The 72,089-nt window shown below is 41.7% G+C and overlaps 1 long non-coding RNA gene across 1 annotated transcript; it reads left to right on the top strand.

Annotated features, from left to right (window-relative positions):
• Window positions 1-17,958: 17,958 nt before the first annotated feature.
• Window positions 17,959-27,327, top strand: LOC133388528 (uncharacterized). Its single transcript, XR_009763853.1, has 4 exons — window positions 17,959-18,005; window positions 19,510-19,578; window positions 24,165-24,233; window positions 26,859-27,327. It is a non-coding gene; the product is annotated as an uncharacterized LOC133388528 (long non-coding RNA).
• Window positions 27,328-72,089: the final 44,762 nt, after the last annotated feature.

The following is a 72,089-nucleotide window of genomic DNA, read 5'->3' on the forward strand; positions in this document are numbered from 1 at the left end:
AGAAAGAAAGAAAGAAATGTCCTGAAAAAATGTCTTTTGAAGAATCCTGGTTCAACCTTAATGTAAATGAACAGAGAGGATCCATCCAAAGTGGGGGACTCTGGCCACATCCACACTATACATTTAAAGCCCTATGATACCACTTTAACAGTCATGGCTTCCCCCACAGAACTTGGGAATTGTAGTTTGTTAAGAGTTCCCCTCACAGAGCTATAGCTTTCAGAGTGGCTTAATAATCAACCCACTTTCCCAGGAAACCCTGGGAATTATAGCCATGTGAGGGTGATAGGGGGTTCCCTAATGACTCTCAAAACCCTTAACAAACTACTGTTCTTTGGATTGATCCTCTCTCTTCATTTACATTAGAGCTGAACCAGGATTCTTCCAAAGGCATTTTTTTCTGAGAACATTTGTGATTTTTTCTCTTTTTCTCAACCTAGAAAATAAGATGGCCTACTTTACAGAGGACAATCCTCTGCTAGAAAGAAAGTTTTCTGTTTGAAAGCTTGTCTGGTCCAAGTTTAGTTTGAAGTTAAAGAACCATAATGAGGAAAACCTCAGAGCCTTTAAAGTTGCCCCTCCACAGCACCTGGGCAGCAAACTGAGCAGACACAAAGGTCATCTGGTCACAGTCGTCCCCATTATGGTGAGATGTATTGTACAGTAATCATTTCTAAATGTCTGTCTATATATACATTAGCATATGCACATTTTATGAAAATCTGTCCATTTCTGTTATCTCTTGGGGTGATGCACTTTCTCTTTTTTGCCGATATGTAAGTAGCCACTCTGCTAGAAACAGAAGGCCATTTTGCAGAGTACTGTCAGAACATTCCCACATTTGTGGCAGTTGTCCTTCCCCCCACCTCCAAAAGCCTTAGAACAATGCTGCCCTCAGGCACTGTGAGAATGGCAGTGCTGCCAACAAAGTTGCTGATATGGTCACTTAAAGCACACACAGACACACACACACCCTTTGGGGAAAAAGAAAGAAGCTGTGTGCGGGCAAATGATGAGCTTCACCCTCAAGAAACTGCTGGAGAATTTCCCTTCCCCTGGAGAAATTCAGCAAAATGGTCACCCCAAATTTCTCTCCCCACAAATTGGGTGGACAATTTTGAGAGGCCATTTGCACCTAGCTTTAATCTGCATACTGAAATGCAATCCAATTGCAATGCATCTTTGTAATTTTCAGTATATGCATACACTTATCAATACTGTTTCTTTCTCTTACCCTTTTCACATATTGGCAAACATGGTTTTAAGCAACACAAGATAGGGCAGTAGGAGAATCAAATTGGTAACAAATTGTAGCACGTTCAGTAGGGCCCCGCTTTTTGGCGGCCCGCTTTTTGGCGTTCCGCTAATATGGCAGTTTTCAATTAGAGTAAGGCCCAACTCATATAGCGCTTGTTCTGCTTTTACGGCATTTTTCGGGCATCGGGCACCATTTCATTGACGGAGTTCCGCTTTTTGGTGGGTTTCGCTTTTAGGTGGGGGTCTGGAACATAACCCGCTGTATGAGTGGGGCCCTACTGTAATGTGCCATTTCCAAGGGGAGGGGCAGAGAGTCTCTCGAAAGAGTACAATCCTTTGTGATAAAATGACATTTCATTATGAAATTATTAACTTCTGGTTTACATTTTTTGCTCTGGTTTGGAACTACATTTCCAGTTTGTAACCAACCAGTATACATCTTGGTGTGTGAACTTCATTTCATACCTCCAGGGTGTCGTTTGGAATCACATGATGTCTTGAGGGCTCTGCATAAGATGATACAAAAAGGTATGCCTCGTCTCTCTTGCCCCTTATCTGCTGCTGAGTGCATAACTTCTACATTTTGCAGATAGTCATAGTTTGTTTGATCTTCCTAGCATTAAAAAGTACGGTCCCCCACCCTAATTCCATAGGAACAAGTTCTTCCGCAAGTGTTATTAACATGGTAAGTAACCATTACATTGATACTGCTTACCTTGCCATTTTAATTATTTTTCTGTGTGTGCACATGAATGGGGATTGGAGATTGCATTTCTTACAAGACAATAAGGCAGACAAATATGGTAAGTTGCCTTATGCTGAATCAAACCATTGGTCTATCTAGCTGAGTACGTTCTACACTAGCTGACAGCAGCCCTCCAGAGTTACTGTCTGAAGTACTTTAAACGCTCTGACTTTTAATTCCAATTTTATCTGTCCTTCTTTTGGGTGATACCCAGTTGTGGCGGCCTGCTTGTGCAACAGTCATTCTGCTAGCAAGAGCCTTGCTCAGCATAGAGTACCAGCCAAGGGTAGCAAAACACTTGTGGTAGTGCTGGCTTCAGTGTGTTTCCAGCTAGTCATACTCTACACTAGTCAAACTCAGCCCCTTTTTACTCCAGTATCTAGGGAAATGCAGTTCCAGTGCATTTCTCCATGAAATCAGCTTGAAGCTAAAATCAAAAGCAATTGGTAGATCAACTTATTGTTACTTCATGGTATGTCCAATGAAATCACTTTGTTGTAGGTTGGGCAAAGACAGTGATTGGCCCAACACTTTGATGTGGGTGGTCCTAAAAGGTCTGACATCAGCAGTGGGGGAGGGAAATGTGTCCAGCCATGGGCAAATGCATTTTAAACCAAAGCCAGAGAAAACTGGCTGGCTGCTTTTGGTGTATCTGCATCTCAAATCTAATGAGTGTCTCTCACATTTGTGAAGGAGCTTGGGCAACCCCTAGGACAACTGCTGTTATTATCATACTCAGTGACAATCTTTTGTGTTACTGTTTGCGCAGCACTGTAAACTGACAAACTTCTTGTGCTAACGTTACACTGGATCTCAACTTTTGTGTGTATTTATTATTGTTTTGTTTGTTTTCATCAGGATCATGGTAAAGGAGGAAAGGGTCAAAGCCTCTCTCCTTGCACCCCTTGGGCTGGATCCTGATCAGTCCCCTACCTCAATAGCTCCTATTTAACCCTCAAACTCCAGATATATTAAATGCAGTTAGGTGTTTCATGTGTCATCACTGTTGGCCCTGACTTTCAACTTCATCCTCCCCTACACTCATGCCACAGTTCCATGCTACAAGCTTCATCATCCCAGCTACTTCCCTGGATCTACAGAGTCCGTCTGCCTGAAAACACAATAATAATTTAGGAGATTTCCACCAATATAAAAACTAATTCCTCATTTCAATGACATTTCAACAAAAGTGCTTAGTAAATTACATGTTAGATTAATAAGGAGATAGAATCACATTTTGTTTATTATCCTTCCTGTTATAACTGTGTTCAGAAATAATTATTAAGCTGAACATTCATTAACTGGATTGTTCCCAAAGGATGATTAATCAGTTAGGTTAATTTACTTAACTGAGAGCAAAAACCTTTCTGAATACTCAGTGCAGACACTTTTTTTCTTTCCTATAGCTTCATACTGTTAATGCAGACAGATTTTGCAATTTGTTGGTTTCTCTTTATTGTTGCTAATACCACTGCAGATTAGCGATGGGGGAGAATATCCACTAAATCGGACCTGGCACTAGATTCCAGCTGAATTCGATAGTTCGCTATCCTTTCAGACTGGCACTTATTTCTTGCTGCAGGCTGCGGCTGTATTCAGCATTGTTTTTGTGCCTGCGGCTGCAAATCATAAGTAATTTTTCTTTTGAACTTTCTCCCTTATTTTATGTCAAGTTACATTGAGTTAAACCACATGGAACACTGTGATCATTCACGTAAGCTACCTAAAAATAATACAATGTTTTCCCGCTGCCAAAAAACCACATAAAATACTGTCACAATTTACATTATACAGCCACAAAAGTGGCTGTATACTATAGCCAGCATGGATTTTTCACATTCTGCAATGTTAAATTGAAAATACCCCCATGCCATTCTGATGCTTCCCATAAGCTCATTTCAAAACAAATTCTCACAAAATTTATAGACCTGAACTCAGAAACACTTGCTTAACAACCTTCTAAATTTTCATGGCGATACACAAAACAGTCAGAGAGAATCGAGAGTTCAAAGTCTAAAAAAAAGAGAAAAGAAACCCAGACCCCTTTTGGACTTTTTTCCGTCAGAGTTCTCATAATCTGTTGAAATTAATTAAAAATCAGCTGTGTTCACTGAGTACATGTAATACTATTACTGACCTTGCCCCATACTCTGTCCTTCATCTTCTGCAGTTTAAAAGTTTAAAAAAATGCCTGGCTGATTTTTAATTAATTTAATCAATTTTACATTGAACTCAATGATAATGTTGGGCATGCTCAACTGTCAGTGTTCTAAAAGCAAGACTCCCAGCTGCTGGGCTTGCCTAATCAAGGGGCCGCAACCTCACCAGACCTTTATTTCACTTGAGACAGTCATGGCTTCCCCCAAACGATCCTGGAAAGTGTAGTTTGTGAAGGATGCTGAGAGGAGACTACTATTCCCCTGAGAGAGCTCCAGCGGCCAGACTGGTTTAACAGTCAGCCACTCTAATTGAAGCTCTGTGAAGGGAACAGGAAATCTCCTAGCAACTCTCAGCACTAACTACACTTCCCAGGATTCTTTGGGAGAAGCCATGACTGTCTAAAGTGAAATAAAGGTCTGGCGTGGATGTGGCCAGAGACAGCTTTGGTTTAAATATGGGTAGGAGGCTACTGGAGAATAAAAAGGTGGGGGAAATGCTGAAAAATGATACTGTTCACAATGTTTTCCTTTTGGAAAGGGGTTTCCCCTCTCCCCAGTGCCCACCCACCCAATATATCCTCCCCCTCACCTCTGTGCCCCTCCCCCAGGTCAGTTTCACCTATCCCAAACATGATTGCACAGAAATAAATCCCACTGAACTCAAGAAGTATGGAAATGATCAAACCCACACTCCCTTCTTCTCCCTTCTATCCCCTTGCCCCTTCCCTCCCCTTCCTTTGCCCCTCCCCTCCCCTTCCAATCCCCTCCTTCCCCCTCCCCCTCCCTTCCCCCTCTCCATGGTCAGTTTTACCTATCTTAAGCATGATTGCATGGGAGTAAATACCACTGAACTCAAAAAGCATGCAAATGATCAAACCTGCCCTCCCCTCCCACTTCCTTTGCCCCCTCCAATCCACCCCTTCCCCTCCTCCTCCCCCATGGTCAGTTTTACCTATCCTAACCATGATTGCATAGGAGTAAATCCCATTGAACTCAATAAACATGCAAATGATCAGATCTGCCTTTCCCCTCCTTCCCCTCTCCTCTCCCTTCCTCCTCCTCCCCTGCCCACTCCAGCCCTCCCTCCCCCATCAGTTTTACCTATCCTAAGCATGACTGTACAGCAATAAATCCCACTGAACTCAATAAACATGCAAATGATCAAACCTGCCCTTCTCCTCCCCTCCCCCTCCTCAGATCCCCTTCCTCCCCTCTGCCCTTTCTCCCCCCTCCTCCTCCCCTCCCTATCCCCTGTGGTCACTTTCTCCTATCCTAAGCATGATTGCAGGGGAGTAAATCCCACTGAACTCAATAAGCATGCAAATGATTGATCCATTCTCAGCAAACTTGCACAGGATCCCATTTCTTACCTCCCAGATTAAAAAGCCGAGAAATTCACTCATAGGCAAAAAAAACCTTGTGGTTTAAGAACATACTTATACCCAACAGATAGTTCTATCAAACTTTAAAAAGCAGGGAAACTGAGCAGCTATAGCGAATGCACCAGGAGAGCAGGAGACCTGACCTCCTCTCTGAGATATTGTACTGCCCTACAATTTTGTCAAGATGCAAACACCATTTGGGTTGGTCCTTCACAGTCCAATCCACTTGCTGTGTAGCTTAGAAGAATTTGGTAACATGTGCCTTTGAGTATATGGTGAGTGGTGGCAACACCTGCAATCAGCCCAAAGAATAGAAACAGGACATGTGCTGTGCTGATCTTGGTTTAGCAGGGAGGAAGCAACATTATTAAGACAGTTGATATAGTTCAGATTATAGTGCAATTTTAGTGTTGTTTCCTATAGCAAATCATTTTCTTTTGCTTCCATTTTTGTAAATATATGAAGTACAGCAACACTTTGCAAAATTTACACTAAAATCTTCAAAAATAATTGTGGGATAATGCCACTGACTATTCTGCAGAATAGTCTCCAGTGGACATCAGGAGTGTCTCAGTTTGCACAAGATAAAACAGTTGGAAATGAAATATATTCTAGCAAAATTCTAGGTGTGCTCTCTGTTTTTAATTGACCATGCCCAACTTTCCTTAAGTGGAGTAGTTTAACCATAGCAGGCTGAAAACATCTTGGGCAGGCCAACTTTGTTTTTTCCAACAGCTAGAGTCATTGCTTAAGTAGCAACATATTGTAATGAGTCTACTTTTACATCAAACTGCAGTTTCAGATTCAACTGTTAATGCACCCAAAATAGAAATAGAACATAACCTCCAATTTGAAACACAAAAGGCTGTCTTCACCATCATATGACATTGACCAATAAAAAGACTTTGAAATTAATAAAAATAAATTTGACACAGGTTTCTAGGATGAATAATGAGGGAAATAAAATTTTCTAGATTAGATTATCTGTAGAAACAATAGTAACAACAATCGAGGATCACCGGGGCGTTAGACCGAGTGGCTCTGAAACGTCCTCTCCCCCTGAACAGAACTCAAGTAGCACCATGGTACACACCACGGTTGCGTACTTTGAGACAGGAGGTGAGACGACTAGAGCATCGGTGGCGGAAGTTGCACTCCGAAGATGCTCGGACACAGGTTAGAGCAGCAATAGCTGCCTACCAAGTGGCGGTAAGGGCAGCAAAGAGGGAATTCTTTGCTGCCTCTATTGCATCAGCTGAGTGCTGTCCCAGGAGGTTGTTCCAGGTGGTCCGAAGCCTGGTCGGTCCAGTTGCTCAGGAACCCTTGGAGCAGTCTAAGGCCTCCTGTGACAAATTGGCAAAGCACTTTGCTGATAAAATCGAACACCTGAGGAGCTCGATTCCGTGCGCCGTGGATACAGTGAGTGAACTAGAGTTAACCAGTTGCAAACCGGTCAAATGGGATCGATTTTGGCCTCTTCCTGCTGAGGATGTGGACAAGGTGCTCTCATCTGTAAGGCCTACCACCTGTCTAAATGACCCTTGCCCATCGTGGCTCCTTATGAGCTGCAAAGAGAGATTGGGTGAGGGGATCAAGGCAATGGTTAATGCATCCTTGCAAGAGGGTGTTATGCCACTAGCCCTCAAGGAGGCTATTATTAAACCCATCTTAAAGAAGTCCTCCTTGGATCCCCAGATCTTAAATAACTTCCGCCCAATTTCGAACTTACCATTCTTGGGCAAGGTCATTGAGAGAGTGGTGGCAAATCAGTTGCAGGCACACTTGGATGAAACGGATTATCTAGATCCATACCAATCGGGTTTCAGGACTGGACATGGAACTGAAACAGCCTTGGTCGCTCTGGTTGATGATATGAGGAGGGCACTGGATAGGGGAGAATTCACCTTCCTTGTCCTCCTGGATCTCTCAGCGGCTTTTGATACCGTCGACCATGGTATCCTTTTAGATCGCCTGGAGAGTTTGGGATTGGGAGGCACGGTTTTACGGTGGTTCCAATCCTTTCTCTCTGATAGGCGCCAACAGGTAGCATTGGGTGATGAGGTTTCAGACCCTTGGCCTCTCAATTGTGGTGTGCCACAGGGTTCTATCCTCTCTCCCATGCTATTTAACATCTATGTAAAGCCGCTGGGAGAGATCATCAGGAGATTTGGGCTGCAGTGTCACCAATATGCGGATGACACTCAGCTCTATCTCTCATTTAAATCTTCACCGGAGAGGGCTGTGGAGACCATGTCCAAGTGCCTGGAATCCGTGAGTGGATGGATGGGCAGGAAGAGGTTGAAGTTGAACCCTGATAAGACCGAGGTACTACTTGTGGGAGACAAGGGAGGGTTAGGAGAAGTTGACCTGGTGTTTGGTGGGGTGAAGTTGCCCCTACAGGACCAGGTCCGCAGCCTCGGGGTTGTTCTTGATTCCAAGCTGTCCATGGAGGCTCAGATTTCGGCTGTGAGCCGGGCAGCTTGGTATCAATTACACCTTATATGTAGGCTGCAACCCTGCCTCCCTGTTCAACAGCTCCTGCTCGTGGTGCATGCCCTGGTCACCTCTCGATTGGACTACTGTAATGCGCTCTACGTGGGGTTACCCTTGAAAACGACCCAGAAATTACAACTTATACAGAATGCAGCGGCGCGCTTGCTTACCAACAGCCGCCGACGGGACCACATCACGCCAGTGTTAATTGATCTACACTGGCTGCCGGTTGTTTTCCGGGCCCGATTCAAGGTGTTGGTTTTAACCTTTAAAACCCTGTACGGTTTTGGCCCAGCTTACCTGAAAGAGTGCCTCCACCGCCACCAATTATGCCGCCCAACTAGATCAGCCACGCAAGGCCTTCTCTCAATCCCGCCAACCAAAACAGCTAGGTTGGTGGGTACTAGGGAGAGAGCCTTTTCTGTGGTGGCCCCCACTCTCTGGAACTCCCTCCCATGTGATCTTCGACATGCCCCTTCCCTAGATGTATTTCGCAAGGCCCTGAAGACGTGGCTGTTCCAACAAGCCTTTGAGGTCCTTGGGATGGGTAAATCGTCATGAGTCTGTCATCTATCGTATGTTGTTAATATAATTGCTTTTATATGTATTGATGACTGTCCAGTATTTCTATCTATTGTTATTAATGTGATTGCATCTGATATTATTGTATTTTATCTTTTTTAATGTACGTCGCCTAGAGTGGCTAATTGCCAGATAGGCGACAAATAAATTAAATATTATTATTATTATTATTATTAACACAGGAAAGAGGCAAAGTAAGAAGAACCCAATAAACATACAAAAATATAATTCTCCATGTTTGGAGATGGCAGGTGTTGCCACCACTCACCATATGAACATTGCATGTGACTAACTATGAGTGTGCAGCTCAACTATTTGTGTGCACAGGTATACAGACTGTACACTTGTTGGATATAACATGTGAACACCCCATTGAGAAAATGTGCACTTGCCGGCCACATGGCTGTATTCATAATTTGGAACCTTGGTATAGTCAGGGTTCCCAATCCCATGTACTGACCCTACATGCATGTACAATTTGTTTATGAGCAGAGCCTATTCCTACCTAGTGATTTTCAAGAAATTCAATCTTTGAAAATTCCTGTATGATTAAATGGCCCAATCTGCACCATGAGGCTAATGTATAGATTGGAACTTAGCTTTCCACTAGGTTTTGCGCTTCTCCAAATGTTATGACCCAGTTCCCAACAGTTTAAACATATCAAGATATCTATGTCTATATGTATTTTAAGAGAAAATGTACATTTAAATACATAATAAAGTACATATTTAGGATTAAATGTAAATCTTGTTTTTTTAAAAAAAATAATAATTGCCGATTAATGTGGAAATGAAACAAAATGGTATAGTGGGTAAAAATCCTGGAGACAGAGTGGTTCATCTGTTCTCATTCCTTAAACCTTTGGCTGAATGGGAAGGAGCCTTAGCTGACCAGCATCTGGGGTGGCCAAAGGTCATTTGGAACAGAGTAAAAGTTTGCTACATTAGATAACACTGTGCTTATACACACACTAAACACTGCATGTCATACTGTAGCCTTAAACCTCCAGCATGGCAACAGTCTCATATGTATTCATAAATCAATCTCCAGCACCCTGGAGCCCTCCATATGTTTTGGACTACAACTCCCATCAGACCCAGCCAGCACAGTTGTGCTGACTGGGGCTGATGGGAATTGTAGTCCAAAACATATGGAGAGCCAGGTTGGCAAAGTCTGCCATAAAGGCTGTAACTACCATTTCACTTTTTTAACCAGTTGCATCATTATAAGCAGTAAAAAGAAGTATGGCAATGTAGCAGTGTTGGAAACATAGTTTTGCTTGTTTTTAAAGCACTATGTAGCTTCCCTTTGAAGATTTAGCTCAGTGAGAAGATTTAAATGAGGACAGAGGTTTTCATATGATTCTCCAATCAATCTTTAATTCTATACCCTTTCTTCTGGTTCAGGCTATTTATAAATAACTAAACAGCCACAACCGTTTCAAAACAAAAGCTTGTTTTTGCTCTTCCAGTCTTGAGCTATCTGTCTTGTTAAGATTCCCCCCTCCCTTAAGCGTGTTATTACAGCTAAGGATCATAGTTCAATGCTTGTAACATAAATCTGTTATCGTAGCTTGCATATAATTAGTTCTAAATGTCTGTGGTTTTATTTTTCAGTATCAGGGTGTACATTAGGCATCAGAAACACTTAAGAGCCTGCCTATCTCCGCACTTTATGATTCTGATGTTCACTGAGCCAAAGAAACAAATATTTAATGAGACAGTGACATTAAAATATGGCTCAGCAGATTTTTTAAAAAAAAAATGTGTAGCAATTTGCATTGCATGATGCAATAATGAGGCTTACATGTTAACTGTCACGTAACTCGTCTCATTTGCAAGGACTTTATAGTGGAGTGTCATGCTAGAAAGACTGTATTGTAAAAAAATCTTACTTAAGGTCAAACTATATATTAAAATGTGCACTGATGTCCCAGCTGATTAAAAAAATGAGGTCACTCTACTGGTCCCTAAAATATTGAGAAGCAAGGGTAGTATAATACCTTTTTGTTTAGTATGAATAAAACATTACAAAATAGTGATACATCTTTCAAAACTATTATTGCTTTTGGATGGCCCAACTGACATTTTTTGTTATGTAAAGCAATGTCAGGAGGCTGTGTTTGGGGAACACAGAAGGGGAGGGGCTTAATTTTTTTTATGCTAACACCCACCCTCTGAGCACATCTGCCAGTGGGATTCACCATGGATGTTTAACTCACACAAACACACATTTGGAGCCTTGTGGCAGGAAATGCATTTTTATGAGTGATTTGGAGCAAAAACACAGACCGCAGGCAATAAGTGTGTATACGTGTCATGTGTGCGTGTACACAGAGATGCACAGATGCTGCATACATACACTAAGTGCTGGCACCATTGTTTTTGCCACTGCTTCAAGTGTGTCATTTCCAGCTATGTCCATAAAGCTGTCCAATGGTGATGGACCACAGGGCCACTTACTGTCAAGAATGTTTTATACTGAGAAGATAAAATGACATGGTTTGATCCTGAGTGGTCATGAATCCTTTATAATTCCACAGAGAGAAGAGTTTGTGCTATTCTATTCTCCTGCTTCACATTAATGCTTCAGAGTTTCAGAACTCTCCACATTTTCTTTCCATATCTGGAAGCATAGGAAGCTGCCTTATACCGAGTCAGATCATTGGTTCATTTAGCTCAGTGTTGTCTACTCAGACTGGTAGCTGTTGTTCAGAGTTTTAGGCAGGGAGTCTTTTCCAGCCCTATCTGGAGCTGCTGTGGATTGAACCTGGGATCTTTTGCATGCAAAGTAAATGCTGTACTAGTGAGCTACAGCCTTTCCCTGAATCTGTCCGTCTGTCCGTCCGTCCATCCATCCATCCATCCCTACTCAGGCATTCTGCTGCCAGGTTATCACATGAGGGGTCCAAGGTGATGAGCGTGCTTCCTCCATCCCCTCATTGTCATTCTAGGCACCCTTCACAAGTTGGATGGTGACTGAGTGAAGCAGGGAGCCTCTTGTATCCACCTGCAGCGGTACCCTATATGCTCTAGAATCCTGTTTTTCCCAGAAAGCTCCTACCTCATGGAGCCTGAAGAGGACAACTAGAATAATGACAAGAGGTGGGAGCGAAGCTATCATGCTCAACCCTGTTGCACTTCCTTCTTGAGTAATGACAGTACTACAGAGATGGGCAGAAAGTAGATCAGGATCTTGTGCTTGACTATAGATCTCTAGATTGTTTGCAGCAGATTGGCCAGGGTTTGACTCCCAATTATTTTAACAATAGCAACGACAAAATGATGTTTCCCTCCTAAATTAGGCTGCTAAAATGGGGGAGGGGAGCTAACCAGAAGTAAATTTTTCTGTTGAAGGTCTGTGAGCTCAGTTCTAGGCTTGGAATATACCCTGCTCGGATATACCCTTTTAATTCTAATGTTGCGTCTTTGTCACCTGGCCCTAGCTGGGACATCTCAGAATCCTTGTAAAAAACAAAGTTGAATCCAACAAGCCTGAAGTCTGCCTACCCCAGCTCTACCAGCAACAGAATGCCAGAATAGGGCTTTTGTCTCTCTGTGTCTATTTATCCATCTATACACACCTAGGACCTCTCTAGACTGTGGGGTTGGTTTTTGTTTGTTTATTTTATGGGTTTATTCTGCAACATGTCATTGATGCAACAACAGTACCTTAGTGGTGGATTTATCCTGAACCATCCATACACCATCCCACTTTATTAGTTGTCCTGTGATACTTCCCCAATATTGCAGCATTACTGCTGTCTGGAGGGACGTTCTTCCACTGTAGTATTCCCCCTTGGTTTTTCTTCTTGAAATGAAAGGCAGTATATTAATTCTTTTAACGACAACAACAACATAGTGCAACAAAAGCAGGACAAACAAAACAAAATCAGAACATTTGTGATATGAAAAATTACAGGATTTCAGCAGGAAGACATGGGGAATGCACCAACTGGAAACAGAGCACTCTGTTCACCCTGAAACCGTGGCAGATGCAAACAGTATTGAAAGTGGGATTGTACATAACCATCCCAACACTATAACGAGCACAAATAATCATGAATGGACAATAAAAAGGACATCTGGAGTGGCCTATACACACTCACATTTCCTTCCTCTCCCAATCCAAGACTGACACCTGGTTTATACATGCAGCAGAACAATAAAGGAATGAAGTAATAGAGTCCTGCAGGGGCATCACCACCGGGGTGCGGAGGGTGCAGCCCGCACCCGGGTGTCACCATGAGGGGGGTGACACCCAGAGCCGCCCCGCCCCATGCCGTTGACAGGCAAGTCTGCTCCAACTCCTCCTCGGAGGCGGGCGGGTGGGTGGGTGAGACCCGGAGCAGTGTCAGCAGGGCGAGGGAGGCGTGCCAGCATTCCCAGGCTTTGTCCGGCTGGGTGCCCCTCCGGCACGTGCCCTCCCAGGGGCATGGACGGGATGACTGGCCTTGAGTGTGCGCACATGTGTGCGTGCGCGCATGCGCGCACGCAAGCCCAGCCACCTTGGCCATGCCCCTGGGAGGGCACGCACCACAGGTCCGCACCCGCCTCACTCCCGCTAGTGACGCCGCTGGAGTCCTGAGCTAGTAGAATGGACTATACTACTTCAGACTGCAAAAATCACATTCTGAATGCTGGCCGGGCAGGATGGGGTTAGACTCAGCATAGCTCAGCATGAAGTGGTCTGTGTAAGATCCTTTCTTCTTCCTATTCTAGGTTCTCACCTGCAGGGGTTTTTATACATAAGAACATTTTTTTAAAAGGCATTCCACATCTTCAGTCTGATGTTGAATACTCCAGTCCACCAACTTCAGATCTTGGTTTCAGCTATATGCATAGACCTGGCCTGATTCAAAGTATGTGAACAGGCCCAAAGATCCAATTTTCCACCCCATATTTGGATGTCTAGGAAAGTTCAGGTTTCATCCATTAGATCTAAAAATGCCCCATTTTCATTTTTTTCTAGCAATCTAATCCTATTAGCTATCCGTTGACTCTGCTTAGTAGCTAATTAATTTAATGACAATGTAATTTACATAATTTATGCAATCAGTTACATAAAGTATGTAAATTACATAATTTCACTACAGTGGACAGCAAGACAAATAATATAGGCTTTAGCAGATGACCTGTAGAGGAAAGAAAACAGTGCTGCATGCAACAAATACAGGGCAGAATGGGAAACAGATGCCTTCTTACATCCCAAATCATAATTATTGCATTGATTTTAAATACCATAAGATGCTTTGAGAACTTGTGGAATCAAATGACTGGGGGAGGGAGAAATCCCTACATGAATTAATTATATACCTGACATTATTTTTAGGGATGGAATTTCCCAGAGCTTGGAAAAGTTACTTTTTTGAACCACAACTCCCATCAGCCTCAGCCAGCATGGCCACTGGATTGGGATGATGGGAGTTGTAGTTCAAAAAAGTAACTTTTCCAAGCTCTGGAATTTCCCAAGGGCCTCCTGGTGACTGATGCTATCAAGTGTCATCAGGAAAAGGAGAGGCGTTTGGAGATATGGTGGGAGGGATTCTTCTCATGGGTCCAGAAGATAAAGATATATTTAAAAGGCATAGCCAGGCAACACCTTGATTAGGATCGGCAAAGATAGCACAAAATAATTAGCAAGCTTTCAAAGTCTCCAAAATTCTTCATCAGCCATGCTGTTAAGCACAGCAGGGATGGGAACAGGGAAGAAACTAGGTTGAAATTAAATCCACACAGCTGCATTGTCAGAGTCTTAAACTGGAGAGTAGCTATATAATCCCTTACATATGTAATCAGAAGTAAGACTGAATTCAAAGTGGCTTGAAAAAATGGAAATGAACTGCCTTCAGGCTGATCCCAATTTATAGCAACCCTATGAATAGGGTTTTCATGGTAAGCGGTATTCAGAGGGGGGTTACCATTGCCTTCCTCTGAGGCTGAGAGGCAGTGACTGGCCCAAGGTCATCCAGTGAGCTTCATGGCTGTGTGGGGATTTGAACCCTGGTCTCCCAGGTCGTAGTCCAACACTCTAACCACTACACCACACTGCCTCTCTTCAAACTGGCTTACTCCCAGGTAAGTGGCTATAGGACTGCAACCTTAATTGGATTATGTTCCACTTGGTCAGGGGTGAGGAACTTCTGGCCCAGGTTTGAGTGCAGCCCCTCCCCCAGCCTCTCTGTCCAGCCTTTGGTATTGTCCTCAGGCCACAACCCATCTTCCCAGGTTGCACCCCTCATTGGCCCTGCTCTACATGCTCCATAAGTGCTGCTGCCTGCCTGGAATGTGTCCTTGAACTGCGATAATGCCTCTTGATTGCCAGGCTGGAGTGGTGTGTATAGAAATCTCTGTCTTTTGCATGGCTGGAGCCCTGCCCACCAGTGGCATGCGCCCTGTGGGAAATTGTGCAGGAGGATTTCCCATCCCCACATTAGATGCTATGCAGGATTCACGTTTCACCAGGATTCCTGAGACAACGAAGCAAATCATGTCTCTAATCCCTGTTTTTGAAAATATAAAATCTGGTAGGTCTCCAGTCTTAAGCAAAACGTAATGTTCTTTTAAAGATGCTTCAGCTGGTTGCCTGGGTCAAAAGTAAATTCCAGAAATATACTTGGAATCTCTGCCCCTCATCACATTAACATGTCATATTAATAATGTAACATGTGAATGCCAACCACTAGGTACTTTAGGAATGAAATTACCCTAGGGAGCCAAGCAAATTTTAGGAGAATCTAGGGTGGGGTTCTTTGTTCCTGTGGACTTCTAACATTTTAGAATGTACAAGAAAAGAGTTTACAAAGTCCCTGTGGCTATAGCCTGCCCATGAAATGGTGCAAAACGTATTTGCTTCTTAAATTCTTCATTGTTCCTTGCCATTATTATTACAGATTAAAAGATGAAAGAGCACTGAAGAGCACACTCTATTAAGCCTCTTGGATTTTATTGAAAAGTGCTTCAGGTAATAGCATTGCAAACATTCCTCAAGAAGTTTTATAACGCCATTATTCTTTGGAATTAGTTTCATGCTCTTGTGGAAATTTTAAGCTTACGTCTCAACGACCATGTTCATTTTTGTTTATTGACACTGTTGTGCCTCAATCTGGCGAGGCTGCTTTAGCAAGAGCTTCATAAGCCGCATCTTGTGGTTTCAGATTGTCAGTGAGGTCACTCACCGATGACTCAGATACACTGGCCTGAAGGTATTTATGTGATCACCACTGTCAGCAGGAAAAGCTGCCCTTCAGAACAAGGCAAATAATATATCCCCACTCTGGATGGCTTCAGGCTCAGCAATGAGGGCTGACCTGACAACCACCTGTCCTGGGGGAGAAATAAAGGAAACAAAACACATGCTACGTCAATGAATTCCTACTCATCTGCTGTTAAGAAATTCAGTGGAGACACTGACGATAAAAAGGTTCTGCTTCTGGTGTGTCCAGGCAGAAAAGAAAGGAACTGTAACATGTACAAATACTTAGCTTCAGCATTCCAAACACAAAGGCACATCAGAAGAACATGTCATGTAGAAAAGTGCCGTTAACTGGAGGAAATGTGTCTACTATTCCAAACTATCAATGGATGTTTGTCTGGATGCATATTTACAACATCTGCTCTCCATGTGGTTTCCATTTGGATGGCAATCCAACAACCATTTTGCCTGAAGTTTGGGGGCGTTGTTGTTTTTTAGTTGTCCATAGCAATTGCCCTTAATGAAATATCATATTTTCAGATGTTTACAGATGCACAGAGAGGTAAGATTATTTTAGAAATCACTCAAAAGAATGCCATCCAAAAATGAAATATGAATCAAATGCTAATGCAAGTTTTCCTTTGCTATTTTTTGTTGTTAGAAAAAAAAGGCATATTAAAATGAAAAGATCCTTCTGACTGCAAATTTTACAGAAACAAACCCTTCTACAATTTTACAGTGTCCATACAGGAAACCAAAGTTATGCTGTGCCTTTTTTTAATTTAAACAATATACACAAATCAACTGTATTTATTAAATCAATGTTTAGCCATTTTTACGAGGAAGCGCAATTTAAAGAACCGACATAAAAGATTTTCATCATAATGATACACATCTCTTTGGGCAAAAATTATTTCAGGGATCCATGATAATTGCTTCCCAAAGACAACTGAAGCTAATTGAAGCAGGGGCAGGGGGAGAGACAGAGAGAGTTGTACTGAAGAGCAAGTCCACTTGACTATGGTACAAACCGCCAGTTATTGACACTGGAAGTTGATCCAGTTCTCAATAACACTACAGTTTCTCAGTGTTATATACTTTTTCATTTCCTCTGTGGAAAATCTGTTCTTCATAAAAGGGCTGCAAAAGAAAATGTGGAAAAAGTTGATTCATTCCATATTTACATTCTTGCTAGTACCTGGAAATGTACCAATTGCCAAAATGAGCCAAAAAAAAAAAGTTGGATAAGTGAAAGATGGCTTTGCTATGAAGTTGGCCACTTAGAGTGGTGGACTATGGGAAGTGGCAGAGTGATGGTTACAGGAGAGTGTCCATACAGGAGGTCAAGTTTCCTGGACAGTGGGGGCAGACATTTTTTTAAAAAAATCCTGGGAAATTATCACACATTGTGACATAGTGCTATTCCCGTTGGATCATTCTGTTACCAATGAAAAATGCTGCCAGGCTGCTGCTTGCGGGGCAGGGAGGATGGCTCTGTACACCTGGGCTCCTGGCACCAGCACTGCAGCCATATACTGTATAGCAGCCTTTCCCAACCAGTGTGCCTCCAGATGTTGTTGGACCACAACTCCCATCAGCCTCAGCTAGCGTTGCCAATGGTCAGGAAGATGGGAGTTGTAGTCCAACAACATCTGGAGGCACACTGGTTGGGAAAGGCTGCTGTATAGGGACAGTGTGGTGATAGGACAGGGTGACAGTAAAATTTGGTCAGTGTAGGTGCACTGGTGGAGCCAGTTTGGCTCTTCCACCAGTATGCCTACATCACCTTAACCTTGATGCCCCACCCCTCTATTTCCTGGTATGCGACTGTGACGCTGGTGCCAGGAGGCCAGTTCTGTGGCGGTGCCCCTCCCTGCCAGTCACTCCTGCACTTTTGTAGACTTTTTATCTTGAAAAACTGCATCATAAAATTCAGCGAAGTGCAAAATTTGAATTTGTGCTTCGGTTTGTGCTTTGGTTCACATATTATTGGAAGAAATGTGAGTTAGGTATGTTGTCCTTAAAATGTGAATGACTGCTGTTGGTCTTAATGAGACTCTGGCCCTTCTGGCCCCACTTTCAGACACAACTGTTTTAAATCAGGGTGAGTTGGAAGATAAATTTGGTTTCAGTTGTATAGTGCAAGGAAAGAGGAGATGGTACAACAAAATATTGAACTTCTATATATCTGTGTAAGCATAATATCTTTGTTATAATGTATATGCATGTATTCCATTTTCATATTAATTTATAAGAACTGATATTTTAAAACATTTATGCTTTCATTGTTCAGATGTATATTTTCTGAACTTGTTTTTGAACAGAGCTTCTTTTTAAGTCTATCATGATTTTATATATTGTTCATGAAGAGCTTCTTTATATAATATTCAGTTTTGTAATTATGAATATTTTTAAATTGTGGATTTCCCTGATGAAGGACCAGAGTGGTCCAAAATGTGTTGGAAAACAAATTAGTTTTTTCCTATCCCGTGCTTTTTGCTCCTTTTCTCAGTTTTTTGGGGGTTCTTGTTGTTGTTATTTACATTTGTTAGTTGCTTGTTACCTGAAGGTCTCCAAGTGGTCCTCCATTTTTATTTGCACTTTTAAGTGAACCAGACTGAATTTCTTCCCTATCCCTAGTTAACACTGGGTATTACATTTTGGTTAATCTAATATGTCAGGGCCCAGTGCAGATCAGAGCCAGGTACAGGCTCAGCTGCCATTTAAAAGCAGCAACAGCACCACACAGCACTGTCACCCACCTGGCAAATGCACGTGGCCTAGGTCAAGTGGAGTGACTGGTGGCAGTTTTGATCCATGGTGGCACCATGCAGCAGCACTGGTTGGGGGCCCAGATTGCCAGTAGGTATGGAAGAATCTGTCAGTTTTAGTTCTCTTGGTTTCTCATTTATCCAAACTTACATTCAGGTCTCCATATTTCTGCAATTTTTTTAAAAAAATCCTCATTAAAATTGTTCAGCATTTTAGTGTAAATTTCTCCTAATAAACCATTTTTTTCCATGCAGTTTTGACTAATCTACACATTTTTGCAAGCAATTTCTTCTAATATAACGCATTTGTCTATGCTGTTTCCACTAATTCAATCATTTGTATGCAAATTTCCCCATAATATATGTGTTTTGGTAAGCATTGTTGGCTGGAGAACTGCATTGCAAAATTCGGATAAGAGCGAATTTTGAAGGATAGCTGTGTTTCAGTTCTGATACTGTTTCGGACAGTGCGTATTTGATAGTACCAGCTTTAAATGTGAGCTACATCAAATTTCTCCCCCATTCCTAGTTGTCAGTGAATGGCAGACCCATTCCCACCACAGTGCCAAGGACCACTCAATTTTGGCAGTAGCTCTGTCTGTTAACGAGACATTCAAGTAAATGAAGCCCTGCTGCTGCTGCTGCTGCTGCTGCTGCTGCTGCTGCTGCTGCTGCTATTTTTTAGATTTGTTAGTTGCTTGCTATCTGAAGGTCTCAAAGCGACTTACAACACTGTTAAAAACAAACACAAACACATTATTCTATGAAAACCCAAACAATAGAACAACAACAATAAGCACCCCCATAAACCTGCAATTATCCCTACTATTGCTACTGATAACATTTATACAGTGCCCAATGATGTTCTAGGCTCTCTATAGAACACCAGTATGAAATAGTCTCATCCACACTTTTCCTTCCACAGAGAGATTCTGGGGAGAATGAGACAGCTGTAGAGCGGCAGGAAAGGTGAAGGGTAGAAGTGCAGTTATTGGTGAGTATAGATAAAATACATATAATGGAAGGTGAATTCCTGCTATGTTTTTCATGTACTGCTTACAAATGAAAACACATCCCCATAAAAGTTATCTTACGCAATGTAATTGTACCATCCACATATTGTACTACATCAATTGAATTTCTATTATAACAATAAGGGAAATGCATTAAGGATAAAAGAATGCAATTCAGCAAAATTTATTTGGATGCATAAATTATGCAATCTGTGTTTGTTTAATTATGCAACTTTGTGTATCCTCAGTTAAGTTGATCCATTCCTAAATTATTCCTTCTGTATGGGAGGCTGACACTGCACATTAGGAGAGTAGCAGTGTTGAGGATTTGTTTTTTTCCCTTTCCGTAATGTTAGTCTGAGCACAGGAGTGAAAAGAGGCCTCTTCTCAAGGCTTTCTGTCAGAAACTTGATAAAGCTGAATGATATTTGAGAGGTGAAAATAGGAGCAATGGACAAATATGGAGTTCTGAAGTGAAATCATTCCTCATTTTGCTGAGAGTGACTTCCAAGCAAAGCCCTACTGGATCAGACCAAAGGCCCATCTAGTCTATCATGGGTGTCTGGGTTCATTTTCCTCTTCCTTCTTCCTTTTTCCTTTTGTATCATGCCGTTTAGATTTTAAGCCAGCAGGCAGGGATTGTCTTGCTTTTATCGATCTTATCTAAGCCATGTTGGCAGCTTTTTTGGCTGAAGAGTGGGGTAAAAATGCTTTAAATGAATAAATTCAATCATGGTTGAATACTGTGTACACTTCTTGTGGATATTGTGGACCTACAGGTACAGAAAGGGGCAACTGAAATGATCAATGGGCCAGAGCAACACTTCTATGATGTGAGGTTAGAACATTTGGGGCTATTTAGTTTAGAAAAGTTGTAGTGATATCTGCCAACTTGGACATCTTAAAAAGGAGATTAAATAAATTCATCCAAGATAAGGTTATCAGTGGCTAGTAGTCAAATATACTACCCCCAGGATCAGTAGCAACATGCCTCTGAATACTGGGAAACAACAGTGGTAGAAAGCTGTGGGATGCCTGTGGGAAACTGGATGCTGGACTAGATAGGCCTTTGATCTGATCCATCAGGGCTTTTCTTGTGTTCTTAGAAAACCAGTTGATTTCTGGATCCATATCGATCCACTGCATCTTGCTTTTGTAGGATTAAAGAAATGGATATTTCTGTTGAGTTTGCAGAGTTCTCTCCTGATCTTCTGAAAGTCATTTTAATTTTTTTAAAGCAAATCCTTATTTTAGTTGTGCCTCCTGAGATAAATGTCCACATGTAAATTAGAATGCAAGCTATTTGTCCTCTTGATGCCAGTAAAGAAATAAAAATCACTCATCCTGGGCTTTACAGGCAGCTTCTATCTATTGTCATAGTAATTTCAGTAACATGAGTGTAGCATTTTGTTCATTCAGACCAGGGCTGGTTCTAAAGGGTGGCCAGGTGGGGCACTGGCCTGATGGCCCCTGGAGCTACAGGGGGGCCCCCAGCGACCCCTCCACTCCCCTTCCACAATCTGCAGCACTAGCCGCGGATCGCAGGGCAGGAGCTTCCGCCTGCCCGTCATTCCCTCATCTCACCTACCTGTCTCTTGCCTTTTAGCATTGCCCTTAATGAAGATGGCGGCCGTGGTTTCCCTAAGGTACTGAAGCCCCTGCTGCCATCTTAGCTGATGGCAGAGATGCACACACGTAGCACGCACACGTGCCATCAACAAAGATGACGGCAGAGGGTTCATCCCCTTAGGGAAACCGCAGCCGCCATCTTAGTTAATGGCAATGGTAAAGACAGGAGACAGGTAGGTGGGGGCGTGGGGGGACTGCACGTGTGTGCACACGCACACACACGCCAGGTCCCACGGCAAGCTGATGCCCAAGGGCCCTGGCATGCCTGGAGCTGGCCCTGATTCAGACATTGCTTCCAATGTAAAATATATCTTAATTAATGCTACATGTGATGGTTAACTGAGTGCCTCTTACATTGCTAACAGTGCAAACCTATACATGTCTACTCAGATGTAAGTTCAATGGGGCTTACTCTCAGATAAGTGTGCATGTAAGCTTGCAGGCTTGCAGCCTAAATTATTTTCAACAAATGTCTGTAGAACCTGAGGAATACGGGAGTCCTTAACCAGAAGTTCTTTGCATATGTGGATCAGGTTTCTACTGAAATGAACAGGGAAACTCTCTCCATGGCAAGGACCTGTCTGTCTTTCTTTTAATTGAAAGGATGTATAACACCATGTACGCTCAAGGTGTACTATTATTATACATCAGAGCTGCCAAATCCATAAACAATTAGTGGACTGGGGCAACAGTTGACAATGTTTATTATACTTACATCCCATTGTTCCTTTAGAAATCTGATAAGATGGGGATCCCTGTGGTTTCCCATCCAGGTACTGATAGACTCTACACCTGCTCCGAGTGGTCTCACATACAAACACTCATTAAGTCTACACCTGTTCAGATTCAACAATGCTATACCACCCATTGCTCCCAAACTGGGCCAGTGCATGGATAACATAACAATAACAACTTAGCAGATGTCTGAAAGAAAATACATTTTCCAGTGGGGCAGGTAATTTTCTGTTAAAATCCTCTGCTTAAAAAAAACCATAACAAATTATATGTTCTTTTAGCATTTATATTAAATTAAATGGGGTGGTATACAAATGTAATAAATAATAATAATAATAATATTTGATATCATCCACAACTCTGTAACACAAGAGTATTTTTAGATAAAGGTGTGAGGTTATATATAGAAGAAAATAAGCAATGTGTGTTTGTTCGTTTCAGCTATGCTATAAGCTGGACATTGTATTGTCAATAACAGTACTGTCTCTAGACATGGCACGTTCCTTGAGCAGAATCAGCTCTTCATGCTGACATCTTGCTGTTATTATTTTGATAGAAATTAGCAGAACAATTCCGATATTTCAAGCATCACTCATTCAGCTGGCACTGCGGCAGCTCTAATCACTGCCTGCGAAACCTGCATTTGGTCACTAATGCATTAGAGCATTGCTAATGACATGGAGGTATGACAAGATAAGCGTGGTCTCATAATGAATGACTACACCAAAGGAAAGTGGCAAAAGTAATTATAGAATCACATGGGCTGCTGGCCTGAAATTGTCAGAGACATCAAATTCATGTACCGCTAAAACAACATTGAGATAACCTTATGTTCTGGAGAAGCAGCAGTCATAGCTCATATGTAATTCAGCTGACATTTGCTTCTGCTAATGCTAAACAATGGAACAGCCAAGAAATAAAACGTTAATTTCCCTTTTGTTAATTAGACATATTAATTAAATCTGCCTTCATTGCTGTGAATATATTTTTATATTCAACAATAGGGTGCTGTGAAGATACTGCTAAATGGTTCAAAGAAGGCTTATTAACCCCAGACTGAATTCTATTTTATAAAAGCAGCAACTTCAAGTGCATTTAGACAGAAAGGGGCTTTTCAAATCAGATAGCAGAGGTACAAAAATGCAGAGCATTATCATAATCTGGCAAGTGTTTAGTTTAACACTGTTGTGTCAAGAAACTGGTAAAAAAGAATGAGCAAAGAGTCTGATAAAAATGTACTTAAGGAATGACAATCTTTATTACCATTTAATGTTATCTCTTCATATATTTGTGCATGGGTGGGGAAGGCCCTCCTATCTGAATATAAATAAGATTACATTAATTCTGTCTGCTGTGAAAATATCAAAACATTGTCTTCCTTTACCTACAGGGAGAAAAGAATGTTCTATAATATTTGCATTAACAGACCATTATCACTTTCAGTCAGCTCTGTAATGAATAAGTATTGGGGACATTTCTACAGATATATTTAATTTCACCTTGTTAGTAGGCCATGATAAAGTAACACTACTTCACACTACAGTTTCTTTCTATGTTTAAGCCCCACCCCACAACTCTGTGTGTTCTCATAAGAAGTACTGATTCACACATGCATATAGATTTCTTAGTAAGTGGTAGACAAATGTGTGAACTGTCTTAATTGAAAAGTGTTGTAGTTTGGGGAGATGCAGATAACATGAAAGTGCTGTATGTGGTATTAGATTTACAATGTCATGTTGACATAGTAAGTCAGCATAAGAATATACCTTGCTGGATCAGAGCAAGGATCTATGTAGTCCAGCATCCTGCTCACAACAGTGGCCAACCAGATGCCTCCAGGAAGGTCAGAAACAGAGCACGTAGGCAGCATCTCCCTCCTAATGTTTGTCCCCAGCATCTGTTATTCAGGTGATGAACATGCATGTGTGAACCAGCCCATAGAGCTGTAAAGAACAGCTCACACCTTCAAAAGCATGAGGTTGTCAGAAAAGGTGACAGATGCATGGACTGAAGTACACTGGAGGATAAATATATGGGGATAAATAAATGATATATTGCAGTAGAGTAGCCATGTTCCTCTGAAATGTTGAAGGCACCCTTGAACAGAGGAAAATGAATAATGTGTGAAGGATTTGTCGGGGATGTTTCAGATTTAGTAAACTTAATTTATACTTGAATTTTATGGTCCCTGAAATCTCTTCAGCTCAGTTTCCAGAACGGTAACTGCAACCAAGGCACATGCCTGAAACATAATGGCAAAACTCAAAACAAGGTGAGAAAAATCTACCAAACAATTATTGCACTGCAGTACTCTTTTATTTCAGCATTTTCCCAAAAAACCTAAGCTTCTGTGGAAGTACTCTCTGTCAGTTTGAGCATTACGAGTTCTTGGTCTTTGTCCCCTTGCGTGCAGTCTAAACCCTCACAAGTAAACAATTAATTCAGGGGTAACTGGGCCGTAACCACTAACAGAGTTCTCTGCAGTAATGTACTTCAAGGCAAAGGTGAGTTTGGATGCAGAAGTCAGCTTATTTGTAGCTTTGCTGCAACAGGAGTGTATCCTATTGCCCCATTTCCTCCTTTCATACATTTCCTGTATTTATGAGGTGCTAATGGATGTCAGAGACAGGAAAGAATGAGGAAGTACTGGCGAGAGCATCCCTAACCAACAGGTTTCTTTTGACCTCATTAAATGTTCTGGGCTTGATTCAAAGGATGAGCAATAGTTTCAAAAAGTACTCCGTCTACATAATCTGTTTCATCTAGCTCCATTGGTAGTTCATCATCTGCAAGACTTTTTCCTGGTCAGTTTAGCTGGATTTATTATGAACAAAATGTGCTATAAAGTATATAATATGAAAATAAATCCCACCCACCTCCTACTTAACTGTCAATTCTTCCTTCCATAATCACAGAGTTTATAGGAATTAGATACAAAATGTCATAAAGCAATGTATATCATTTGCTTGTCCTTAGAAAACTAGACTTCAGAATGTTCAACAGGAATTTCCCAGGATGTTCAGTGGTCCACAAAGCAGATTCTGTAAGATACGTCTGTTCACTTATTTTAGGGAGTGAATGTTCAACATTTATCAGAGAGGGCTCTTTGCCGATTGGTAAAGTGTATTCTTTCATGCTCATTGTCCCAGGTTCAATCAATGCCCATCATGTCCAGTTGAACAGCTAAATACCAGGGGTAGTAAAGACCTGGAGAGCCTTTATCTATTTTATTTATTTAAAATATTTCTATCCCGCCTTTCTACCCCACAATGGAGCACTCAGGGTGTCTTATAATATAACCGTACACAGTAAATAAAAACAATAAAACCTTACAATAGATAAAAATAAATAAAATACAGTTAACAATTCAAGGGGAATGATATTAAAAGGGAACTAAAGAGGTAAAACTCCAAAGGCGTTTGTCAGTCATGGAAAACAATACCTGACTAGATCATAGAATAGTAGAGTTGGAAGGGGCCTATAAGGCCATCAAGTCCAATCCCCTGCTCAATGCAGGAATCCAAATTAAAGCATACCCAATGGATGGCTTTCCATCTGCCTGTTGAATGCCTCCAGTACTGAGAGCCCACCACCTCCCTAGATAATTGGTTCCATTGTTGTACTGCTCTAACAGTTAGGAAGTTTTTTCTGATGTTCAGCTGAAATCTGGTTTCCTGTATCCTTACCTATTTAGTTTATTAGTTATTACTTAGGTTGTAATACCTTGCTCCTCTTTGCACATTTGGATTTTAATATTGTTGGTTTTTTAAAAAATAAACTGGTCCAGACAAAGAAGCATATGTAGGGAAATAGAATTAATTTGCTAAAATATTTGGTATTTATAAACTCTTTTCCTCCAAGATATTGAAGGGGGATTTTGACTCTACTCAAGTTTAATCCACAATGCTCTTGCAGGGAAGACAAATATCATACTATATTGTTTTAAATTTTTAAATTGTGTTTTAAATTGTTTTTAAAATTTTAAATTGTATTTGTTTTTAGTTGTTGTAAACCGCCCAGAGAGATTTGGCTATGGGGCGGTATGCGAGTTTAATAAATTAATAAGAATAAATAAATAAATAAATAAATACTCATTTTATAGCTTGACTAATGGAGCACCAGTCATATGGGAAGAGGCACTGAGTTTTTTGCAGGCCCGTTTCCATCATTGCTGTGAAATTTGAGGTTTCTGAATGACACTAAATATATTACATACTGGCTTATGTAAATAGTGAAGTGTTCCAAATGTGCTGAATATTTTCATTACGCATAATACACATCTCCTGATTAAAAAACAAATCAAATGTGTTGAATACTTTTATTTTCATTGTACAGAACACGCACCCTTCTCTCTCTCTCTCTCTCTGTCTGTCTGTCTGTCTAAGTCAGGGATGTGTATAACATACAAGGAATATATTATTCCTCTCCACATCAAAAGCAGGATAACCTTAGGAAGTAAATCTTTACTTTAAAACAATTATTTCAGTTGTAATTATCTAAAATATCTTCAGATAAAACTTTTCCTGTTCTAGGCTGTTCTTTTTGGAAAACAAACTTCCTAATAATTAATGCATAAACTCAACAAAGATAAATTATTGCAATTAGTACTATGCACAAGTGGGAAAATTGTGCTTCAGTATATAGTATTTAAACTTTAAAGCAGCTCAGATGCTGATCAGTGGAACCAAATTATTAATATGGATTCATGGAAGTGATTGACTAGAATAACAGAAATTAACACAATGATCTTGTTTCAATGTTCAGAGTGGAAAAGCCACACTAGCACTAGCAAAGCTATGCTGCCATAAGTATGAGGGATTGGGAGTCATGTGTACATGTAACCATTTACAAAAATATTACTGTTTCTACGTATTTTCAATCAATGTTTTTTATCCAGGGTCTCTGGAGGAACTTGCATCAAAGGGCTGATGCAAAGTCAAATAATATTTAGCACTCATACATCGAGCAATATCCTGTACTGATCATATATCTGAAAGACCTTCACCATCCCTACCAACTTTCTCAGGTGCTAAGATCTTCTGAGTGGGCTCTCCTAAAAGTTCCACCATCCCTGAAAGTTCCCATTTACAAGGAATGGTGGCCTGGAATTGTGGAACTCCTTCTTGCCCTCCCCACAGAGGTGCATCTAGCATCTTCATTGCACAGCTTTCGCCATAAGCTGAAGACACATCTCTTTACTCTGGCCTTTGAGAGTTAATGTACTTTGTTTTGTGGGACCCTTCTCTTTTTCTAACTTAATATTGTTCTATTCCACTGTTTTAGGAGTTTTATAATTGCAATGGTTTTATCTGTTTTTATAATTTTATATTCTATTGTTCTAACCCACCGTGGGACTTTATGGTGAAGGATGGATAAAAAATCAAATAAATAAATAAGAATTCTACATAAATGCCATAATAAAGCAATCAAACATTAGAGTATTATTATCTTAAAATTCTGTTGCCACAGAATCTCTTTTACCGGGTTTGCTCTCAGTTCCAAAGATTCTCTGCTGGCCACAAAGAGGGAAAGTTGTCTTGGTTCCACTCACTGCAATTCCAAAGCAGTCTTCTCAAAATGGCTGCCAACAGCTTCACAAAGTGAAAGGAAACTTCGAGGCCCTTTGTGAAAACAAAAGAACATACCCAGGCAAGGAACTTTTAATTTCAAGGAACTTCAAAATGCCTTTTCAACTCATAAAGGAAACCTCAATACCAACCTGCTCCTAAGGGTTCAAAGCATTACAGAAATGTGACAGCTAGGCATCCCTCTTATCTCACCATCAGCTCCTACATCCACTGAGGATAAATTGTCATCCTTTCTCATTACAGACTCCCTGCCTATAATGGTGACTGCTCCCAGGGCCGGCTTCAGGCATGTGGGGGCCCTTGGGCATCAGCTTGCCCTGGCCCCCCGGTGTGTGTGTGTTTGTGTGTGTGTGTGTGTGTGTGTGAGCATGTGCGTACATGTACATGTGTGCCCCCCCACGCCCCCCACAGCCCCCTACCTGTCTAGTCTTTACCATTGCCCTTAATGAAGATGGCGGCCGCGGTTTCCCTAAGGGGAATGAAGCCTCCGCCACCATCTTTGTTGATGGCACACGTGCGTGCTATGCGCACACATCTCTGCCATCAAGTAAGATGGCGGCAGCAGCTTCAGTACCTTAGGGAAGCTGCGGCCGCCATCTTCATTAAGGGCAATGCTAAAAAGCCGGCTGACAGGTAAGTGGGGGCGTGGGGGTGTGTGGATTGTGGAAGGGGAGTGGAGGGCCCCTCAGGGGCCCCTCAGGGGCTCCTGTAGCTCCAGGGCCCTCAGGCCAATGCCCAAACTGGCCACCTTTTACAACCGGCCCTGACTGCTCCACACTTCCACTCTCTACTGAGCATGTGCAGAAATATTCTCCCTCCATAATTCTTAAATTATGTATGTGCATTTCACCCAGCCATGTTAGTCCATTAGCTCCTATCTCTTCCTTACTGAACAAAGATAGAGATAACTTCTCGGTGGTGGGGAGGCAGTACCTGCAAAAGGGATTGTTAAGGCAGCACCACTGCATGCCAGCTGCAACCAAAGTGAATGTGTGATTTGTCAAAAGTACATAGGAACATAGGATTCTGCCTTATACTGAGTCAGGCCATTTTTAATTATGTATGTATGTATCATTAAATTTATATGCCACCTCTCTTTCAAGGAGTTGAAGATGTCATGTATGGTTTTCCCTCTCTGCATTCTTTACCACAACAACCCGCAAAGCAGGTAAGGCTGAGAGACTGGCCCAAGGTCATCCAGTGAGCTTCATGGGTGAGCGGGGATTTGAACTGTGGTCTCCCAGATCCTAATCCAGCACTCTAAGCATTATGTCACATTCGGTCTCATTGGTTGATCAAGCTCAGTATTGTCTACATTGACTTGCAGAAGCTCTCCAGGGTTTCAGACAAGTGTCTCCCTCGGTCACCTGAACTTGGAGATGCCGGGGATTGAACCTGAGGCCTTCTGCTTGTAAAGCAGGTGTTCTACCAGTGAGCTACAGCCCTTCCTACAAGCCTAGACCACACAGGACTGATTGCAACAAGTTGCGCTGAGCCAAGGCCTCTGCTTTACATGAGCCCACACTTTATTCTCTTGATCTTGACAACAATCCCCAGAAAGGAATTTTCACCCATACAATAGGTGAAAAGATTCTTTCTACTGCAATAAATCTGCCCCTAAGGGCTTAAAGTGTAAAGGAACAGAAAACATGGCTGCACATCATGGAGTTACTGTAGCAGCCATTGTGCACCTACTAAAGGGTAAGCCCTTTTCTCTCCTCAGAACTTGATTGGCAACTTCAGATGTAGGAAAAATAACTGTTTGAGGTAAAATTGTTTGCAGTTATTTTGTTCATAAGTGCTACTGAGTATCATTTTCTATGTGCTTTACTTTCTTGAAATCCACGTTTATTTTGTCAGTTATTTTATTGTGATGCAATCTACCTCCACTTGATTTATCCATGCAATGCCAATGTTTGTTTTCTAAAATAGTTTGCCCTATCTGTTCCCTTGGGAGCCTTGTCACTCTTGTAGGAAAAGAGAAACACATTCTTCATTCAGTTCACCTTTCTTTGCACATTCAGTTTCCATTATATCCTTTTGGAAATAAAGCAGTTAGGGATGTATTTTCAATCAAAGGTTTCCTCACTGATTGGCAGACATCTGCAGTTTTCTTGTTTAGAGGAAATGATAGCCTATATATGATGCAACACCAAAACATTTCTTTCATTCTCCTGCTCTCACTCCTGCTAAATGCAGTGGCAGCTAGTGGCTCCATGTCAGTGGGCCAGTTGAATCTGCTCCAGGCTTTAGTATGAACTTTCAGCAAGCTGTCAAAGGTGTTTCAACACCTTGGATAGTTCCTTGAAAGTTCAGACTAAAGCCTTGAGTGGATTTCACTCCTCCACTGACATGGAGCCACCAGCCACAACTGGCTAAAATATTCCTTGATAGAGATTAGGGGAGAAATTAGATTCAGTTTACATTTAAAGGTGACCATACCAAATTTGCACTTTCTGAAACAAGAGGCGAACCAAAACACAGCCATCCTTTGAAAGCCATGTTTCTCTGAATTTTGCAGTGCAGTTCTCGAGCCATGTAATGTGTACAAAAATGTATATATAATTGTATAAATGCATATATTGATGAAAATAACATACAAAAACTCATTGTACTAGGGAAATTTATTTTGTAGAAATGTCTATATTAGACTAAAATGTTTACAAAAAGATGGCTATTTGGAGAAATGTGCACTAAAATGCTGATGAATTTTCATGAGGATTTTTTAAAAAAAACCAAACTGACGTAGAAATGTAGAGAACTGAACTTAAGATTGGAAAAATGAGAAATTGAGAGAAACCAAAACTGATAGATTTGCCCATCCCTATTCCCTGTCCTTCCTTCACTTTTTAAACCTATTTCTTCCACTATCACTTTCAAGAATCCCAAGTGCATTTATTTTTCACAGTGTTGCTACTAAAATCTCTCTTTTCATTCTTGCTTCCCCTTTATCAAATCCTGCCCTCTCTCTTCAGCTATGTCCTGTCCAAACTACTTAAGCTGCAAGAGTTAGTGCTAAATAAATATTAATTAAGAACAGTAGTTGTTCCACTATAGGAAGAGCTGGATTTTTTTTATGAAAGACTCTGAATCACTGCTTGTAACTAGGGATGGAAGGACCTGAAAATTTCAGCTCTCTGTTTCTCATTTTTCCAATAAGAAATTCACATTTCTGCAACAATTTGTGGGTGGTTTTTTTTTTTTTTAAAAACCCTCATGAAAATTCTTCAGCATTTAGGTGCAACTTTTCCTAATAAATACATTTTTGCTGCAGTTGTGACTAATGTTCACATTTTCCAAGCAATTTCTCCTACTATTATGCATTTTGTATGTCATTTTGACTAATATATTCATTTTATACACATTTTCTCCTAATGTATGCATTTTATAAACATTGTTTCATTGGAGAACTGAATCACAAAGTTTGCATAAGTGTGAATTTCAAAGGAGGGCTGTGTTCCGGTTCTCATATTGTTTTGGAAAATGCAAATTTAATAAATTCAGCTTTAATGTGAACTAAATTGAATCCTCCCCCCATCCCTAATTGCGAGAAAACAGCACTGAATTATTTGTATGACTGGGTGTACGGATTCTCTTTATTTTCACTTCTACAGAGTCTTCTTATAATCAAAACTTGTAGGTAGTCATTTAAACATAGTAGGAAAATACCTTTATTAGGACCAACTAAAATGTCATAAAATTGTGAGCATATATCAGGAAGAAATGGATGAGTTTTTCTGGTCTGTGTCAATTTTGTATGTGTTCATTCCTAAATCCACTTCATCCCATTAATCTGTATTCCCCCCCAAATATCTGTGCATAAATCCATGTTTAAATTCCTATTTTATCACAAAATATGAATGTAAATACACATTTCATCTTTCAACAACCTTTCAACAACCTTCTTTTAAGTAGAGACCTTATCCCAGTCTGTGTTGGAATTACTTTTTAAGATGTTTTAAAGCTTTTTTAAATATATGTTTTTAAAGATGTTTTGTTTTAACTTGTTTTATAAAATGTTTTCATATATTTTAAACTCTGTTTTATGATGTTTTAGAGTGTTTTTGTTTGCTGCCCTGAGCTCCTACTGGGCAGGATATAAATTAAACAAACAAACAAATAATGCATTTCTATGATCCGGTTCACACACTGGCTTTTGGTTCGTCTCTCTTCACACATACCCGAAGCTGTAACCAAGATTTGGTTTACTGCTCATGGTTTTTCCGAAGGAGACAAACTTCAATCTTGGGCTTAGACATAAAGCATAAGTCAAACCATGGCTTAGCCCTGGGTAGTTCAGCAACAACACAACTTGGGTAGGAATGATACAACCATGATCTTCACTCTGGGAACCCACACATTTGCTCATTCACATTAACCCATGGTTTGGCTTAGTGTTGCATACAAACTGGGTAAATATTTAATTTATCTTCAAATATGCATTTGGGGGGTTGTTTTTGAGCTGAGAACTGTCTCACTAAATTTGGAGGAGTGCAAAATCTGGGGGATAATTATGTTCCAATCTGTGTATTAGTACAGGAGCTGAATTGGGTCAGTCAGCTTAAAAATGCAGATCAAGAGAAATTCTCCTTCATCCCTGGGAAGTGTTCGAGCTCTCCAGAACTTTTTTTCAGGCTGGAAAGAGATGGAGATTTTCCATCATGCCCAGCTTTCTCTCTATCTACCCACCTCATTTTTGTTTGTTTTGATGAGCTCTCAGCTTGAAAAAGCATTCTGGAGAACTCAAAAACTTGCCTGTTGCTTTGCAACATTTCATTGATCCTAATAGAGTCTTTGGATGCTTATGAAGGGACACTTTTCTGTCATTTTGGTCAGACAGTTCTCATCCCCTTACTGTTTGCAGCTTAGCTCCACCCCCTATCTTCCCCCAGTCCCTTTCTTTTGGTCAGAATATCTTTCCTTCTAGGTATAGAATGCCTTCATTTAAATGCATCCAAAAGATTAATACAAAACATTAGCTCCATGTCAAAATGCTACACTTGAACATCCCTAACTATATTTGTGAGAGCTACTTTGCATTTTGGTCTGGCACTTTTACTACAAATCCTTTATTATTTTCCCCATATTCTGTATGTTGTGATTTCAAATTCCAAGATTACTTTCTCTTCTCTCAATCAATTCCCACCATTGACAGTTGATGGTGGGCCTTTGCAGCCATGTCAGGGAGGACCTGGCATGGCTTCAAAGATAGTTTGGGGGCCCTGTGGGCATTGCTGCTGCAGGGGCAGCCTACCTCACTGCTGAACTGTTGTCTTCTGTCTGGGCTGGAGCAGTTCCATTTGGGGAGACATCAGCTTATCTGGGGGCCCATTTGCTGTTGGTAAAAAGGGAGCATATTTGGAAGGGAGAATACATGGATGTGTTTTTCCTGTTATACTGAGAGCCTGAGCAGAAGGAAAATGATAAGCAGGAGGAGAAAGACAATGAGAAATTTAAAAAATAAAAAGGTGGATAGAACCTGGGGTAATTGGATGGCAGGATTTTTAATTTATATGGGGGTGGTAATTCAGCACCAGCCTATGAGGGCAGCAGACATAATATTTAGGGTGCATACGGAATTCATGGGGTCAGCATGGCTGGCCTATGATGAATCTTTTAGGATGAGAGCAGTAGTGTATGTAAACCTACAGTGGAACAGAAATGACCCAGAGTTGTGGTTGCAGTTCATGACTGCAGCTCGACTCATGCAAGGGGATAAGACAGATAGTGGGCATTTGCTGGGTAAGGCTGCCACTGTGGAACCTTCTTGTGGGTCAACAGGACAGGGAGTTCAACCCCACCTGCTCTGTTGGGAGTTCAGTGCTTTTGAAAGAGGAACCCGTGTAAATTTAGACATGAGTGTTCCATCTGCGCTGGCTCCCATCCTTTTACCAGCTGCTCTAGAGCTGGGGGGTTTAAGGGTTTTCAGAAGGGAAAAAAGCCCAGATCTGGAGGGCAGCCTTCAGGTAAGGGGTCCCACCCCGATTAATAGTCATGGATTTTGCCTTTGCTATGTCAGTATCCTAAGCGGGCAGATGCAGTCTACTTGGGGAAAGGTTTTTGTTTTGGTTTTAGGATTTCAGCTGTTGGGGAGCATGGGCCTTACATGTCAGGGAATTTGAAGTCGGTAGTTGGAATGGAGCTAGTGGCGTAGGAGAAAATAGATAAGGAAGTAGCTGAGGGAAGGGTACTGGGTCCATTTGACTACCCTCCTATGCTCACTTTATGCCCCAGTGATTTTCTTTTGTGGGTCCAGCAGGCTCACAGCAGTGTTTCAACCTATGTCTGATGAGCTAGGGGTGCCTTGGCCATGGGGAAGACTGTGGGCCCCTCACCTGTGCTTACCTTTTGGGAATTGAGCTTGACTCAGTGCCTCAGGCTTGCTGTTTACCGGCAATGAAGTCAGGGGAGTTAAAGAGTAGGGTGGCCAGCGTTAGATGCGCCAGGAATTTTGGAGCAATTTAATTGGGTTTCTTTTGGCAACAGGACTTATTATTGGAGGCAGAGTGTAAATTCACTGTGTTGCCTCTGGGGCTTTGGGTTTTGGGGTTATTTTTCAGGATAACTGGTGTGCAGAGGCATGGCCAGTGGAATGGGCTGAGGCTGTTGGGCTTTCATGGGCTTTGGGTGTCCTTAGATAGTTCTAGCTCTGAGGCAGTCTTATTTCATGAGTGCTGTCATAGTGTTTTGGGGGGCTTTTGGATAGGAGAGTTGCTCTGACGCTGACCTGTAACACCCACTCAGAGTTGTGGGGCCCTGAGGGGGTGTGGAGCAGGAAGGTCTCCCTAACCACCCTGCAGGGATGGGGCCCGGAGAAGAAGATTGGGCTTGGACCACCCCCTTTTCCATCGCAGGGTGTCCTCACCCAGTTGGGTAAGAGTTAGGTCCTGCATTTTTCTCTGCAGATCATTTATTACATAATCAAGCACTTAATTGGCTTTATTTGAATAAACATGGCCCTTGATTTACCCACACTTCATTTTGTCTTGCCTCTTCATTTCCAGGCTATGAGCTGCAAATGCCTTCCCCCATATCAAATCTGTTTAGAAAAATATTAGGAGGACTCCTAAGTCCTCAAGCCAACTTTTTAACATCCTCTCCTTTGCACTCATTCAACCAGACAACAATTCTTTCTATGAAAATACAGCTGTAAAACTGTATTAGTAAATTAAAGGTTTGCTGTAGCCCATCCAGCTGGCTGGCTATATGTTAATAATACATCACTGAGGTGTCATCCCTCAGTTGCTGTTCCGTCCAGTGACCAAATACTGGCAAGAAGGGCTAAAAAGTATGTACGTTTCATGGCACACTGACCCTATGTTTAATTTAATATTTAATCCCTTTTTCAGAAATCGCTAGCTGAAGAAGTGTTAGTGATAACATGCTAACAGATGGAATACTTAAGAATGTCTTTCATCCTAACTGCAGAGAAATGCTGAGACTCTAGAAGATGTCTGAAAGTAAAATAATACTTGCCTTGCATTTCTAAAAGTGAAGAAGATAGGACAGGCTATGATCTCACAACAGAAATGCAGTACCTGAAAGTACACTTACCACAGATAAGAGGTGGTAATGAACATCAGCAATAACCAGTAAGGCTCAGTATGCTTAAGGTTTCCTCTTGATGTGCTTTCTGCTAATTTTCATGGACTTAGGAGGAAAGTATTGGTGTGTGTGTGTGTGTGTGTGTGTGTGTGTGTGTGTGTGTGTGTGTGTGTGTGTGTGAGAGAGAGAGAGAGAGAGAGAGAGAGAGAGAGAGAGAGAGAGAGAGAGAGAGAGAGAGAGAGAGAGAGAGAGACTAAACTTTTGGGGGCTTGGACTGCAAAATATCTCATCATTCCCTTTCTTTCCAATGTTCAAGTGTGAGGGCTGTTGCTCATGTAGCCAAAAATAGCATCACCCGTGCATAAAACAGAGTTATCAGCAGGCTTGGGGAAACCTGAAGGTTTACAGGAATACAAAAATTTTGTTATGAAAAAATTTCAGTAAAACACTTTATAAAAAACAAAACGCCACCACAGAGAGGGAATCCGAAATACAGCCAAATAATTTAAACTCAGATTATGTCAGTTCAAGTCCTATGCTGTAACCACCATCTCACACTGGATGTCTGTTATTAATCAGTTTACTGTTTGGGGCACAATTTTGTATTTGTTGGAAGGTAATTGTTTGTTACCAACTTAAATCACAGTAACACAGCATATGAAAAACATATGCAGGGATGGTCTCTATTTTAAGAGAACCTATCATGAAACAAAATCCAGATTATCTTCACAATTAGTGCTAATTTTACAAACCACATTTATTTTAGCAAGATTTATATATTGCTTAATTTTAAAAAATCTAAGGAGTTTACATCAAATGGTATAAAGCATTTTTTCTAAAGGAATAAAATGGACTTTAAAAACAGTGAACATAATACAATTATCAAAATATAGATAAAATAAACAGTTTTAGAAAATAATGTATGTAAAATTACATGTCTGGGTAGGTATGTCTAAACAAAAAAAGTTCTTTGCAGGCATCGAAAACAGTATGGCAAAATGACAGTGATGGTGGCCGACAATCAAAATATTATTTTTAGTTAGTTAGTTAGTTTGAGAGAGAGAGAGAGAGAGAGAGAACATAGCCTTCATTAATACGTCTTCTCTGCTAGTAATGCCCAGCAGAGCAATTTCTCATCTGACAGCTTCTCTCTGTGCAAGCAGAACAGGGCTTCTTGAAATCACCTGGCACACTTTTGTTTTTTTTATAGTACAGTAGCAGAAACCTTGTTTCACCGCTTCTGCATTTGATAAAAATAAAACAGCAGCCTGTGTTCTGGGATCATGTCTTTTAAAAGGCCTGAACTACAGCAGTCTTCAGTCTTTGCCCCGTACTGTTCTGTCAAACGGAAACATTGGTTGATTTAAAAAAAAGCTTGCCACTTCCATTTCAAAGCTAGAAGAAGCATATAAAGAACATACTTTAGTAAACATTAGGAAGATAAGAAAAGCATCAATGAAGTTCACTACCGGTTGTGTCAGGGTAATTTCCTCAAAAGCTCTTTCAAAGCTTCAGTGCAACCTACTGTTGCTCTTGTTAATGCCTACAGTAATATACTTATGGGATGCATCCTACCTCTTACGTTTCAAAGAAAAGTGCAGTTTTAAAGACTCCCGTATCCTCACATTCCTCAGTGAATTTCGGTCATCTAGCTCTGCAATTCCTTTCACTCAACCTGGTCTTTTCTGTTTGACACCCCCACATACACCATCCTATTTTATAGAGAGTAGTGCTTCAAGTTAGAGCTATTTCAAAATTCATCTTCCTCAAGAATTTGCTCTCTTCCCTGGGAAGTGTTTCATTATTAGTTTGGTTCCAAAATCTTTGCATATCTGAACAATCTCCCTGCCTCCAAACAATTTCCTTTGTCCCAAATACAAGCATGGAGGGAAATGACTCGATATGCAGAGAATCAGACACAATACCCTTTATTCATGACTTAAGTTAATTAATCTTGACTACTGCAGTGGGCTCTACATTCCCTTTCTTGAATCTTCAACCAGGGCAAAATGCAATAGCCTGGGTAGCTGGGTGGTGCACATTACACTAGTCCTCAGCAGCATTACAGGAGTTTTCCAGACAGACTTTTAGGTGCTGGTATTGACCTGTATTGTATACCTTGGATCCCATATTTATGCATTCCAGTTTATTCTTAACTTCCATCAGAGGGATTCAGAGGGGAACCTTGTGAGGTTGGTTAAGCTGAGAGCGAGTTAAATTTACCCAGGCTAAGTTAGGGCAATGTGCACTTACTGAACATGTTACATTTCTGAAAGAAAGTTTACAGTCTATTATATATTGTTTCTCTCATTAATAAGTTGAGCTGGTGTAAGTCCCTAAAAAGGGGCATTCTGAGGGTGTAGTGAGGCAAGGCTGAGGGGAGGGGGATCTATGTCGTATCCTACATCCATTCAAGCTTCGTCACATGACTTCCAGTCCCGGCGTAAATTAAGCTGGACAAAAGGTGGTCTAAGTAAAAAAAACACAATAGCTCTGGGCTTTTTTGCTGCTTTTATTTTCTTTCCACTGGGCTCTGCTGGCTGAGCTGGCATTCTCCCCTCCCAAGAGCTGTTGAATGTAAGTAAGTAAGTAAAATTTAATTTTTGTGTCGCCTATCTGGCCGAAGCCACTCTAGGCGACGTACATATTAAAATTAATAAAATACAATATAAATACAAAATAAAATACAATGCAGTCAACCATAACCATTTTAAATAGCAGCAGTATAAAACAATGTAGGGCAATCAATAAACAATTTAAAACAATCATAGAAAAATTAGCCCACCCCGGAGATCCCGAAGGCCTGTCCAAAGAGCCAAGTTTTTAAGGCTCGGCGAAATGTATCCAGGGAAGGGGCATGGTGGAGATCGAACGGGAGGGAGTTCCAGAGAGTTGGGGCCACCACTGAGAATGCCCTCTCTCTAGTCCCCACCAACCTAGCTGTTTTCGTTGGTGGGACTGAGAGAAGGCCCTGCGTGGCTGATCTAGTCGGGCGGCTTAATTGGTGGTACTGGAGGTGCTCCTTCAGGTAAACTGGGCCGAGACCGTATAGGGATTTAAAGGTTAACACCAACACCTTGAATTGGGCCCGGAAAACAACTGGAAGCCAATGTAGATGAAATAACATTGGCATGATATGATCACGGCGGCAGCTGTTTGTAAGCAAACGAGCCTCCGCATTCTGCACCAGTTGTAGTTTCCGGACTGTTTTCAAGGGTAGCCCCACGTAGAGCGCATTGCAGTAGTCTAATCGAGAGGTGACCAGGGCATGTACTACCAGTGGGAGCTGATGAATCGGGAGGTAGGGTTGTAGCCTCCGTATGAGGTGTAGTTGATACCAAGCTGCCCGGCTCACTGCCGAAATCTGCGCCTCCATGGACAGCTTGGAATCAAGAACAACCCCGAGGCTGCGGACCTGATCTTTCAGGGGAAGTCTCACCCCATTAAGCTTCAGGTCAACAACAGCCAACCTTCCCCTGTCACCCACAAGCAGCACCTCGGTTTTATCAGGATTGAGCTTCAGCCTGTTCCTTCCCATCCACCCACTCACGGATTCCAGGCACTTGGACAAAGTCTCCACAGCCAACTCCGGTGAGGATTTAAAAGAGAGATAGAGCTGCGTGAATGGAGTTAGGATCTGGCATACTTTAAGCCAGTGTAACTTCAACCAGTTTCAGTTATGCTTCCTTGATGTAGGATTCCTCTGCCTGTCATGATCATTAACTTCAATGGGTGTACTCTGAGTAGGACTAACATTGGATGCAACCTAATATAAGACTTTATCTCTTTAAGTTTCTACTTGGCTTTGTCCATACATATCTGGCCTTGTATTTTCCCCCTTTCAGATATTTTCTTATGATAATTGGCCTACATAAAACAGAAAATCAGTACAGCGTGTTGAAGATATGGAATTATGTTCCTGGGTTGTGCTTTGTAGGGTAGCCATGTGTGCTACTTTACAAAGGGCAGTTCTTTATTTGAAAGGTTTTGGAGAACAGTCCTCTGTTTGAAGGCACCCTGTGTAAAGGGCTCTCTAGTTTGTCTGACTTAAAGATAAAAAAAATCAAAAGGGACCTTGATATTGCACATCAGCAGCACTTGGACTGCAGATTAGTGAACAGGTTCACAGATGACCCATCCATAGTCTACCCCACTATGGTAAGACATACTGCATTTCTATTTAAATTATAATAATTGTTCAAAACTTTAAATTATTTTAAAATATATAAATTTCCACATGTAAATGTTATGCAGATCTTTACCTTCTTTCACCCTCTTTTTAGGTGATACACTTCCTCTTTATTGATGAAGTGTAAGTTGTCATCCTGGTGCTTTGCAAGCACGTTCCTCAGTGGTAAATGGTATATTGCCGAATGAGTACTCTTTTTTTATGAGTTCCTTTTAAAGGACTGTTGTACTTCACCTTGAGTAAAGTGGGAGTGGGCAGGGATTGCCAGGAAAGAGAGCTCACGTTGCTACATTGGAATTCCTCTGTGCAGATGAAAATGAGAGATGAAAGGAGGAAACTGGAAAGAGTGCAATGAGAGCACAGCTGTTGGTGGAATTCATTATCACAGAACCCCCTTCTAACCAACTATTTGTGGAACAGGAAGTTCAAGGCCATTAATCTCAGTAAACATTTAGGACGGCTGGTTAATTGAATTTACAACAACACAAGCAAACCCTGATTAAGGCTCTAATTCGGGACCAAGTAGACACTGATTCTGCAGAAAATGTGGTATTATTTACCACATAATTTGGCTTCCTAAAAGTCTGAGCTTTCAAAGCTTCCTTGAGTTGTGAAGATATGTTTGCCAACCAGTATGTAGGCAAGGCCTGATGAACACTCAGACACCAGTGATCAGAGGTCAGAGTCCCAGAGGTCAGAGAACAGAACCTTGCCCTTTCCTTTGGCTGCCATGGCAGGATAAATTATGCAAAATAGTAAGCAGAATAAGTTATGCAAGATTTATTTTATTTTTATATAGCAGCGTTTGTATACTGCTTAATTATCAGAGGTTTACATAAAATAAAGTATACATTAAAATGATCTATAAAAGTCATTTAAAAACAACTTAACCTTAAAAAAATCAAAATATAAACAAAACCAGCAGTTTCAAAATATGCATTATAGAATAAAATTACATATTAAAATGCATGTCAGCTCTGCATATTTTGGTAGACTTGTCTAAACAAAAATGCCTTTAGCAGGGGGCAAGAACAGAACAGCGAATGTCAACCGGCAGAGAGTTCCAGAGTGTAGGTGCTGCCACACTGAAGGACTGATTCCTTTCAAGTGCAGAAGAAACATTTATGAACATGCCAGCTCCACAGGTCAAAGCAGTCAAGCGGACATATATAAAGAAATCATACATATATCTTCAATTTGCATAATTTATGCAGCTTGCAGGATCCAGCTTTTCTTGGCACAGACACTAGGCTGCCCATGCTCAAGTTATATTTTTTACTTACTTTGTGTGATTTGTCCCCTGCTTTTTAGCCAGTGTTTTAAAATATTGAACTCAACATGCACAATAACATCCCCTCCCCGCAAAACGCTCACACATGGAAAATTATTGTTTCCTCTGAACATGGAGAAGTGAAACAGCCAAAGAGGAATCTCTGGGGGCCAAAGTACAGGTTACAATAGTCACATATTTTTGAATAAGCATGCATAACTTTGCTGCTTTTACTTTCAAGAAAAAGCAGCCCTTAGTCAAACAAACAAACAAACATTTTTATTGCAAGTCTACAGACCATCGCAAACGAACAAGGTACAGCAAATATAAACAGATAAGAAGAAGGACAATTAACAACAATAAATAAACCATGGACTCAGTAAGGTCAGGAACTCGACCTAGTCATATCCTTCCTAATCGTCATGGCCTGGTTTAAAAATTTAGCCACTGATAAGGTAGTTGCTTTGTAGAAAAAGCAGCCATGGCGTCCTGGTCCTAAACCTGCTCCCAATCTGCGTTGAGGCCCTCACTTGTGGTCTTCTGAAAGTCACTCTCTCCTGCCTGCTTTTGCCTTCAAAGTGCTGTTTACTGCAAAGTGCTGTTTCCTGACATTTGGTCCTTAGATGACTCTGGGGACAGGGTGTGTGATGTGTTGTCTTTGGCCCCATCTGCACTTTACATTTAAAGCAGTATCATACCATTTTAAATAGTTATGGCTCCTCTCTCCCTTCCCAAAATTCTGGTAACTGTAGTTTGTGAAGGGTGCTGAGTGCTGTTAGGAGACCCATATTCCCCTCACAGAGCTTAAAATTCCCAGAGTTCCCTGGAAAGAGGGATTAACTGTTAAACCACTATGAGAATTGTAGCCCTGTGAGAGGAATAGGGATATCCTAACAACTCTCAGCACACTTAACAAACTAGTGTTTCCAGGATTCTTTGGGGGAAGCCATGACTATTTAAAGTGATATAATACTGCCTTAAATGTATAGTGCAGATCAAGTCTTTGCCTGGTGGCTGCAGTTACGAGGGAGATGTCAGTCCAGTTAAAATCCCTGACAGCAAGGAACTGTAGTCCAAAACATCTGGAGGGCACCAGGTTGGGGAAGGCTCCTGCACTGGATCTCTGCAAAAATGCATCCTCGAAAGCATATGTAGATGGAGTTAACTTGTCTCTAGTTACATCCTCAGAATGAGGCTGCCTCACTATGTTGATGCAGGTTGTTAAAGCCAATAGGGGAACATGAGTAAAGCAAGAAGGATTCTTAATAAGCATGTCAGCTGAATTGAATTACTTAATATTTACTTATAGTAAATATGTATCAGAAACACAAACTGCATTTCCTAAGGATAAACCACCCATTTGGTCCTCATTGACATGGATCACTGTCATATAATCACAGATCTCCCACCAAGTGAAAGCCTCATCTCTCCCTTCCCCTCCTCCAAACGATTCCATATGGGAATAATTTTACTCAAGTGAGTGCTTCCATTGGATTCAAAGAAAGGACATGTTTATCTCTCTGATTTCAGATATCAAATTTAAAGTAATGACAAATCTCACTGTGGCATTACAGTGATGTCATCAGGTCATCTGTAGCGGCCAGTCAATATTTATCCCTTTCAAATGGTAGTCTACCACAGAAGTTATTTAGCCATAGTTAAATGCCATATTTTTCTCTTAATCATTTAAAATGTGGTGTTGGAAGAAAGCTTTGCACATACCATGGACTGAGAAAAAGACAAATAATTGGGTGTTAGAACAAATTAAACCAGAACTATCACTAGAAGCTAAAATGATGAAACTGAGGTTATCATACTTTGGAAACATCATGAGAAGACATGATTCACTAGAAAAGACAATAATGCTGGGAAAAACAGAAGGGAGTAGAAAAAGAGGAAGACAAAACCAGAGATGGATTGATTCCATAAAGGAAGCCACAGACCTGAATTTACAATATCTGAACAGGGTGGTTCATGACAGATGCTGTTGGAGGTCACTGATTCATAGGGTCACCATAAGTCATAATCGACTTGAAGACACATAACAACAAAATGCCCATTTTAGCCACCATAGTTTAGCATTGTGTGTGTGATGTGCCTTCAAGTCGATTATGACTGCTGGCGACCCTATGAATCAGTGACCCCCAATAGCATCTGCAATGAACCACCCTGTTCAGATCTTGTAAATTCAGGTTGTTTAGCATTACATCCATTATTTCCAACACATGCTCTGTTGAAATGAGTTAAGATGTGGCACCAAGCACAGAACAGAGCCACACAGGATATGACATGATGAAATGTGAAAAGCTATCACCATTTCAAAATGCAAATGCAAGACAATGTGCTTTGGGCTGCACTGCAGTCTCTTGACTATATTATGTTCTAGTCCTCATTGTCATATTTGCTTATTTAAAAGCAGAAGCACCAGCATATTGTGGTTTCTTACCAAAGCTGGTGACTTGCGTGATTCTCTGGCAAAGGGGAAAGGGGAAAAAAGGAAACCAGAGACTTAGTCTTCAATACACTTGGACAATGGCACTTAAGTCATCTGAAAGCTTACATGAGCAGCAATCTTGACTTTTACAATACAAAAAAATTCTTCAGAATCAGCTCTTGTGAAAGAAACTCTTGCAAATGCAGGGCAGAACACTGTTTAGCCTCACCTTGAAAATCAACCATGAGCACTGCAATGTCTGCATCTTTCAATTTGCATAGTACTCCCCTCCCCCCGCCCAAATAGCTGAAGCACAGTCAGAGGATAAGAAAGACTTAGTAAGGCTGGAAGAATTAAGTACTTAGTAAAAAATCTTGGAGATTTCTCCCCATAGGTTCTCCAGGGAGCTAAGACCAGCAAGGGGTTGGTTGTCTGCCAGATAGCTCACCCCGACAGCAAGCATTCCCTTTCTGTTATAAAACTGCCAAGGGCATGCTTTTGTGAGTGCAAATTTTTATTACAGTGATGTTTGGCTGAACATCAGGAAAAATGTCCTAACAGTTAGAGCAGTATGACAATGGAACCAATTGTCTAGAGAAGTGGTGGGCTCTCCAGCAATGGAGGCCTTTAAGAGGCAGCTGAACCTGGATTCCTGCATTGAGCAGGGGGTTGGACTCCATGGCCTTATAGGTCCCTTCCAGCTCTACTATTTGATAATTCTATGATGATATTCATGCATCTACATTTACATTGTCTTTGCAAAATAATAGTATCATGGTTTTCTTTTGTCTTTTGTACATTTGCTTTCCATAGAAATCTCACACTTCAGAAAAAATGCTTTTCAATGATGTTTTCTGTAAAAATCCAATGAACAAGGAAGAATTTACCTAATATTGGGATTATTGTGATGTTAAAACTTTGTTTTAATTTCATGAACAAAAAGAAAAATATTGCTCTTTTGCAGGCTCCTTTCCCATGTTGGTGCTAATTCACTACTCAAATAAACCACAGCTCATTATTTCTGTATTTGTGCATTAATAAAACAACATCCACCCCTAAGGAATGGCTTAAGCCAAAAATAAACATTGTATTAAATTGCATTCATAGTGACATATAAATGGTATACATCATCTGTCATTATTCATCATTGTACTTTAACCTAGGAAGATAATATTCTGTCCTGGTCTTTCGAAAATGAAATCCACATGCATATATATATATATATATTTGTGTTATCAGCAAATTATAATGCCTTTTCATTCAAAACTTTCAGATTAACTTATAGTCTTTTCTGTACTTAAAAAAAAAACTTTAAAAGGTTCCTAGGTGATTTGTCCACCACTTATATCATACAAGCGATTAAAAAATATTTTATAAATATAAAAAAAGGCATTGTTGCTGTCCTTTAGCTATAGTCCTGTACAATTGCAGAAAGTGAAGATTCTCCCTCCCCAACATGTATGCAAGCCACTTTGGTGTTCAGAGCCAGTGTGGTGTAGTGGTTAGAGTGTTGAACTGAGACCTGGGAGACTAGGCTTCAAATTTCCACTCGGCCATGAAGATCACTGGGTGACCTTGGGCCAGTCACTGTCTTTCATCCTACCTCATAGGTATGGGAGCTCCTTGGAAGAAAGGTGGGATAGAAATGTAATAATAAATAAATAAAGTTAATGTACAGATAATAAACTTTTAATAAAGCCACTTAGCTGAATTACTTTTAACTGGTACAATAGGTGTGATCTAATAGAAACACAATGTTAGGAGCATCTTAATTGATACCCTGCCTTTATTGCTAAAAGGCTGATATAGCACCCTGCAGTATTGGTCGTTAACCTTTTTGATGTTTTGAATATTTTTAATTTGATCTTGAAAGTTGAGCTGGAGCCTCCATATTGAAGAACAGCAGTTCCCTCTGGAGTTCAAATGGTAAGCAAGGTAACCCTGTATGTGCTAAGATGCCATTGAAATACTGTATTAATCAGGGAAATAACTCTATTTTGGCTAGAAAGCCAGATCAAAACTCTGCTGTAAAAAGGAAATTAGATTCTGGGTGACAGTTAATCACAACATTGTGAGTAGGGTGAAAAATTAGTTTGGGGGTCCTCCAGATGACACCAGTCTGGTGACGCCATGAGAACTATACTGTTGGCACTTTGTTAATGTATGGTAGAACAGTCATAATTCTAATCATTATATAAGCTCTTTTCAGGCATTCAGTTTGAATGTGCAAAGGTGCAATTGGGAGCCATCGGGGTTCCTCTGCTCAGAGTTCCTGTCCTGACAACCTTATAGGAGGTATGGTCTGAAGGCACATGAGGCCACCATCTTGCTGAAGCTAAGCACGCTTGTGTCTGGTCAGTGCCTGGACAGGTGACTTTTAGGGAACCACATGTCTTGGGTTCCATGACAGAAGAAATGCAGGAAATAAAAGTATGAAAAATAAATACATGCACGTAAGACACCCTCCAGACTACACAGCAATCACACAATAACAAGAGAGTATACCTGGCATGTGCAGCAGCATCAAGGGGGAAGGGATTGTCTCAAACACTGTCCTCCTCACCCCTTCATACGTGCAAACTGAATGCCTGAAGATGACTACACATTCATAGTTATTATCTCAGTTATTATACAGTGCAGGCCAGTATTAATATAATCTCAGGGGTGGCTGGTGTCTATTGGGACTGGTGGGGTGAGAGGCATGGAGCCCAACAGTAGGTGGAGCCAGAGCCAATGTCAGGCAGAGCCAACTAATTCTAGTTTTACCCCAACCTCCTTCTCCCTGCCGAGTTCTGTAAGATCAACATTAAGACTTAAGCAGGAGGAAGCCGACAAGCAGCACACACACCCCGGACTTGTTGTAAATTGATAGCAGGCAGGGGGAACGGGTGACTGAGGGCAGACTGAAGTTGGTGGGGCAATGTCGCATTTGCTTTCATGGACCACTCTCCACTGTATTATAGAAACTTTGGCTGAGAGACAATGGCTTGACTAACACTACCCATGTGGTCCATAATGAACTGAGATTTAAATTAGGAGCTTTCCATGTCATTTTTTTGCTGCAGCAAGTTAATTTAGACGCAGTAGCAGTAGTGGTGTTGGTGTTGGCAGCAGGACATGCATGAAAATGACTCTAATACTGTAAATCCCATTACAGTATGCCACTTGCCAAGGCCATATTTACCAGCCTCTACTATGGCCATGTATTATTTACCAAATATATTTATAAGCTGCTTGGGCAGCCGGCATGTATTTTTCAGGTGGCATGGGCAAGAGCTCCTTAGAGAACCCTTGCAACAAACAGAGGTTGAAAAGTCACAGGGAACAGAGGAACACAGAAATATATTTGCCTTATACCAAGTCAGACCATCAGGCCATCAAACCCAGTATTGTCTACACCGTATTGTCTTTCCCAGGCATTTGATAAACTGAGATGACATTGGTTTTGTCATTAGTGTGCTGCCAAGCATCCTGTGGCTGTTATGGGGGTTATTTTTTCCTGGTATAATGTGTTCTGTCGCTTGGAGACGTTTGGGTAACAAGCAACTAGCAAATCTAATAAATAACAACAACAATAACAATAACTCACTGACTGGCAGCAGCTGTCCAGGGTTTCAGTCGGGTTCTCTCCCAAGTCCTACCAGGAGATGCTGGGGATTGAACCTGGAACCTTCTTTACGCAAAGCAAATGGTCTACCATTGAGCTAAAGCCCCTTCCCCAAAAGTGCTTAGTGGGCTGTGCCGCTTGTGCATTTAAAAGTAACTGAAGTCTTTGAAACAGCTGGATTATTTTTGAGTTCCATGACATTATTGTGACCTTACCAAATTAGAGCTTTCTTTGCTGAGCATCTTTTCCTGTGTGTGCCACAGAGAACGGATGCAAAATTCAGAATAATGCATTCTCTCCACACCATTTTCTTCCACTTTTTTATCCACGGGGTAAGCAGTCCATGCACTCAAAGAATCATTTGTGAATAGAACACTAATTGCATTATGGCTAATCCATTTAGTCAACAGTTTATTCTCTCACCTCGAAGATGAAACTGGATGTCAATTCCAAAGATAACATTGACAGGAACTTATGTATCAGGGAGATGACAAATGCCAGCATAATCATTTTTAATCCTGTACAGCTGTGACTGAGAAGTGGCATTTGGACTGGATTTAAACTTGGTATTGGCCAAGAAAAGATTAACTGCTACCACAAACCATTAGAAGAAGTTTCCTCAGAAGAAATCAAAGTACTACAGCTTTGACTGCATGAAAAAGAGCCTTATAGCATTAATTTGCAAGCAAGAATTCTCATCAGAATGTAAAACAATAGTAATAAAAATTATATCCCAGGATAATGCACTATACATTTAAAACAGTATCATACCACTTTTAACAGCCAAGGCTTCCCCCAAAGCATCCTGGGAATGGTAGTTGGTAGGAGACTCCCTATTCCTCTATAATTCACAGAGTTCCCTGGGAAGAGGGACTGACTATTAAACCACTCTACGAACTGTAGCTCTGTGAGGGGAATAGGGGGTTTCCTAAGAACTCTCAGCAATAAACTATAGTTCCCAGGATTCTTTGGGGGAAACCATGACTATTTTAAGTGCTATGATACTTCTTTAAATGTAAAGTGCAAATGGGGGCCTAAGAAAGTACTTGTGATAACCCTTTCGACTTTTCTTCCTTGGCAAGAACAATATATTCTGGGATTGTTTTATATTTCTAGCAGGCACTTAGTATTGCTCTTCTAATTACACTGCACAAACTGGTCTGAATTAGATAGCATGCTAATGGTGTTATACAAAAAAACTTGTATGTTTGCAGTCCACTGGATGCTAATAAGAAGATCAAATAAATGTGCTTGAAATGTTTCTGTCAAGAACTCATCTCCATTAGAAAACTTTATAGGAATTTTTCTGAGGAGGAGGAGCAAGATTTTCAAGAGAGGAAAGCACAAATCCAGACTGAAATGGTCACATGCATAAATTACTGTGATTTTTTTGAAATGTAAAACTCCATTGTGTTAACTTCCAGTGCAATCCTATACATGCCTACTCAAAAGAAAACCCCATTGAGTTTACTGATGTTTATTTCCATGTAAGTAGGTATAGGATAGGGATGGGTGAGAATTTCGATTCAGTTATTTCAAGCAGAATTTATCAAATTCGCACTTTCTGAAACAATATGAGAACTGAAACACAGCCATCCTTCAAAATCTGCATTTATGAGAATTTTGGGATGCAGTTCACCAAACTAAACAATATTTATAAAAATGCATATATTAGGGGAAACTGTGCATAAAAATGAATATATGAGTGAAAATAACATGCAAAAAGCGTGAAATGATGAGAAATGGCTTGCAAAAATGTGTACCTTTGTCAAAACTGCCTACAGAAATGTGTTTATTTGGAGAAATGTGCACTACAATGGTGGAGAATTTTCATGAGGAATTTTTTTAAAAAATCACAGATTGCTACAGAAATGTAGAGAACTGAAGTTAATGTTAGAAAAGTGAGAAACTGAGAGAACCCAACAGGGCAGGCCTCAGGATTGGTACCACAGATCGCAGGGCGGGAGCTCCCAAGCCACCCGCCATTCTCCTGCTCTACTTACCTTTCTCTGTGCTGTTTTTTCTGCTGTGTGCACTGCGCGTGCAGGGTTGCCATCAATCAAGATGGCAGCCAAGGTTTCCCTAAGGGGGCTGAAGCCTCTGCCACCATCTTGGTTGATGGCACACATGCGTGCTACATGTGTGCATTGCTGCCATCAACCATGATGGTGGCAGAGGCTTCAGCTCCTTAGGGAAACCTCGGCCGCCATCTTGATTGATGGCAACCCTGTGTGTGCAGTACGCACAGCTGCAAAAAACAGCAGAGAGAAAGGTAAGTGAAGCGGAGGAATGGCGGGGGGGCTCGGAAGCTCCTGTCCTGCGATCCGGGGTAGCAATCCTGCTGCAGATTGCAGAAGGGGAGCACAGGGGCCCTCGGCCAGGGCCCCACCTGGCCGCCCTTTAGAGCTGGCCCTGGAACCGAAATTGACAGATCTTCCCATCCCTAGTATAGGATTGCAGACCTAGTCACTAAAAAAAAAGTCATATGAATTTGCCTTTATAAGGCTGGTAGATGGAATTTATTGTGTAAACTGATTTCTCCCTGCCTTTCTAAAAATATTTAACTCAAGGCAATTTACCTTAATTGTTTACAGACTAGGTCTAATAAGAATACCATATGTTACCTCCTAAAACTACTATATATACTTAGTACAATTCATTGGGAAGGACTCCGGCACAAAACCTGTTGAAACAAAATAGGACTTGGACAAGTGTCCATATTTTACGCCCCAGCGCTCATCACATTATGTGGAAGCAAATGGCTATCTGACTGTTGTAGGTCAACATGATATTCCATTCTGTTTTGCGTATCCGTGTGGATGTACGTGCAAAGGTTCAAAATGTTATGCAACTATATATATATTCACTAATAGGCAAAAAACCCTTGCAGTTTAAGAAAGTACCTATTGCCAACAGATATTTCTATCAAACTTTAAAAAGCAGGAAAATTGGGCAGCTATAGTAAATTCACCAGGGGAGCAGGAGACCTGACCTATAGTTTTCTAAGTTAGATTCTCTGTAGAAACAGCAGTACAGAAGCAAAGTAAAAAGAATGCCGACAAACATACAAAAATGTAATTCTCCATCTTTGGAGATGGCAGGTGTTGCCACCACTCACCATATGATCAGAGGCATGTTACCAAATTCTTCCAAGCTACATAGGAAGTGGATTGGACTGTGAAAGACCAACCCAAATTGTGTTTGCATTTTTACAAAATTGTAGGTCAGTACCATATCTCAGAGAGGAGGTCAGGTCTCCTGTTCCCCTGGTGCATTCACTGTAGCCACCCAATTTTCCTGCTTTCTGAAGTTGGATAGAAATATCTGTGGGCTATAGGTACATTCTAAAATCGCAAGGGATTTTTTGCCTATTAGTGAATTTCTCTGCTTTTTAGTTCAGGAAGGAAGAAATTGGATCCTGTGCAACTTTGCTGAGAATGCTATTGAGTTCAATGGGATTTATTCCCCTGCAGTCATGCTTAGGATAGGTGAAACTGACCACAGAGGGATGGGGAGAGGAGGAGGAGGAGGAAGAGCAGAGGGAGGAGAGGAGGGGGAGGGGAGGAAGAGGGAGGGGAGGAGGAAGGGCAGAGGGAGGAGAGGAGGGGGAGGGGAGCATGCAGGAGGGGAGGGAAGGAGGAGGGCAGATTTGATCATTTGCATGCTTATTGAGTTCAGTTGCTAGGGGACGCCCTATTCCCCTCACAGAGCTACAATCCCCAGAATTCCCAGGGAAGAGAGGCTAACTGTTAAACCACTCTGGCAACTGGAGCTCTGTTAGGGGAATAGAAGTCTCCTAGCAACTCTCAGCACCCTTCACAAACTACACTTCCCAGGATTCTTAGGGGGAAGCCATGACTGTCTCAAATGAAATAAAGGTCTGGCATGGGTGTGGCCACCTGATTAGTCAAGCTGAACAGCTAGCTGTGAGCCTGGCTTTTAGAACACTGACAGCTGGTTCTTACTGAGCATGCCCGATGTTATAATAGATGTCAATGTTAAATTTCTTAAATTAATTAAAAATCAGCCAGGCTTTTTTTTTTTAACTTTTAAACTGCAGAAGATGAAGGCCAGAGTATGTGGCAAGGTCAGTAATGGATTACAAGTACTCTGTGAATTTGGCTGATTTTAAATTAATTTCAACAAATTATGAGACCACTGACAGAAAAAAGTCAAATAGGGTCTGGATTTCCCCCCCCCTTGTTTTACACTTTGAACTCTCGATTCTCTCTGACTGTGCAATATAAGAAATAAATATAAGAATAAAAATACAATTAAAAATAATATAGAGTCTAGCACAGTGCATTATAATTGCTACACCAGGCAGAAAATTCATTAAGTGGTCTGTCAAGGCCCTCAGCAATTTTCAAATGATCCGTGGGGGGAAAAAGTTTGGGGAAAACTGGGCTCAATTATTATTTAATTTGTTCATCACTTTTTGCAAAATGTCTCAAAGCAGCTTATCAAACATTTAAAATCCAAAATACCATAGAATAAACAAGAAATAAAACACAAGAATGCTAAAAGTATCAACAAGAATAAAAAGGACGAATCCTGGCTCACCCCACAACCAGATGAACATCAAAAACAGGCTATAAATCATACCACATTACAACCTAAATTAAGATCCAAAAGCCTGGTTAAACAGTAGGGATGGGGAGAAATTATAATCCAGGTTGCATTGAAAGGTGAATCTACCTAATTGGCGCTTTCCAAAACACTATATGAACCAAAATACAGTCATCCATCAAAATTTGCACATCTCCAAATTTTGCAATGCAGTTCCCAAGCAAGTATTTTGTACAAAAATGCATATACTCGGTGAAGTGTGCATAAAAATGCATTGTTGTTGTTATGTGTCTTCAAGTCGATTATGACTTATGGCGACCCTATGAATCAGTGACCTCCAAGAGCATCTGTCGTGAACCGCCCTGTTCAGATCTTGTAAGTTCAGGTCTGTGGCTTCCTTTATGGAATCAATCCATCTCCTGTTTGGCCTTCCTCTTTTTCTGTTCCCGTCAAATAACATAAAATACATTATATTTGCAAAATATAAATACTAGGGGAAATATGCTTTGCAAAAATGTACATATCAGGCAAAATTGCATACAAAAATGTGTACATTAGGAGAAATTTACACCAGGACACTGATGAATTTTCATGAAGACGATTTAAAAATCTGCAAACTGATGTGGAAATGTGAGGAATATCATTTCTGTTTGTTGCAGGGGAATGATTGCCTCTACCGACCCATGTCTCTAAAAGAGGACTCAGGGATTTGAGGTGCCACATGGGTCCAATGGGCCAATCAGAAAGGGGGTAGAGCATGGCTTAAAAGCCAGCTCTGCCCGGAACTCTTCCTCTTTTCTCTTTTGCACTCCGGGGGGGGGTTCCATGTGACCTGACTTGAGCATGAGGGTGAACACCAGTACAGCAGGGCCAGGATTTGCAGGTTGGGTGCATGCCCAAGGCTCATCTAGCAAGAAGGGAGGAATTACTTCCCCATCTTTGTCTGGGGAGCCACAGCTGGTGTCTGAATCACATGCCCAGGGGACTGGAGGGATCCTTCCCTGCCAAAAAATAATTTTAATCCTCACCTGCCCAAGTAGCTTGAATTTGGTTAATCTGGTCTGCAGGTTCTCCAAATTTGTTATATTTCAATAAATATAACATTATTCCAATATTGAGTCTCATGACCCTTCTTTGTGGGTGTGGTAGCAACTGAACATAAGCAGGCCCTCCTTTAGCATGTGCGGGGCCCAGGGCAAAAGCATAGTTGGGCCCCCCTCACATTCTTTCTCTCTATATATATCCTTTCCTCCAGGGAGCTGCGGAGGCTTTGTATTTCAGCTGCTAGGAGCTTGCAGCTGCAGCTCCCTTTTTTGCAGCCTTTGTTGGCGGCTGTGGCTTTGTATTTTTCGACTGCAGCTCCCTTTTTTGCAGCCTTTGTAGACTCGCTTAGCATTTCTCACTGCAAGGTTTTCTCCTTCCCGGCTCGCTACCACGGCTGTCAGGAGACCGCCGCTGCACCTCTTCCTCCCGGCTCATTTCTACGCTCCCCTCAGCTCGCTACTGCGGCCGTGAGGAGGACACGGCTGCTGCTTTTATATGCAGATCGCCAAGCACGGGGGGGGGCAAAGCGCAGGGCCTGGGGCAACTGTCCCGCTTCCCAGTGCCTAGGGGCAGCTCTGAACATAAGAATGGAAAAATGAGAAACCCGAAAGAAACTGAAACTGACAGATTCACTCTCATTGCTCATAAACAGAAGTTCCTAAAAGCTGTCCGAGGTTGCACCTGTCACATTTCCCTGGGGAACATGTTCCACAGTTGGGGAGCCATCACTGAAAAGTCCATTCTCTCATTGCCACCCTCCACAGCTCCCTTGCAGGAGGCCCATGGAGAAGGGCCCCTGATGACGATCGTAGGGTCTCGATGGGTTCTTATGGGGAGAGGCGGTCCTTGAGATATTGGGGTCCTGAGCCCAACATGGGTCTTTAATTTGATCCAGCAGAGATCTTATCTCTTACCCTTAAATGTTATTAAATAATATTTTTCATTAGGAAAAATGCATAGCTTGTTAATAACAGCATGTTTGTTCTACATGACCTTGAATAAACATGGTATTTTATTTCTGGAATAAAATGACTAGTATTTTAAAAAATGTGAATAAAACCCTGGCTGCCAAGTTCTCCCTTCTTTAAAAAAAAGTGAATTATGTCCCATGCTGTTCCCCTTCCTTAATTTAGTGCTTGAGTATTTCCAAGTTCTTAAATCTGTTCAGGAGACATAATAAATACTTGGTCCTCGTTCACAAACTTCCACTATGAAATTAGTAATTACGTTCTAATGCAGCTAGCCATGTTTATTGCTTTTCCTTGCTATACAGCACAGCTTTCAGCAAGCAAAGGTTTAGAAATGATTTTTGAAAAGAATTGGCAGCATTTTAAAAGCATTCATTTGATGTAACAGGTAGCACAAGTATAACTTTGTAAGGCTTTCAAACTTTGACAGTTTTTCAAGGATACAGCTGGGGCATAAATGCCCGTTTTGCACTAATGTGCACTGCAGTTAGAATTTAGTACCTTCCTTTACATTCATGCCCCATTACTTCCAAGAAAGTGGCATGCTGGAGCCAACTGTACCCAAGCCGCTTGCTACTCCATCCTGGTCCCAAGATACGCTGCCCTGAGCTTCTGGGAGGAAGGGTGGGATAAACACATTCAACCATTGGTCTCCAGATATTGTTGGATTGCAACTCCCATAATCCCTGACCATTGGCTAAGCTGGGAATTGTAGTCCAACAACATCTGGGAACCCAGGGTTGAAGAACCCTATACATCATCATCATCATTATATAATGGTTCTTCCCTCTCCATTTTAAATACGTTTCTTCCCTTCTCCATCTCTCCATTTTATCCTGTGAGGTAGGTTAGGCTAAGAGACAGTGACTGGCCCAAATTCACCCAGAAAGTTTCATGGCTGAGTGAGGATTTGGTCTCTTGGGTCCTAGTCTTGCACTCCAACCACTACACCTCACTGGGTGCCTGCTCACTCCCTTTATTATCACCAGTAAATGTTATCAAAACAATATTATTATTATTATCACTGTCAATAAATATATATAGAGAGAACAGTTCTCCACATGCTTACCATTATCCACAAGTAACAGAACAATAGATGAGATAACTTTTAACTCAGTGAGAATTAAAATCAATAGGACTTGATTATCAGCATTAACAGGGCTTGCTTCAAATAAAATATGTTTAGGGTAGAATTACAGAATTGGAAAGAAACTGGAAGGTAATCTAGTCCATCCTCCTGCTAATGTAGGACGGCCACCACTACAGCATCCCTGATAGGTGGCTGTCCTGCCTTTACTCAACAACCTCCAACAAAGGAGAGTCCACCATCAGCAATAATATCTTACTTATCCTTGAGAAACTGCCTGCCAAGCCTGCCACAGCAGCTAGATGGGGGAATGAATATGAAATAGAGATCACTTCCCATTGACCTGATTATTGAGCATTCATCCTGATTTGTTTAAACAATGTTTGCAGGGAGGTTAAATGATGTCGGCTATTTATTGAACATTGATTCTGATTTTGTTTGTGGGAAGGCAATAATGACAACCCATCAAGCAACATCCAGAATATTTCCACATTATTTTCCATATCGCAAAGAGACTGGTTTTGGAAGGGAAGGGAGTTTTCTGAACAAGAGCACCAAATCTACTTTAATTGTGCAACCTGGATTTGCTGGTAAGTAACTGAATGCCACCTGAAAATAGCAACAGTCTGGAAGTACTCATATGGCTGTTTCTCTTTCAGAAACCTATTGAAGCTCACAACTCACCACTCACCCAATCCAGAATTGCACTTTGCATTTTTGTGCCATATGTATGTTTTCCTATGCAGCACCTGCACAGGAGACCACCTACACTACCCTGAACTCCACTGAAAAACGGCAGGGTGTCATTTGAATAAATAAATAATAAAGGGTTGTATCCAATGTAATGGTAAGTTAAAGTCACTTAGCAGTATTCTTGTTCTGCTGGCAAAATGTTTTGCACCAGTTTAATGTTGTTGCTTAAGAGAATGCACAAACAGGAAGATGGCACAATGAGTTTCCACAAGCGAAACTGCTGCGTAGGATTCCTCCATTGTGCAACATTAGAACTCACCCATCCACTAGCACAAGAGCCCTTATGCTAATGTACAAAGAACACTGGATACAGCCCAAAATAACTAACTAGGAATTAGTAGTAATTTCCAGAGCTTGGAAAAGTTACTTTTTTGAACTACAACGCCCATCAGCCCAATCCAGTGGCCATGCTGGCTGGGGCTGATGGGAGTTGTAGTTCAAAAAAGTAACTTTTCCAAGCTCTGAATTTTCCCATAGCTTTGAGGCAGTGGAGGCCAGTGGCTCCGATGTCAATGGGGCAGTTGAAGGGCAAAGACAGCTCCTTGAAATTTTGGACTAAAACCCAGAGTGGATTACACTGCCCCACTGACATCAGAGCCACCATCCTTCACTGCTTTGCACACCAATGACACACACAGCACTGGAAGATGACTTTTGGAAAAATGAATATATGAGAGTCTTCTGTACCATAGTATAAAGGTGTGAGTATCTGATACCACAAGAGATAACCATACTTCACTGTAAAAAGGAAGTACTTCTAGAAAGGGCATAAAAGTTATTAGTTCAGCTAAAATCAACACTACCCTGTCATGAATATTCATATAATTCAGACAAAACATCTCATACTGTAGCAGCTCATAAATCAAACAGAAAGAAAAGGAGAGAAGGAAAAAAGAAAGGCATTGATATAAAAGAAGGAACAGCACAGGGACGAGATGATCACAAGAGGGGACTCCATTCATTCAGCCTAACATCTGCTGTGTCTGAAGTGGAACCACCTGTTAGTTTATTAAATTGTACAATTAATTTGTGTGGAAGGAAAGGAAGACCTTATCTCATCAAAATCTTCCATTTTATCCTCATCATCTAAAAATAAGTCTTTTAAAGGCCGGCAATTTATGCAGTAGTGTGGTGGAGGCTTCTTTTATATTTGAAATTATGGAATCCTTCCAGAGTCTCAGCAAAGTCTTCTTATTACCCGGCAGAGTGCTTGTGGTCCATTTATTCTGAATCACAGTCCTCAGAGTGCCATTCTTGTTACCGTAAAGCCACAGGGTTAGTTTGCATATATCCTGTGTTGTTTACCTGTTTATGGCAGAAGCAAGAACTTTGTTATCAAGCCCCCAGGTAGCTTCCCTTGGTGAAAATTATCTATTTTTCTTTTTCTATCTCTGCAGTGTTGTTGGTTTTTCTCAGAAAAAGGCTAACTTTCTAAAACAAAAAAGGAGCTATAAGTCATCTCCCTGCCAGAAGGCACCTGAGTTTATAGACAACATTTAAAAAACAGTAAAACTATTTACAGCACGATTACTCAGAAAGATGTCCCACTGTGTCCCTTCTACAGTCAGAGCAATCCTAAGTATAGGAAGCTGGCAGAAGCCAGCGTAAATTGTCCTTATTCCAAATTCCATTCAGCCAGCCCACAAAACCTGGCAGAGGGAAAACAAGGGTTGCCGCCAACTAAGTCCTGCTCAGAGTAGACCTACTTAATGAATTTAAGTTAATCATCTCTGTTAACGTCAATGGGACTACTCTAAGTAGGAAAAACACTGAATACCCCCCTAAGCCTTTAAAATAGAGTTTGGCTTATACCAGTCTTGTTGCCGCTCCCAGGTTGACAAGTCATGTGACTGAGCTCAAAAAGGGTTGACATAAGAGTAAGTCTCTCCTTGCCCTGACCTGCCCCTGCCACACCTTTTTTTTTTACTTACCCTGGTGTAAGTTGCACCGGCTTAAGTCCACCATCTGAGCTAGCAGAACCCCAGCCTAGCTAGGCTCAGAGATATATCCCCAGCTCAGACCCAGCTCAGCTGGGACAGCCCAAGATCATATCCTATTCCAGACTTGTTCATCCTGACAAATCTTTGGTTGGGATTGTGTTGCAAGTATTCAGGTTAGCTATAACAGTTTTTGTTTTATTTCTCTTCTGCTAAGAAATATGTCTTCATTCTGATCTGTAGGTAAAGAAAGTAGGTTTTTAAAAATATATAACTATTTCTGACTATATTTATATGAGAGGCTTGGGATAAACCCTGGGATTTTTATCAGGCACCTACACTTGCACCCCAGCCGTAGCCTGAGACACTATCTTTGCTGTTGGTTCTGGAGCAAATTTTCTTTTTTAGGCATACATAACCTACATTTTCTTTTCAGAGATATTGCCATTTACTTATATTTAATCAGTTGCATGATTGGGATCAAGAGGTTCAAACTGCAACAGATGGATAAGGTGTGAAAAATGTAATTCATTTCATACTGGCAGATAACTGAATCCAGAAGAGCTGATAACTGAACCCAGAATTTTTTACTGTTATTCCAGTGACAAAAAACTCCCCAAAGTTCCCTTCATGTATAAAACTATATAGTAAACAGTACAATTTTGTCTTGCCTTGTATGATGCTTTACCAGTGTCAGATGGAGAACTATTACTGTTCCTATCACAAAGGTTCAATGCATCTCTTTGGAAGCTGAACTTTTAAGAGAAAAAGGAATCACATATAGTTTGGCATGAGCCATTTTTTTCTATATTGCCTACCTTAAACGTTCAACTTTTTTGTTTTGTTCCCCAGCACCATATTTAATGGCCTATGTTACACAATAAATGAAGGAACAGGTTGATGGGATAACTTGTTCAGTTGACCTTTTTGTGCACCTTTAGCACATGTTCTCTTCCACATTGTACAATAAACAATAAGTTACCATTATATGTTCTTGTCAGTGGGGGTCTCTTTGTCACTGCGGGAGGCCCTTCCTCTCACTAGTTTATTGAGTTACGTTCTATGATACTAAGATCAAGGGGTGGACATTAGGACTAGAGTATCCATGTAGCTGTAAGTTGCCTTTAGAAGTTGTTGCTATGGGTGCTTTTGTGTATGCCTTTACCTCCTCTTGCTATGTATAATCTGCTCTTTGCTTTTCCACAAAGTGAACAATAATGTTAACTCTCTGTGCACCCATGGTCTTCCGTGGGTCTTCTTTCCACAGCACTTTTACCATTTATTTCCTTATGTCAAAAAGTCAAGGAAGTCTTATCTTGTAGCAGAATTCTCTTGAGCAAGGTTAGTTCTTAAGTTGCTAATTGGTTGGTTTTATATCCATAACATTTGAGAGCTACGCAATGCTGAGGGGAATATCAAAGACCTGGCTGAAATGATTGTGTTTTGCCAGTGCTGTGCCATCTGTACTTTCAGTCCCTTTCTGGGCCCAGTTCAAAGCACTGGTATTAACCTTTAAATGGTTTGGGACCGACTTACAGGTAGGATCACCTCTTACCACATATACCTGCCTGGACCCTAAGATAACCTTCTGAGATCTTCCTTTGTATAGCCTCACCAAATGAGGCCTAGCAGGTGACTACTAAAAGAGAGAGCCTTTTCAGTATTGGCATCACAGTTATGGAATGCCCTCCCCAGTGAAGCTTGCCTGGTGCTTACATTGTGTTCTTGTCCATGCCAGGTTAAGACTCTCTTTTTATTTTCCCAAATTTTTCAATCTTAAATATTTCCTGCATTGCCTGTTTTACTGATGTCTTTCTCTGTTGCTGGTTTTCTTCTGTCTTAATTTTATTTTCATGTTGTATTTTTGTATTTCATGGTTTAGTTTTTACTTGTAAACTCAACATTTGTTATTAGATGGCATATAAACATTGAAAACATAAGTAAATAAGTAAATGTACACAGTGAAAATAAATAAATAAATGAGCAGTTTGGGTTCTTGAAACGAAAACTTTGGTTGTGACTGTTTTCTGAGCTCATTCACAAAAGTTGCTGAATATTCTTGCAAGTGGAAGGCCTCAAGGAGCAGGCATCAATACTTGTCATATGCTAAGATCACAATGGCCTTGTTTACATGGCATGATAGCTGGGACCATGGGAACATATATGATCCTAGAGAGCAGCTCACAGCCTCTTTGCTTCTCCCCAGTCATTTTTCCTCCTGCGCCACTTGGTTTAGCATGTGGTCTGCACCCAGGCTCGTGGTTAAGCTCTCTCCTTGCTAACCATGAGCTGTAGTCAATTGTTGTACTTGAGCAATGTAAGTTGAGCCTTAGGCTTTGGTTGGTACAACAGCTGTGACTGTTGTTGGACCAGGATTGCTTGACCACAATAGTCCAGACACTGGTACTGCCAAGACTAGATTACTATAATGCACTCTATGTGGGACTTTCCTTGCAGCTGGTCCAGAAACTGCAGTTATTACACCTCTGCTTAAAGATCTGTACTGACTGCAGCTAGGGATGCGGTTTGCCATCTGATTCTGTTCCATTTCAATTTGGCAAATGGGCTGCCAGTTCCAATTCATTATAAATTGTGTTTTGCTAGTTATTGCACTTCTCAGTTCCCCCTTTTTTGTTATTTTTTCTGAAAATTACATAATTTTCTCCATTATTCCTTATGCTGCAGTATTACACAGCCATGGGAGCCTTTGTGAAGGGTGCTGAGAAGAGACTCCTATTCCCCTGACAGAGCTCCAGTGGCCGGAGTGGTTCAACAGTCAGCTGCTCTGATTGAAGGTGTGTGAGGGGAACAGGGTGTCTCCTAGCAACTCTCAGCACCCTTCACTAACTACACTTCCCAGGATTCTTTGGGAGAAGCCATGACTGTCTAAAGTGAAATAAAGGTCTGGTGTGGATGTGGCCGGGGACAGTTTTGGTTTACATTTAGGTGGGAGGCTACATGCTATAGATTAAAAAGGTGAGGGAAACCCTGAAAAGCAGTGATACTGTTCACAATGTTTTCCTTTCGGAAAGGAAAGGGGCTTCCCCTCTGCCCCATGCCCACCCATCCAATCTCCTCTCCTCCCCCTTCCTGCCCTCCCTGCCCCTCCCCCAGGTCAGTTTCACCTATCCTAAGAATGATTGCACAGGACTAAATCCCACTGAAGTCAAAAAGCATGCAAATGGTCAAACCTGCCCTCCCCCGCTCCTCCCTCCTATCCCCTCCCTCTTGCCCCTTCCCTCCCCCAGGCACATTACCAAATTCTTCCAAGCTACACAGGAAGTGGATTGGACTGTGAAAGACCAAGCCAAATTGTGTTGGCATTTTGACAAATTTGTAGGGCAGTACAATATCTCAGAGAGGAGGTCAAGTGTCCTGCTCCCCTGGTGCATTCACTATAGCTGCCCAATTTCCCTGCTTTTAAAAGTTTGATAGAAATATCTGTTGGTTATAGGTACGTTCTTAAACTGCAAGGTTTTTTGCCTATCCGTGAATATTTATATAAAGTAAACAGCAGCAGCATATTACAAAAATAATTATGTAAATAATTACATAATTCTCGCACTGGATTTTTTAAAGAAATACTGTGTTGCTAACAGTCACGAATGCACACAAAGAGTGGGAGCCTGTTCCGCAATGAGATGAACTTGCGGATTATCCTAGAATTCGATGTCAAATCCAATTTTGTGAATATTCTACACTATCCCTAACTGTAACTGTGTTACCAGGCCATATATATAGTATATAAAGCCTTTAACAGCTTGGGACCAGTTTACTTGAAGAATTGTCTTGCCCATATATGCCTACTTGACTGCTTACCATATACTTACTATATAATTTTAGTTCTGCATCTGTTAGGAGTTAATCATTCAGTGTGGCTACATCTACACTTTGGAACTTCAATTTGGCAGCTTTGTTTTAGATGCCTGCTGAAAATATTTTTATTACAACAAGCCTATCCAGAATATTATTTATTTATTGCATTTATTGGTTGCTCTTTTCCATGAAAAGTGACCCGAAATGACTTACAGAATAACAGAAATATTCAAACCAAGTATTAAAAACCAGAATGAAAACCTAAAAACACACCCATAAAATATTTGTTAAAAGGCAGGCCTAACACAACCCACCCCACTAAAAGATACTCAAGAAATATAGTTTAGTGTTCATTTTTGAACTTTGCTGATTTTATCTGTTTGATTATTACATTGTGTTACGTATACCACTTTTTTATTAAGCGGTTTATAATTTTTTCTAAATTATATTGGTATTGACTACCACCCCATGATTTTCATAAGGTTGCATCTACAGCTGGTATTCAATGCTAGTCCAACTCAGAGTAAACCCACTGAAGTTAATAAACACAACTAACTTAGGCTCATTAATTTCAATGAGTCTATTTAGTTGACAACAACCCATTGGATTTGGTTATGGAGATACAAACTCTGTGTGCAAACATGAGGGGTCACAGCTTATTGGTACAGCACAAGCTTTAACTGTAGAAGGTCCCAGCTTCAATCCTTGGCATCTTCAGTTGAAAGAATAACATAGGTGATAGAAAAGACCTCGGACTCAGTCACTACCAATCAGAGAAGACAATGTGAAGTTAGATGGACAAATAGTCTTACATGGTGTAATACAGCTTCCTATAGTCCAATAATTTACATACAAGGCAGCAAACTCCGATTAAAGTATTTCAATAGAATGAATGAATGAATGAATGAATGAATGAATGAATAAACCTTTATTGCTCAAAGCTATTAGCCACCGCAAAAAGTTAAAAATACATAAAATAATACAGGATATACTAAAAACGTCCAAAAATAAATACGTACATTCATACATAAAAACCTACATTAGTAGACATATGCATGTAAATTTAAATCAACGAAAACAATATCAGGCCAACTCTAATTGTTTTACGTGATTTGCCCTGATCTTCCCGGCTGCCAAAGCAAAGTTGGCGACCCGAAATGTTATATAAGCATCCGTACCGGCCAGAAGAATGGATATTTGTTCCGGCATGGGCCTATCCGACATAGGGTGGGTTATGGGAAATAAAATTTTAGACCTGGGATCTTTGTAAAGAGGGCATCTCAGAAGGTAATGGGCCACATCAATGACCTTCAAGGATAGCCGAAGGCATGGTTTGGAGGCGTAAGGCAGTAAAAGACCTCCTCAACGATGGAACAGAAAGGAAGGAAAAATATGGCTCCATGTTAAACGTCGTCTTGTACCAAGGATACCATAAGGAGAAGGACGATTGGGAAGCTGAATAAAGCGTCCATCTTTGGGCATATAAAAAGATCCTGCCCTTCAGCAGTTTTTTTGCCCTCAAAGAAAGGTGCGAAGGTAAAAGGGCTATGGAGATCCCGTAAGCGGTCAATAGGGAACTCAATATTTGCATAAACTGCCTTGATTTGATGAGCAAAAGGGAAGTGCTATTCAGCAATTGGTTAGAATAATGGCTAAATTTTCAAGCCAAAGGTGCATTTGTATAATTATTTTAATTTTTAAAAATGCATTATGTTTAAAAAGGAAGTGGTTTTCCAGTTTAATCTTTTAAGCACTTCATATAAGTTGACAGCTGAGCTGACATGCCAGTCAATATGGTCCTCACTTAAAACAAAAGTTGAGATTCAAATAATTCTAATTAAATGGATATCAAGAAAATGTTTCTGCTCAAAATGACATACTGCATCAACAAATATGAAATGAATTAATACCCTGGGCAGTTTTTAAAAAAGAAAAAGAAACATTATGGCCCCAATTCTAAACCACAATTAACTTTCGAGTAGATCCCAAATTAAGGAAGCATGCTTTTCAAAAGCTGAAAGCTAAATGTTTGTGTTTGTGCAATTCTAAACACACTAACAAATGTCCAACAGACCCCAGTGAGAATTACTTCTGAATAAACCTGCATGGGACCATGTGTATGGGACCAGTAGTTGGTTTGTTTATGAATAAACCTGTTTAGGGTATAAACAGATTGGTTTTTATTTCTTCACTGTGGCTTTTTGCTTAAGTGCATCTATATATATTTAAAGGCCACTCATTCTTTTTATATTCCAGATCACAGATCAACAAAGATGTAGATTGAATGACTCTTCCTTTCATCCGGGCAATTTGCAGCCAAATATGTCTGGAAACTTGAGATTCTTACTGCAGCAAAATTATGCAGAAAGAGAGAAACAGGGAATGAAAGGTGTATAACATCCTAGGGGTATCTTGAGATTGAGACTCCATTATACTATCCAAAAGAAATATAAGACTTAAGACCAATGTTACTTTATGAAGCCCCACTTACCCACGCAGCATGGATAAGCGGGGCATAGTTGCGAGGAGGGAGCGATGCTGCCGCGGCCATCTTCGTTAAGGGCAACGATGTGTGTCGCAGCGTTATGTGTGCATGACGTGCGGCAGGGAGGGGAAGGGCCATGGGCCTATTTAAAGCCAGGCTGCCCCTCCTACCTCCTCGTTCAACGAGCGACGAGAGGACGATGAGGGACGTAGCAGAGAAAGCTGCAGGACATTCGGCATTGTTTGGGCCTATTAGGCCTAATTGGTTACCCCCAGAGGGGTTTTGGGGAGCCCCAACAGCTGTGGGTGGTAGCGTTGCGGCGTGGCTGTGACTGGGGCAGGCCTCGTAGTGGGGCCTAGCAGCGGCACGTCCAATACCCCCCCACCTAGCAGTTGTGGAGGGGTTGATTGAGGCTTTTTATTGAGCAGTGCGACATTAGTGCTGCTGCTAGTTAAAAGAAAGACACAGGAAGTTTAAAAATAAATGAGCCTATACTGGATATACAAACAAAATTAAATATAGTCATGCTAATACACTGGTTAAAGACAGACTCATGCACATAAAGGGAAATTAAAAATAAATCAGAATAAAAAGGACGAACAAAAGAAATTGTGTCTAATCCTTCTAGTTTAAGTTCCCTCTGAGCACTCTCCCCTCAACAGGTTCAGCTTAGCCCCCCCTGATGATATACACAGGTTGGTTCTTTATTATATTATTACAGGGTGGATGCATGATGTGATGGCAGAGCCCTTTTGTGAGGCTTATGACTTCTTGCTAGGCCCAGACATAGGGGGAGGATTGCCCACCCCCGCAGGTTATCCAGCTTAGCCCCCCCTGATGATATACACAGGTTGGTTCTTTATTATATTATTATAGGGTGGATGCATGATGTGATGGCAGAGCCATTTCATGAGGCTTATGACTTCTTGCTAGGCCCAGGCATAGGTACAACTTCTTGCTAGGCCCGGGCATGTATGAGGTTTGAAGTACTTAATTATATGATTATTATACTACATACTAGTATATTGGTGGGACCTAGTGAGCCTTTTTAGCCTTTGGGCCTTTCATAGTTATATGATAATAAGGGCGGAGATAACAGTTTGCTAGAAAATGTCTAAATCGCTGTATCTTAAGTGAGCGGTCCTTTTGCATTCCAAGTGTTAATTTCAGGCTATTTCTTCACTCTGAGACAGAAGAGGCATTTACCTAAATTTAGTTAGGAATGGAAAGTTTAGCAGATGGTAATCATATTGATTGGGGAATAGGAATAAAGAGGAAAGCCCGATTTGCCTAATAGAGATCCCTCATATTACAGGATCTTAGACTCTTATTGACATAGGGCTGCCTTTTAAGGTCCAGGCAGACTCTTCCCCCCTTTACTGAGGATTGTGGCACCAACAACGAAACATCATTACCTGAAATTACATTTTAGTTAGGACTTCTGATATCATTACCTGGAATTACATATAGCGTGCAACTGTTGCATTGGCTCATCTATTTAGATATGTGTTGGAAAACCTGCTATAGTGCAGCCACATATTGGTGACAGCAACACATCCTCAGCATCTGCTGCTCTTGGATTTATGATATCATTTACTAGAAAGGGATATAGGATGTTAATTTTGCATTTTGGACATCTATTATGATAGGTGTTTGGAAGCCTACAAGTGGGAGGCCGCTGCAGTGGGCCAAATATGGGTGGCAGCGCCATATCTCCAGTATCTGTGCTTTGGGGAACTGGGTTAGCTGCACTAAAATGGTGGCTGGGAAAGTGTGCTTACTCATAAATTATTTCCTTTCTTTATGTGAAACAGGGAAATATGCCAGTGGCCCTCACAGCAGTGAGGAGAAGCACCCAGCAGTAGCTGCTCAAGGAAAGCATCCCTCCCCTGTTAAGCTCGAGGTACTGGGACCTTGCTTGCAGACTGCCCAGTTCCTGGGGAGGTTTGTTTTGTTATGGGGTTTTCTTTCAGTTTCTGGATCCCATATTGTAGTCTCAGGGCTTGCCTTAAGGGACTGCACTCTTAAATTTGTCTTGGGCATAGACGCAATGGCAATCAGTAATGGGTTCCTACCAGTTAGTTAATGCACTGCCTATGGGAAAGTATGACATCTAATCTGTTTTTTCATCTACTGTGGGGATACAAGGAGATTTATAGCTGCTGGGTTTTTGCCTTTTCAGTCAATTCTATGAGGTAGAGCATTACATATAGGCTGCTCTATTCTCGCATGGAGCGCTTCAGCTCCTTTCTTGAAGGGGCTGTTGGGATGAGAGGGTAAAAAATAAATAAATTTGGATGCATGTTAACACCTGATGTCACAGATTATGGAACGGCTATGTAACTGGTTCATCTTAATGGCTGTGTCAATGGACCATCCTGCCCGGTGTTAACCTTCCTGGGCATACCACCTAATTCACCACCAATCATACTCATGTGGTCAGTCAGTAAGGGTTTCATGACAGTTAGGCCAAGAAAGTGTTTCTTGTCTGCCCTCCAGGTATTAGAGGTCTTTTCCGGTGGTTTATGAGGTCGTAGCAGGGCTTCCACAGCCTTACTACAGGTTCAGGTTTGTGGCTGTATAATAATTTAATGCTTGTTGTGATCAAATATTGATCAAGAAATTAGAGCCAAACTGCAGGTTACATTTTATATTCTTGCCCAAATCATTTGGTCTAGTTTTCCCACACTCCTGGGGAAGAACTAACTAACTTGCTGTAGAATTACGTGACATAGCTCAGGGCTAGAGCCTCTGAACTGCAGGCTGAAGGTCCATAGCATCTCTAGGTAGGGCTGGGAGGTAGAACTGGAAGTCCGTGGATGCATCGGGGTTTTTGTGCTGGCTGCAGGCTTGGACTTATAGGCAGTGAGGCTTGGGAACTCTCCCGTCCATTTTAGGTAGGGTTATGGCCCTTGTCTGTTCCTTTGTTTCCGCCGGTGGTGGAAATCCTGCTCTGAAGACGATCGGACACTGGTTAGAGCAGCAATAGCTGCCTACCAGGTGGCAAAAAAGGCAACGAAGAGAGATTTCTTTGCTGCCTCTATTGCGTCCACAGAGTGTTGTCCCAGGAGGTTGTTCCAAGTGGTCCGAAGCCTGGTTGGTCCAGTTGCCCAGGAACCCATAGAACACTCCGAAGCCTCCTGCAACATATTTGCTAAACACTTTGCTGATAAAATCGAGCGCCTGAAAAGTATGATTCTGTACGCTGTGGATACAGGAAGTGAGCTAGAGTCGGCCAGTTGCATTCTGGTCCGATGGGATCGTTTTCAGCCTCTTCCTTCTGAGGAAGTGGAGAAGGTGCTCTCGACTGTGAAGCCAACCATGTGTCTACTAGATCCTTGCCCATCATGGCTCATTATGAGCTGTAAAGAGAGGCTGAGCGAAAGGATCAAGGCAGTGGTAAATGCATCTTTGGAAAAGGGTGCAATGCCATCAGCCCTCAAGGAGGGAATAATCAATCCCATCTTGAAAAAGCCCTCCTTGGATCCTCAAGAGTTAAACAACTTCCGCCCAGTCTCTAACTTACCATTCTTGGGCAAGGTGATTGAGCGAGTGGTGGCCAAACAGTTGCAGGCACACTTGGATGAAACAAATTATTTGGATCCATTCCAGTCAGGTTTCAGGACTGGACATGGAACTGAAACAGCCTTGGTCGCCCTGGTGGATGATATGAGGAGGGCATTGGATAGGGGAGAACATACCCTCCTCATCCTCCTGGACCTCTCAGTGGCTTTCGATACTGTTGACCACAGTATCCTTTTAGATCGCCTGGAAGGATTAGGAATAGGGGGCACCGTTTTACGGTGGCTTCATTCCTATCTTTCTGACAGGCACCAACGGGTGGCTTTGGGGGATGAGGTCTCAGACCCTTGGCCTCTCAATTGTGGAGTGCCACAGGGTTCTATCCTCTCCCCCATGCTATTCAACATCTATGTAAAACCGCTGGGGGCCATCATCAGGAGATTTGGGCTGCAGTGTCACCAATATGCGGATGACACTCAGCTCTATCTCTTGTTTAAGTCCTCACCAAGGTTGGCTGTAGATACCATGTCCAAGTGCCTGGAATCCATTAGTGAATGGATGGGAAGGAATAGGCTGAAACTAAACCCTGATAAGACCGAGGTATTGCTCGTCGGAGATAAGAATAAGTTGGGAGATATAGACCTGGTACTTAATGGAGTAAAATTACCCCTGAAAGACCAGGTCCGCAGCCTCGGGGTCATTCTCGACTCCCAACTGTCCATGGAGGCCCAGGTTTTGGCAGTGAGCCAGGCAGCTTGGTATCAACTTCATCTGATACGGAAGCTGCGGCCCTACCTTCCTGTCCACCTGCTCCCACGAGTGGTACATGCCCTGGTCTCCTCTCGCTTAGACTACTGTAATGCGCTCTACATGGGGCTGCCCTTGAAGACGATCCAGAAATTACAGCTGATACAGAATGCGGCGGCTCGTTTAATTGGGAACTGTCGTCGCCGTGATCACATCACACCAGTGTTAATAGATCTACACTGGTTACCAGTTGTTTACCGGGCCCAATTCAAGGTGCTGGTACTGACCTTTAAAGCCCTATATGGTTTCGGCCCAGTTTATCTTAAGGAGTGCCTCCAGCATCACCAATTAGGCCGCCTAACTAGATCAGCCACACAAGACCTTCTCTCGATTCCCCCAGCTGAAAAAGTTAGGCTGGTGCGAACCAGAGAGAGGGCATTTTCAATTGTGGCTCCCACCCTCTGGAACTCCCTTCCTTTCGATCTCTGCCATGCCCCCTCCTTGATAGGCTTTCGCCGAGCCTTAAAAACCTGGCTGTTCAGGCAGGCCTATGGCACTTCTGGGGAGGGATAGGTTTTTTATGTTGCTGACCACTTGAAAGAGTGGTGTTTTTAATGGTTATGTTTTTATTGGTTTTATATTGTATTTTATTGTAAATGTATGTCGCCTAGAGTGGCCGTTAATTCGGCCAGATAGGTGACTAACAAATAAAAATTTATTATTTATTATTATTAGTGCCCAGATTTTAATGTTTTCTTTTGGGGCATGGTAAGGTAGACTCAGGTGGAGCGGTTCAGCTGTGCTGTGCAACTGCACATTGGGAGATTGGGGAGCAGAGTCAAAGATGGCCATAAGCCGGTCTGTCGCCCCAGCATGCTCAACAGCTATCAGAATGCAGGAGGGGGTTTTCCCAGGACTTCTGGGCCGGCAAGGGCTATGCACCAGAGTGGCCTATTCAGTGAGTCACCTGCTGGGATTGCCTAGTGAATGGCTGGAGACTGGGCCTCTCAGTCCAAGCACTTCGAGGTAAAGGCTGATGATTTTCCCATTTATTCCAGGGACTTCAGAGTCTGCCGTATGTTTGCTGGGTGGGCTAGAGAACACCCTGCCACCCTCGATCCCCGTTGCCCTTTCTCACAGGACATTTTATTGAGTATGGTGGGCCAGTGAAAAACAGTATGCTCCTCAAGCTATGAAGCCAGACTATTCCAGGCGGCAGCCCTTATGCTGGTTTTTGGAGCTTTTAGGATAGGTGAGGTGGTGGCCGGATCCAAGGGAGATTTGTCTTGACGGGCCCTCCAGCAATCAGATGTCTCCATGGAAGGGAGTTGTACCTGTATAACATTGATGGACCGGCAATGTTGCTGGACAGGGATGGAGCAGCTGCGCACCCTATCCTGGGCTTACAGTTAGGCCTCAGTCAATGGGCTGCAGTGTGGTGGCTTGGCTGGTGAGGAATACTTTGGGACGGGCTCCTACCCACTTTGTCCCAGCTTGGTTCAGTGCAGACATCTCCGCATGTGGTGGTCATTCCCAACTCAGTATTTGAGGCAAGGCCCTCAGGTGGCGGGCATGTGCAGACATGCAGTTCGGGACGCAACGATGGCCTTGGTTACCTAAGGGCATGGTGTGATGCGTCCTTCCCTGGCTCTCCCTGTCAGGTTCCTACCTGCTCGTGGTTACTGCCTGTCTCTAGGCACCACCAGGAACTCCACCAGTCCGGACCGCACTCTCTTCTGGTTTCTCTCCCCGCTCTAGCACAGATCTCAACAGATCCCCCTGCTAGGCAACCACCAGTAACGTCCCAATACTAGTATTCCCAGAGACTCTGAATACTGGTATTGTTATTCTCTTCACCGCTGCCACCATTTGTTACAGTTCCCCTTCAGCCTTGGTCATTACCTTACCCTCCCTTCTGGTCTGTGAAACCCCAGCCAAGGATCAGGCCTTTGGTAAACCAAATTAAGTATTTATTACAGATAACAAAGCTAACAAGATTAACAAGATTTCTTCTTAAGGCACATAAGCATATGGTTTTACTCAATACTAATCCGAACTCCACCTCCCTCCTGGTAAACAACTCTCTAAACCCCACCAAGCAATCCACTCTTTCTCTTCTCCCCCCAGATTCCACAATTCACCACCTCACATTCACCCAGATTTACCTGTCATCCTTTCATTTATACTGTCAGCCATTTTAAACATTCAGCCAATCATCAAGCATTCTATTGCCCATTCACTCCCCCTCCTCTTTCACTACTTACCATGTATACTCTAAACAACCAGCACTTACCATATATACACTAATATATAGGAACATCACATTCCCCCCCCCCTTAAACAACAGCAGAGTATTATTCCTGTTCCAGGATTTATACGTCGCGTTAACAAATAAAAGTCTCTATGGGGAAAATGTCTTTCTTTGTTCCTCTGTCTGGTCACATCACTGCAGTCCCAGCCACTTGCCTGGAAAGTCCATCGGCCAGTACATTGTCCTTGCCTTTGATGAACTGGAAGTCCACTTGATAGTCCTGTAGGGCCCAGGACCACCTCTGCAGCATAGTGTTATGGTTTTTCATACTCTACAACCATAACAAGGCCCGATGATCCGTAGTCACTGTGAATCTTCGTCCCCACACGTATGGGCGCAACTTGTTCAGTCCCCACACGACCGCTAGGCACTCCTTCTGGACCGACGAATAGTTTTTCTCCCTCGGCGTCAGCTTGCGACTCAGATACGCCACTGGATGTCTGGTGCCTTCTCTCTCCTGCAGCAAGACGACTCCCAGCGCGAGGTCTGACGCATCTGTAGCCACGATGAATGGTTGCTCATAGTCTGGTGCTATTAATATGGGTCCTTGGCACAAGGCTTGCTTCAGCAGATCAAAAGCCTTCTGACATTAATCCGTCCATACCACACGCTCAGAACACTTCTTCTTGGTCAATTCATGCAAGGGGGTTGCTATTTCCCCAAAATTTCTCACAAACTTCCTATAAAAACCAGCCACACCCAGAAATGCCCTTACTTGTTTTTTGGTTAAGGGGATCGGCCACGCTTGTATTGCCTCCACCTTGCTCCATAAGGGGGTGATTTTCCCACTCCCCACCTTATGTCCTAAATAGATTACTTCCTTTAGTCCAAACTGGCATTTCTTAGCTTTTATTGTGAGGCCTGCTTTTCTTAAGGCCTCCAATACTGTTGTCAGGTGTTGGACATGCTCAGGCACCGACTTGCTAAAAATGGCCACGTCATCGATATAGGCCACTGCAAAATCTGACATGCCTCGCAACACAGTATTGATTAGCCTCTGAAATGAACTTGGTGAGTTCCTTAGTCCCATGGGTAAGGTCACAAACTCATATAACCCATCTGGTGTACTGAAGGCAGTTTTGGCTCTGGATTGCTCGTCTAGTTCCATTTGCCAAAATCCTTTACAGAGATCTAGTGTAGAGATAATGGTTGCTGCCCCCAATAACTCTAACATAGCGTCTACCCTAGGCATAGGATACGCATCTGGGACAGTAATTTTATTGATTAGCCGATAATCAATGCAAAACCTTGTCATTCCATCTTTTTTCGGAACCAGGACAATACTTGAGGCCCAGGGACTGATGGATTCCCCGATCACTCCTAATTCCAGCATATCTTCCACCTCCTTTTTGATCTCATTCAAAACTTTCCCATTCGCACGGTACGGAACAGATCTGATTGGGGCATGATCTCCAGTATCAATGGAATGTATAACTATACTGGTTCGGCCAGGTTTGTTGCTAAAGAGATTCCTATAGGTTTTCAAAACTCAGAATCTCCTCTTTTACTTCCTCCTTCACCTCCTCTGACCATTCCACTTGATCTACCCCTCCTTTGTCTTTGCTTTCCTGTACCAAATCTGGAAGTTCAGGCCCACTTCCCTCAGGGAATAAGGTAACTTGCAACACCTTTGCATCCCTGGTATGGTAAGGCTTTAACATATTTACATGAACCACTTTGCTTTTGTTTAATTGGTCTGTGGTGATTACATATGTCACTGTGTCAAGCCTTTCTCTGATGGTATATGGTCCTTCCCAGTTAGCCTGTAATTTGTCATGTTTCCTGGGTATGAACGCCATAACCATATCTCCCACATCATACACACGTTCTCTGGCTGTTCTGTCATACCAGTAACTTTGCTTCTCCTGTGCATGACTCAAATTCTCTTTCACCACTTCCATCATTTGTTTCACTGGTTCACATTCACCCTTTCTCTCAGCAGGCATCCACAGTCTATATAAAATCCCATTCTCACACACAACTTGATTCCTCAGTTTGTCAGTGAAAGGAATCTGTTGGGTCAGCGCTTGTTCCTTTATCTGCTTCAGACTTATATCTTTATGCAGCTCTTCCCTGAATTGATCTGCTTCTTCCCCAGAGACCACTTGATACAGTTTGTCTTCTTCAGCAGGCCTGCTAGTGGTTGCTATGGTGACCTGAGGCTGGTTAACAGATTCCACCCTGTTTGTTTCAGCCCCCCTTAATATGGCTTCTTTTTCTCTGCCAATTTGCTGTCTGGTCACTACATAGATCTTT

The sequence above is a fragment of the Rhineura floridana genome, chromosome 7, assembly GCF_030035675.1.
Source record: "Rhineura floridana isolate rRhiFlo1 chromosome 7, rRhiFlo1.hap2, whole genome shotgun sequence".
NCBI classification, from domain to species: domain Eukaryota; kingdom Metazoa; phylum Chordata; class Lepidosauria; order Squamata; family Rhineuridae; genus Rhineura; species Rhineura floridana.